Source organism: Argiope bruennichi, chromosome 5 (genome assembly GCF_947563725.1).
Source record: "Argiope bruennichi chromosome 5, qqArgBrue1.1, whole genome shotgun sequence".
Lineage (NCBI taxonomy): Eukaryota > Metazoa > Arthropoda > Arachnida > Araneae > Araneidae > Argiope > Argiope bruennichi.
The window spans coordinates 49,482,932-49,555,020 of NC_079155.1; positions in this window are offsets into that span (position 1 = coordinate 49,482,932).

Genomic DNA, 72,089 nt, shown 5'->3' on the forward strand with positions numbered 1-72,089 from the left:
ATCGGAAAGGAATATATATTACTTACTTTATATCTTTTCATCTTCTTCTTCAAGTAGATCATCAGTGGGGAAATATTTATTATTGTCAATGTCTGACTTAATAAATCTCAAATGTTGAACATTAAGATTGATATAATTATTTGCATTGCATTATTTCAAAGACCTCTCTTGTGGTTATGGAATGAATTTCATTGAAGATCACGCTTTGGTACCAAATCAGGCACAGGCATTGATTGATTATAAAATAGTAGTTTTACGAATCTGAAGAATAATTTCGTTGTGCAATTACTTTTCCGGAAAAAAGATAATTTTATAAATAGCTCTGCCGAATGTTGAGTGGATGTCAGATCAAGTAATTTCCAACGTTAGTGGCAATAAAAATAAGGGACACAAAATATTTAAGAATCTTTATGAGAACATCATTGTATGTCGAGGTTTAATGTTTGTTCTAGAACCTTCGACGCAATGTTATGGGAATTGTGAAAAGCTAAGAAGAGTTATTGCGATGAACTCCAACGATCAATTATGGAAAGTCTCTACCGAGTCCTCTATGAGTGCTTTGCATTATTGCAATTGCTTGATACATAACAGAACGCTTTCTCATACCCCCCGTATCCGTAATCATTCTGGTCACTGAACGGTTTGATGGGCACCATACTATAATTTTACTAAATACCAAAATATTTACAGTAGAAAAAACAAAAATAATTTTGTACAGAATTTACAAACATATAAAAAAATGGTAATAAAATGAAACCGTTTGCTTTGAAAAATTATATAATATTCATTTGGGAAAATAATATTATACAGAAAAGTATTATGAATGAAACAAAAAACAGAATTCTTTTGTCACTTGTTATCATAATATATTAGACGAGGATGCAGTATTAAAAATCAAATAAAGAAAATTTTATCAAAGATAACAAAGAAAATCTCTTTTTGAAAGATATTTACGAATGCAAATGTATGTGAAGAAACTGTGGTGATTTTTCCCCCTCAGTCCTTGTGAGTATGGCGCTTGGTGATTAAAGCTAGGGAGGGAAGAAAATATCTCTATTTTCAGTCCTTGTGAGTATAGCACTTGGGGATTAAAGCTGGGGAGGGAAGAAAAGATCTCTATTTTCACTGATACATTTAATTATCCTGTGTATATTTTACCTGGAGAGTTTCTTACCAGCCAATATTGTTCATGGCTTGCTGATGGCTTTTTCATATGCCAAGAGATTGTGAGGATGCATTCAGTAGCGTAATGAAGTGCCGTGCCAATCTCACCACAACTGCACTGATGCAGCTACGGCAGATTGAACCATTTGAGGTAGGCAGGAAAAGGGCCGCGTTCTGGGAAGAAAATAATATCCTCTCTGATCCAGTTAGTGGGATGAAGGTTAAATGAGGGCAGGATATTAAAAATGTTTCTGCCTGCATCATTATTGTTCCAATATCTTTGCTTTTCCTATAGCACGTTTTTCAAGAGATCTTTTATGTGTGATTTAGGAATTGTCCGTATATAAAATTGCCCATTTAGCATTGCGTCCTTAGCCATTTGGTCTACTTTTTCATTACCTATGTTACCTGCATGAGCTTTAACCCATGAGACTTTTACTGTTGTATTTGAAAGGAGGGAGCTAAAAATTTATCTTGCTATTTGGTTTATACTCTTTCAATTAGAGGATGCCATGATACTTGCCCGATTGTATTTTATGTTGTATATCATGTATTTTAAAAGGGCTGATGTTTGGAAACTGAGATGGATATTTAACTACTTCATGAAGTGCAGTGAGTTTGGCTTGAAAAACAATATTGTTGTGATTTAACTTAACAGACCAGTGATACGACCAAGGGGCATTGATCAGGATACAGAGGACAGTTCCAACTCCATGTTCTGTTTTCGAACCATCTGTGAAGATATTAATGTTGTTCATTTGAGATATATTTAGTTCTTCATCTTCCAATGAGATTTGCTCGGGACTGAGATGCTGTGAAGGGTGAGTAGACCAACCAAATATTTTCTTCTCCAGCTCCTCTGGTTGGATCAATGTTATGTCATGTGCAAGAAGAATTCTTAGACGATGTAATGAAGTTTGTCTAGCTTTAAACTGTAATTGCATGTGAAGATGTGAAATACCGAGTATGGTAGCTTGCTAGCAAGGTTTTACTTGCGTTTTGCTGTTTCCTGTAAGAACTGTTAGTGTGTGTCCATCGGTTGTATTTGGCTACATCGCGTTCGTGTTACATGCTGAATAATGAGATTTTTCACTGTACACTCGGGGTAAATTTTGAATATTTCCTAATTGAATATAATATTCTAAGTTCTAGGAAGATTATAAGAAAGGAAAAAATGAGGATGACCTAAAAATATATTCAAGATAATAGAGGACTTTGACAAAGACCTTTTTAAACGAAGTGGCCACTGGGAGTACTGACCGTGTATTCGAGCAAAGAATATTGAGTTTTTCACTCCAGAAGTAGAACAAAGATTGGTGTATTCCAATATCTGAGTCTATTTCTAATCTAACGTTGTTCGATAGAACCGGATTTTATATACGGATTAAACGAATACCCTTAATCGTAGATGAATGAGATGAGGACTTTTTTGAGAAAAAGCCGCAAAAATATAAATATGTTCAATAATCCTTCATAAAGTTTTTTTTTTCGTTTAAGTTTATGTTTTGTTTTCGCTGAAAGTTTATTTATTATTTTTTTCAGAATATATTGAAATGGTTCTTCAATATAATATTAAACAATATCAAAATAGTTATTTGGGAATAATTACTGATTTTTTTTAATTTTCTGTCATAAAGAAAAAACGTATGCTTAGTTTTAAATACAGTAATTTAGAATACAAAACATTCTAAATATGAAACAGACTCTTCACAACCATTTTGGAGATCCATTTTCATTTACATAATACATTAGATAAATTACTTACCATCTTTTATCGTCATATTTGAGATCCATCATGTTAAATTCGATAGTAGAATATTTGAAAGGCATAGTCCATCCATGATCTTTTGTTCGGTGTTACATGATTTTAAATGATAAGAACCCTTTGATAAACATTCTGAAACTGAATTGGCTCACTTAAATTCAAAATTAAACATAAGCTACATAAAGGATTTCATTTACTCAATGCTCGTATAGAATCCTATCATCTATTGAATACTTGAATATTGTCATTTAACGAGCTTTAAATCAAAGAATAGTTTTAAATTCAGATCGTTTGGTAGTTATGTATTATAAATTCATTTGCTTTCGATAAGCAAATTTGTACTGAGCTACTTTTCAATAGAATTTGAATCACATCGAACGCACTCAATGAACATATTAGTTTCTAGTACGTTTTAAACGCTCCTATTGATTCACCGTTTTAAATATATTCATTCATCATCGAAAACATGATATTTAATTTATATCTGACTGTTTTGATGGTGTTATTTGTTGTAATATAAAATTATAATATATAATCCAGTAACACGGCAATATTTTTTATATAAGAAGTCATGCATATAAGAAATATTTATAATTTCCATCTTTTATAAATATTAGCTGTAGTTTTTCTCTAAGCAACGATAGGAAAATCACATTCAATCTCTGCTCTGTAAAATCTTCTTTCTTTGTGTGATTACTGATTGCCTTAACTGATTTCGCTTGGTCATTTCAGGCCTTTCTGATCGAAAGAGTAATTTTGTAAACCCTCTATGATACTATGATTTTATCTGCTATAACTGTAACAAAGATCCGAGAAATAGAATTTTCCATTACAAGATATTAAGAAGAATCTTATTGATACAAACGTAATATTGTAATATTGTTAAAATCTTCTGCAAATCATGCCTTAATATTTTAGAATTTATGGAATCGTTTTTTTTTTCAGCAAATCCTTGAAAGTTATTTTAGCTTATTAACAAAGAAGAAATTATTGGAATAACAAGAAGGTTAAGAGAAAATAGAGTCTTATTTATATATTACTATATTTACTATTATTATTTTATTCCATTTATGGACTATTAGTTACTTATGTTATTGAAATTAATCAGATAATTTTAAATCTTTTATTTTTCATTAACTACAGTTTCTTTATGAATCTGATGAACTTTTTAATTTTAAATTTAATAATATTTTAAAATCAAAACCGTATAAATAAATATCTGTTAATAAAAAATTAATCATTAGTTTTTAAATTTTGATTAAAATATTGTTACATAGTCACCGCAGATAGTAACAGTAATCCAACGATTGGAACTTCAAAATTCAGGGCGACTTCTCGCTTCCATGTTTAAGAAAAAGTTTCAGTTGTCTTCAAAGAATAGAATTTTTAAAAAGTGTTTCTAAGTTTAAAAAAGGGTAATTAAGCTGAAGCAAATAACAGCTATTTGCAGAAAACACTTTTTTTATATATAATTTTAATCTATAGTTTATATATTTCGTGTGAAACATTTAACCCTTTAAAGGGCCATTTTTTCTAGTTATATTATGTTAAAATATTTTTACGCTTGAAATTAGAATAAGAAAAGGGATTCATTTAGCTTATTAGATAAAGTTAATTTGATTCATTAATTAATTTGGTTAATTAATAATTAAGTAACAAATCAAGACACATCATTTTGTCTGAGATAAAGAACTGAAGCATCTAAGTTTCTGACTTACTAAAAACAATTGTTAGAACTTATGCCAACCTACATAATTTCTTACAAAGATTGATAAATTTGGTGGTAAGCATACTTCCCACGGCCCTAGAAAGGGTTAAAACATATTTCTAATGCAAATTGCCTTTTTAATGGATGAGTTGATAACACCTAACATAACTTTTCTTCTTACTGCAATTTCATTTTTTTTCGTGGGTAAATAAATTGTTCTTGTGTGTCTGGGTAGTTAAATAATTGTATGCATCCATAGCTAATTAAATTTCTTCTCAATTATTTTGTCATCGAATTTATAGATACATTTTTTTAAATGTATATTTTTCCAATTTCTGCAGCGTTTGTTGAAAATGATTTTATATTTGGAATACAGACAAATATTGCACATACAGTGTCTCACAAAAGTGATGGGACACTTGTGTTTTACAAAAGGAAACTGTAATAAAATAAATAAATAAAATTGTACAAAATTTTTTTGGGTGTGTTTCATATTTAAAGATAGTAACAATTATTACATAACATACACTTTTCCATCAAATATTTATCCAAAAATTTTACTTTTTAAAAAGTTTTAATATTTTGTTGGATTTTCTTTTACTTTTAAAACATGATTTAATCTTCTTGGGATGGATTCGGCTCATTTTTTTGTGATTTCTGGAGTGATTTTACCCCATTCTTCTTGAAGCACCGATTTTAATTGTTGTTTTGAAGAAATGGTGTGTTTGAGAATTCTTGATTCCGATTCTTGCAAAATATTCTCTATGGGATTTAAGTATGGAGATTGTGGTGGTGTTTTTATTATTTCATGACAGTTATACAGCAGCCAGAGTCTAACCTTCAAAGCAGTGTGCTTGGGGTCATTATCCTGGTAGAATTTAAAATCGTTATGAAAGTTCAATTTTCGTGCTGAAGATTTCAAATTTTGCTTTAAAATGTCAATATACTTGTACTGATCCATTATATTGTCAATAAAAACAAGATTACCAACTCCAGCGGACGACATACACCCCCATACCATAACTCCTCCTCCACCATGTTTTACTGTTGGTGCCAAGTTCTGTTTGCGAAATTCTTCCCTGGGTTTTCTCAACACCAAGATTCTACCATCAGAACCAAATATATTAAATTTACTCTCATCAGAAAATATAACTTTATTCCAGTAATCAGAATTCTTATTTATGTTGGATTTTGCGAAAGATAGTCCGAGTTTTCTATTCTTTTCATTTACGAAGATTTTTTTCCTGGCTACTCTACCGTGATATCCAGCAGATCGAATTACCCTTCTAATAGTCTCAAGATTAACAATTATTCCATATAATGCTTGTAAATCAGCAGAAACTTTAAGAGCACTCTTTCTTGGATTTTTTTTAATATTTCGAACGATAATTCGCTTTATTCCATTGGATAGCTTTGATGGTCGGCCAGGTCTTCTTTTATCCTGAATAATATGATTCTTTTTATATCGTTTAATGATATTGAAAACTGTTGAATGACTCAAGTTAACTGTTTCAGCAATTTTTCTAATAGATTTTCCACGTTCAATATGCAAATTAATAACTAATTTTCGAATTTCAGGCGAAGTTTCTTTTCGTTTAGCATTCATGGCTGCACAGAGCTAAAAAACACAAAAATTCCAAACAAACTGGTGAGAAGTACTGCAGACGGTTTTATAAATGATTGCCAATTGCTTTTGAGTAAAAATAAACCACCAAAAATATTTTTATTGCTTATTTTAGACGATTTTGTTGCATATCTAATGGTGTCCCATCACTTTTGTGAGCCATTTTTTGCTCCGTTCTAAACAATTGTATTTTTATCAAATTAATATTTTAATATTTTGACAAAATGTATGTTATGTAATAATTGTTACTAAATTTAAGTATGAAATACACCCACAAAAACTTACATGTTTTTTAAATTTATTTTATTACAGTTTCTTTTTGTAAAGCACAAGTGTCCCATCACTTTTGTGAGACACTGTATATAGTAGAACGCTTCAACTTTCATAAATCGCAAATTTCTAGATATCAAACAAAATTACACATAGGAAGATCTGAACATTTATTGTTATACTAAGCAACCACTGATTTTTTATTATAATAAGGAATCCGTAAACTAATGTAACTATCTTTACAGTGAAAGAAACCATTTACGAAGGGACATTGAACCAATGAGTCATATATTACTCTTCATTTCATTTCTATTCCTTCCTAAACGTGAACCAATAATCATATTTTAAATTCTATTAAGTTTACATTCATTCACTTAAATTTATTTTTCTTGACGTAATAATGGCCCTGAACAGAAATTTTAAAGGATGAAAGAGAAGTTCAGTATTATAAAAGATATAGAAAAAGGGGTGGGAATAAAAAGAAAACTGGTAAAAATGTACGAATTTATAACGGATATAGATTGATAATGTTGAAAGATAGCTATTTGTATAATTTAATTTATGTAGCTATTATACATTTCTTTAATAATTTTCTTTCTATTTTTCAAATCTTAAGTATTTTTTAATCTTAATTTATTACAGGGCATCTCTCTTTTGGTAAGAAACCTGTCAGTATATTGAAGTTTCTATAACTCGAATTGTATTTTGAAACGCTTATGATGATCATACAAAGGCTCTATTACATATAATTTATTATAGAAATTCGCTTTCTGGAAATTCTGTGGACATGGTGTATGCCGAAGTTAGAAGCGTACAAAAAGCGTACATATACAGAAATTCAAGTTGAAGCGAAATATTTAATTCTACAATGACAAAGACGCAATAGCATTCAGCACATTCACTCACAAAGGTAATATAGAATAATTAATAGAACAAAGGCAATAGAAAATTCCATTCTGGTGTGAGCACTTCGCCTTTTATAGCCTCCTAACGAAATATGGAATCTTATAAAAAATATTCTTATCTTGAATTCCTCTGGGATATTTTCATAATTCTTGTATTTTCCAAATCCTTCATTTTTATAAACAAGTCATAAGGTCGCCAAATTATTACGGAGGTTTGATTTATTAACCTGTCATCTGTTCAACAGTACATTTCTCTTTTGAATAACGATATTAGCAGGAGAACAATATTACCGATTCGTAACAATAATAAATCTGCTATTAAATTTTGGTACATACATTTAAGACAAATATAATTATCATTTGACTGACAATTTATCCCCATCAAATGATGATTGAAGATTTGTTTATACTTATTTAATCTGAATATTATACTTAATTTGCAAATCCATATACGCTAAAAAAGAATTCAGTTTATCTCGATTATATTCTGGATTGGATCCAATGGCTAGCCACGATAAGAATAACTTTATGAAATCTGTAAATTCGATGCATTTTGGCATAACATTCTTGACATAAGTTTGGCAGATTTTTTGTCATTTGGTAACATATTTAATAATATATTTGTAGTTTAGAACTTTGATTATTTTCCAGAAAATTCGCTAGTCCTCCAAGAATGTAAAAAAAAAAAGTTTTGCTGCTATCACCTAGCTATCAGTTATTGTTGCGATTTTATTCACATGACGAACTCCTGAATGTGTCCAAGAATCTGAATCTATTTGCTGCATACTGTTTTAAGTTTCTCCTGTGCTTTGTGAGTGGATAAATTTGATTCGTAATAATATGTTTGAGACTGGATTAAGTTTGTTTGATTTCATATGAAAATTCATTCATAAAACAGTAAATAAAATTCCATTCTATTAGTTAAAGTCAATTTAATTCACGAATCTTTCAAAATATTGTGATCGCTACAATCTTCAGCTTTATTAAACCATATCCATAAACCTGAATATCAATAAACCTGAAAATAATTAAGCATGTTAGCAAATTCAATTTGTTTGAAAACTGGGGTACCAAAGTCTGTTATTCCTAACATATATGAGCCGTTTTTTTTTTGAAAATGAGGCAAGTACATTGTTTGTTATTGTGAGATATTTAAAGGTTTGAATTTCACTACATTTTAAAATATTGGTAAGTATTAATAGATATGATTTTTGTAATTTGTGGTACCAAATAATGCAAGTTTATAATCCAATAGTGCTTACAGTACTGACTAAAAAAATAAGAGTTTTATAACTAAATGGACGGGCCTCATTTTCAAAATTAATGAATTATTGTAAATGTTCATTTAATTGTGAAAAATTTCAATTACATCAATCATTTTTAATAATAAAAATTAAATACTATCCAAAAATTTATAATTATTTATTAATTTGGTAAAAAGTGAAAAACAAAGAATATTCTTGTAGAAAATATAACATAACAAAAACACAATTCCGTTTTATTAAGAGTTTCAATGAAATTATAAACATTCAGCAGATCTGAAGCAGGCCTAATTAGATGCAGATTTGAATATATCTAATTACTTGCAGTTCAAAATGGATGCAAATGTAATTAGATGCAGCTCTGATGCGGGCCTAATAAAATGCAGACCTAATTCAGATATAATTAGATGCAGTTCTATTTGGATGCAAACCTGATGCGCGCTTAATTAGATGCAGGTCTGATGCTGAATAATTGCATGCAGACCTCATTCTGATCTAATTAGATGCAGATTTCGATATGTATCTAATTAGATGTAGATGTGATAGCGGCCTAATTAGATGCAATTCTATTTAGATACGGATCAACTTAGATGAGGATCTGATTCGGACCTAATTAGATGCAATTCTATTTAGATACGGATCAACTTAGATGAGGATCTGATTCGGACCTAATTAGATGCAATTGTATTTAGATACGGATCAACTTAGATGAGGATCTGATTCGGACCTAATTAGATACAGATCTAATTAGATCTAGTTACATGCAGTTCTAATTAGATGTCGGTTTGATTCGGGCCTAATCAGATGACGACAGGATTCAGATCTAATTAGATGCAGTTCTGTTTAGACGAGGATCTAATTAAATGCAGAACTGATTCAGATCTATTTAGTTTCTGACTTAATTAGAAGCAGGTCCGTGCGGTCCTAATTAGATGCAGGTATAATTAGATGCATACCTGATGCAGACCTATTTAGATATGGAACAAATTAGATGCAGACATGTTGAGTATCTATTTAGATATAGATCTAATTACATGCATATTTGATGCAGGCCTAATTAGATGCAGACTTGATTCAGGCCTAATTAGATGCAGAGTTGATGCAGATTTACTTAGATGATGACTTCATGCCGGCCTAATTCGACGCAGTTGAATTTAGATGCGGATCTAATTAGATGCAGATATGATGCTAGCTTAATTAGATGCATATAAAATTTGATCTACTTACATGCAGTTCTAATTAGATGCAGGTCTGATGCAGATTTAGATATGGATCTAATCAGATGTAAATCTGTTGACGGCCTAAATAGATGCAGACTGGATGCACGCTTAATTAGATGCAGGTCTAATGCTGGCCTAATAGGATGCAGATTTACATGCAGTTCTACTTACGTGCACGTCTGAGTAGATGCAGATCTACTTACGTGCAGGTCTGATTAGATGCAGATCTATTAAGATGCACACTATTTAGATGCAAGATCTATTTAGATGCAGACCTTATTCAAATCTGATTAGCTTCAGGCCTAATTAGAAGCAGTTTTATTTAGATGCAGGTCTATTGAAATACTGATGTAATTAGATGCAGATCTGATAGGGCCTTATTAGATGCAGATTTGAATATATGTAGTTACTTGCAGTTCTGAATAGATGCAGATTAATTAGATGCAGTTCTAATGCGGGTCTAATGATATAATTAGATGCAGACCTGATTCAGATATAATTAGATGCATATCTATATAGATGCGGGCATAATTAGATGCCATTCTATTTAGATGCAGATCTGATGCGCGCTTAATTAGAGGCAAGCCTGATTAGATGCAGACCTCATTCCGATCTAATTAGATGCAGACCTGCTGCAGATTTGGATCTGGATCTAATGACGGCCTACTTAGATGCAGAAAAGATGCCTGCCTAATTTTATGCAGTTGTATCTAGATGCTGATCTACTTAGATGGAGATCTGATGTGGACCTAATTATATGCAGATCTAATTACATGAAGTTCTAATTAGATTCAGGTCTGATTCGGCCCTTATCAGAGGCAGACATGATGCAGAACTAATTACATGCAGTTCTATTTAGATGCGGATCTAATTAAATGTACACCTGATTCAATATGTAAATTAGATGCATACCTAATTAGATGCATAACTGATTCAGATCTAATTAGATGCAGATCTATTTAGAGGCCGGCCTTATTAGATGCAGAACGGATGCCAGCCTAATTAGATGCAGATCTTATGTCTGCCTAATTAGATGCCCGCCTGATGCAGACCTAATACAAGCCTAATTAGATACATATCCGATGCGGAGCTAATTAGATGCAGATCTAAATCTTTGTAGTTACATGCAGATATAATTAGATGCAATTCTATTTAGATGCAGACCTCATGCACGCTTAATTAGATAGAGGTCTAATGCTGGCCTAATTAGATCAAGTTAAATGCAGTTCTACTTGGATGCAGGTCTGATGTAGGCCTAATTGTATGCAGCACTAATTAGATACTATTCTATTAAGATGGTTCTATTTAGGTGCCGATCTAAGTTTTTAAAGATCTGATTAGGTTTGGGCCTAATTACATGCTGTTCTATTTAGATGCAGGTCTGTTTAGATGCTGATCTAATTAGATGCACATCTGATGCGGGCCTTATTAGATGCAGATTTGAATATATCGTTACTTGCAGATGCAATTCTATTTAGATGCAGACATGATGCAAATTTCGATATGGATCTAATTAGATGCAGATCTGATGCGGGCCTAATTAGATGCTGGTCACGTGAGGGCCTAATTAGATGCAGATCTGATGCGGGCCTAATTAGATGCTGGTCACGTGAGGGCCTAATTAGATGCACACTGATGCAGATCTATTTAGATATGGATCTTATTCGATGCAGACCTCATACAAGCCAAATAAGATGCAGACTTGCTACAGGCCTAATTAGATGTAGTTACATGCAGTTTAAATTAGATGCAGAGCTAATTAGATGCATGTCTGATGGGGGGCCTAATTAGATGCAGGCCCGATGCAGATCTATTTAGATGCTGTTCTAATTATATGCAATTCTAATTAGATGCTCACCTGATATAGATCTATTTAGCTACGTATTTTATCAAATGCAGATCTGAAGCAGGCCTAATTAGATGCAGATTTGACGCGGTTTAAGATGTAAATGTATCTAGTTACTTGCAGGTCTAAATAGATGCGTATGCATTTATATGCAGGTTTTGATGCGGACCTAATTAGATTCAAATCTGTTTAGATGAGGGCCTAATTAGATGCAGATCGGATCAGAGATGCACACCTGATGCTCATATATTTATATATGAGCCGTTTACTTTGAAAATGGGGCAAGTTCATTTTTTGTTATTGCGGGATATTTAAAAGTTTGCATTTCAATAAATTTAGAAATATTGGTAAGTATTAATAGATATATATTTTTTATTTTGTATATTCCAAATAATATAAATTTATAATCCAATAATGTTTACAGTGCTGACTAAAAAAGAAAAAGAGTATTAGTATAACTAAATAACTTGCCTCACTTTCAAAATTAATGAATTATTGTAAACGTTCATTTAATTCATTTTCATGATGAACTGGAGTTATATATGGTAATAAATCCATCATGTCCTTGCATTTTTCAGATGTAATAGATCTCCTTTTTTTTCATACATACAAGATAATTTTTGGTCTCCCTCATTGTGGTAGCAAATCGATAATTTTAAATTCATCATCTCTTCCTATTGAAAGTCTGTAGAACATTTTGTATGGTGCATCCCTTGTAAATCTGATCCTGCATATAGTTAAACAATTCACAGTTTCACCGTCGGCCTTTTTATTTCTTTTTAAAACCGCTTTCTCCAGAAGTTAAGTAGAAAATAGATATCCGCGTTTCATTTCATGTATTAAACTTTTATTTTTTTTAGACAATTTCGTATTACTTTATAGTATTCCTGGGCAGTATACAAGGAACTGATTTTCCGAATTGCTAGTTCTACCACTGCAAAATCACGATTGTTCGGTAGAAATGAATGTCCTGACAATAAAAATTTGTGATCAATGATATTTATTTCATTTTCATTGGACTGAACAATCGGTGTTGGAAGTAAACATATTATTATCGAAACACTAAATTAAGATATACTTTTTATTATTTATGAAATACTGTACAACCACAGATTTTCATTATCAAAAATAGATAGATAGAAACACCTTAGATTTCAAACGTGATGTCAAACGGCCACATTTGCTTCACTAACAGCAACCGGAGCTAAATTTTGCCGTAATATATTCTGTCAAAAATAATTTCAATCAAAGATGGACTTAACATCACTTTCAAAATAAACAGATTTTTAATACTATTAAGAGCTAAAACTTCCATCTCCAAAATACTAGAATCTATTTTTTTACTTTAAATTTTTTACGCATAAAAAGATTATAATACGTTTTATCTATAACTTCCATTATCTTCATTTTTTTTTTCAAAAATGGACTTTCCCCACTTTCAAATTAAATGGCTCATATAGTTCCAAGTGCTACTTTTAGCTGGTAAAGTGTGATGACCTTCAGGCTTTGCAAGATCTAGCTAAGGGTATACACTCCTGATGAACATCGTCCATTACGCCTAGACACCTCGTTCACGATAAGGTAGCAGAGCATGATTTTGTTCGAAACGCAGTAATATTTTGTATGGATTCAGCTCACATATGCAGAGAATTCTTCTACAATACTTTACTCTGCAGATAAGATAAAACGCAATAAATAATTTCAAATTTGAGTCAGGTAAATTTAACAGTTTCATGATTCTTTTATTAGATTTTTTAGAAAAACAAATTATGTCTTTCCTTTTTGCTGTTCATTCATAACAACTGAAGTTGATAATTTAAAGCATAAACCAGTGGGAATGGTCTCTTCGAAACTCTCTCGCATGCTCCTTGATGAAGGAGTTTACTCTTTTCTTTCGCATGAAAATTGTGGAACTTGAGAAAAGTATTAAGAAAATCACAACTGTCCCGAACCCTCAGATAACCTTTTTCTATAACTTTGTATTTTTAAGAATCCCGAATATACATTTTTGATGTCTTTTTCAATCAATTACTCTTCTTTTGAAAGCTGCCGTCTTTTAGAGCCTCCGGTCAGATAAGGAACTTTTCAGAAGAAACTTCAGATCTCAGCTCAAAGTGGAGAAGGAAAAAAAAAGACAATCAGCCTTTTTCGAACTTAGAAGGAAACATCACAAAATTAGTTGTCTAATTTTTTCACCATGGCTCTTTCTAATGAATGGCATTCATTCATCATCCATGGAGAACTTCTTCAATTCTCTTTTTAGTTATGACAGTAACTTGAAAGGAAATCCATATTACAGACTCGTAACATAAAGGTAAATAAAAAAAAATGAACTGCATTATCCATTTTAAATGAAGTCAGTGGAAATATTTTCCCTTGAAATTATATTTCGCTTCAAAGTATAAAGAAATGAATTAACCCTTAACTGGGGAGGTGAAATTTTAGGACTTAACTGGCGAGGTGCGGTCTACGAGACCGCATTTCATTTGCACTCAAATTAAATTTTCTAATAATTGTATTAGTATGGAAAACTGCCAATATATTTTTCAGATACTTTTCTTGATATATAGATATGTTTTAGAAATTTTCCAAAATATATTATCATTGAAAAAAGTAAATGAGTTGGAACGTACATTTTCTTCTCAAATTACATGTTACAATAAATAATATTCTTGAAAAAGCATATTACTTTTTACTTTTTAAATCATATTTATTTTTACAGTATATGAAGGTATATAGTAGACAGTATAATGTAAAATTCAACAATTATATGAAAAATAAAAAAAATGACAATGGGTAAAATTAGCCCTTTTTTATCGGTTTGCGTGACTTTCATAGCATGGTTTTGTAGGGCATTTTAAATATACCGGTTAAGAACTAGTATAAAAATCAACCTATAAATTCTGTATATATATCTCTTGGTATATTAATATATTTTATAAATTTTTCAAAACACATTATCACTATAAAAATTAATTATGTCTGAACATACATATCAAAATCAGTTGAAGGTGAACTTTCATCGAAAAACTCTTCTGTGCAATTATCCTTATCACTTTCACTTCTGTTTCATTTAAAAGTGTCTGAAGCACTGCTTCATAATAGGATTAGTAAACTGGATGATATTTCAGGGCCCAAATTTTAGCGCCATCTGCTAAGCCTTGTTTATCACTGGGACACTAACAGGGAGATGCGGTCTTAGAGACCACGCTCGAAGAAATAACTGAATTATTTTAAAAAGCATCTGATGAAATCGGTTGAAAAAGTGCACGTGTCTTCAAGGCCATAAAACAAGAAGCTACAGGGTCAATCCATTCAATTGAGCTAAAAATAGAATAGGATTGACAGAAAATCCATCGCTAGCGGTCTCACAGACCGCACGTCCCCAGTTGAGGGTTAAGTATCAAGTATTCTAGGTCGGATCTTTTTTATTTATTTCTTGCATTACTGAGTTGGCATTTGAGTATGTACACGGACAAAAGGGTAGAGAAACTGACAGTCTTCTAGCATTTAATCTGATTATTGATACAAGTCTAAGAGTCTAATGATAGAAACTTATGCCAAATTTTATCCATTTAAATATTTAGGTTAGTATTATGTTTAAAAAACAGATTATATATATATATATATATATATATATATATATATATATATAAGATGTTTCCTACCAAGAATTTCATACAGAATTTGATATAAATCTGGTGTGAAGACCTCGAATTGCTTCAAGCTCTCTAGAGCATTGCATGTTTGAGTTACAATGTTTATAAACTCTTCCAATATCATTTGAAATAACAGCATCCGGAAACGATTCTTTCTCTCTTGAGAGAATTAAAATTTAAAATTCTTCAAAATCCGAAATATTCTTTCTTGATGATTATTGTATTTTTTTATATAAAACTAAAATAAGAAAAAAGGATAAAAATAGCTTAGAAATGGAATAAAAACATCAAAATACATTATATATATATATATAAATGAAATAAAACATTATTAGATATAAAGGTAGAAAAATATGACATGGATGATTATATAATTACTAACATAACATTTCGACCAATAATTACTATCATTTTTTTTCTCTCGTTTATACATCATGAAGATTTTTTTCAGTAATTTTCAAGGGGTAATAAAATTTGAAATTGTCAAAGGGTATCCAAGATATTACTCTCATGTCCAAAATTAAGGTCACAAACATAAAATCTGCGAAAAATGAAAAACTATTCACTGTGTGGCCACGAAATTTGGCACAGAGGTACACTACAATGGAAGAAAGAGCATAGACACATAACAACATGGAAAAGATTTTAATTGGGAATTAAGAAACAGGGTATATCAAAAAGTGTTACATTATGAATCAGAGATAAAGCATTTATCTCGGGAAAAACTTGTCTCATATGGAGTGTGACCACAGTGCACTGCTATACAGGCTTCATAACGAGCTTTCATACTGTTTATGAAGGTGTCAATAAATGCTTGGGGCAACAAAGTTCATTCTTCCAAAAGCGCGGCTTTTATCTCTTGGGGAGTATTAGGAGGGAGGTTACGCTGTGCAATGGCTCTTCCGAGACCATCCCAAACATGTTCAAAAGAATTGGAATCCGGAGACCTCGAGAGCCAGTCTATACGTCGAATATTCTCTTCCACAAGAAAATCATCAACGATCTGGGCTATGTGTGGGCGCACGTTATCGTCCATAAACATGATGTCTGGGCCAAAAGCACCCTGGAACAACCTCACATAGGCTTCAAGGATCTCATCCCTATAGCGAGGTGCATTGACAGTACCCCCATCGAAGACGTGCAGTGGTGTGCGACTGCTCAACATTATGCCACCTCAGACAAGGATTCCTCTGCCACCAAATCTGTCGATTTCTTTTACGTAGGAGAGATGATAGTGAGCTCCTCGCCCTCTTCAGATGAAGATTCAAGAAGTGTCACTCTGTGTGGTAAGTCTCGACTCATCACAGAAAAGAACACGCCCCCATTCTTGCTGTTCCCAAGACTGATGTATTCAGCACCACAGCAATCGGGCTTTTCTGTTGAATGTAGTCAAAGGGACGCACTCAACTGGTCGCCTGGCATAAAGAACACTCTCTGCTAGACGTATGTATACTGATTATCGGGAAATTCTTATTCCAGACCCAGCAGCAAGGTCACGAGCAAGTTGAGGAGCCATTGTCAGTCTATTCCTCGTGCACTTAATGCCAAATAATGATCCTGTGCAGGCGTCGTTGCTCTGTGACGGCCTTGGACGGCCTTCCTGGTTACAGTGCCTCTTGTTTGGAATTGATTTCACAACCTGGATACCACTTGTAACCATCGAGCCACCTCCGCTGCTGCCCAGCTTCAAGCCTGCCAACGGCTCTCCATCTCAAGGAGTCGTCTAAACGATTATGAGAACTCATTCTCACTGGAAACCGGTTAAATTCTTTTGTTTTAATGCAATATTTACAAAATTGCAGGCAAAATTCCCAGATGCCTAAACGGTCTAATTTCAGTAGTTCCTCAAAACCTAATGCTAAACAACATTTTTTCCCACAACAAAGTTTAATATCGTGTTACCGGTCCTTCACAATATATGAAATATAATTTGTTTAAAATTTACTAGTAGCCATTTAGAATTACTTTGAAAAACATTTTCGTGACCTTAATTTTGGACATGAATGTAGATTTTCATTTTTACATTTCAACCCCAAAATGTATATTTATATGCGACTAAAAAGTCATTATAAAATGCATTGTTAAATAAAATGAGTATATAGTTTGTTTAGTTCAGTAAGTGTATTCTTGATGATTTTTCCTCCAAATTATATCCTTTTCATAGTTAATTATCTTTCAAATATAGCAGGGCCCTTATTTTTTGAAGAAATTACATAAGAGTAAACATACAAATTACTTTTAAACACTAAAAGGAAACTGATTATGCATTATTTGTTTTTTTAGGTCAGGTCAAATGCTCTTTTTAGTTTAGAAAACGCAAACAACATAAAAGTCAATATTAGTTCACTTGCAAAAAAAGTCATATGGAAATTGAATGCATGTGGATAAAAATATTTTAACTAAGTTAACTTTTCAGTGGAATCACAAAATGTAATATTTCTAATATTTTTATACTATATTGAAACAAAGGAAAAATAATTCCTTTCATTGTATTAAAAAAATATTGTTTTTTTTATTTTAAAAAGAATTTTACATATATTTAAAATATTTATATCATAATGTGATTACTTCAAATAACTCCCAATTCTGAATGAATAGTTCACAAAAATTCCTATTGGGATATACTGACCTTTCAAAGATTAAATTAATTAAAATTAAAATTTAATCAATTTACTTACTACAATTTACATAATACCATTAGCAGAATTATTTTTTATTTTTATTTTTCATCGAATTTACTTTTCTAAAATAGAATTACTTCCCGTCCTGGTAAATGGAAATAGCATTAAAATTATTTTACATCTTAAGACCAAAATTAGTAATTGTTCGTTATGATTTCCCTTTATTTAAAAATAAGCAATTTCGGTACATTATTTCAGCTTGTTTTCTAGAATTGCTTTTGATAAAAATATTCTGAAATGATGTCAGATATAATCTTATGTCAAGAACTGCGTGGAGAGTATCACGATATTCGTTATAAATAGAAGCATAAGACGAGTAAATGCTCATAGAATGTCTGTGTATATGAAAGATATAAAATATTTTATTGCTACATTTACACTCCATTTTCAGTACCTTTTGTTTAACTGCTATCTAACAGCCTATTGATTTGATCTTTTTCTATGAATTTGTTAAAATAAAATTCTACATTTTTTTTTTCTTATTTTAAAGTCTTATCTTTTTCATTCTCCGTTATTATTAATATTATTTCAGTGTATCCCTCCTACCCGTTAGAGCTTTTTTTCGCATATCTCTAGGAATAATCGAAACACTCGAGGACTTGAAAATAGAATTATTTCTATGTGAAAACCATGATTTTCTATTATATTCGTTTGATATCTATCTGAATTGTTTTGAAGAAAAGTATTGTGACGACGTTTTTTTCAAAGAATTTCTCTTTAGCATAAAACGACCTGAATCCTTGAATGTTTGGAATACTGAATTTGTTTTTGAAATGTAGGACTAGAAAACTTTGCATGAAATAGGGAGACAATAAGGAAAGAATTTTAGAAATAGAACGTTCTTTGGTTGTAAGTATTCAGCTTCGTTTTTTTTATTTGTTGACATATTGAAATTAAAATGAATTTTGTATTACAATCATATCTGCAGGAATTACTTATAATATAGCTGCATATGCAAATATAAAAATTACGAATATGTGCTATTACTAGTATTGTCAATAATAAAACAGTCGAAAAAATGAATGATCAAAATTATTACTCTAGAAACAGTTATGATTATGGGATAAGAATTTGGATAATAATTAGTGGAAGTTGAGGGATTCGGATATGATAATGTTCTAAGTTCAATATCTGGATCTAAAAGTATGAATGAATTTGCCTTTGTGCTTTGCCGTGTGTTTACGGTAAAGCACAAGTTTCTAGAACTTATAAATTGGAATATTTACACATAATTATTGAATCATGCTGATTGATTAATTCACATAATATATACTTTTAAACAAGTCAAACATTTGTAAAATGATTTGTGGAAATCAAAACACATAGAGGAATTCGGACAAGATAATTTTAAAGCTTTTGGAATGTGGATCGAGATAACAAACAAACATACGAGCATTTTTATGTAAAAACATAAAATTCCAAGATTTGTAAACTCAGATATTTATATACGATTATTAAATGCTATTGCATTTAGGAGACGGATTTGCTGGCATGACATATACACGTTGAAATAGATAGAAGAATTCGAAAAGTAATTTGTGGAAGTTAAAAAAGATGTAGGATTTCAGGAACGATAATTTTAGAGATTTTTATATGAATTTAGATGTAGCAGAACTGAAATTCCATTAGTATTTAAGCTCACAAGAATTAGTACGTTTAAATATTTACGTGCAGTTGTTTAATTCTTTTGCATTTACAATACAAATTAGTTAACACAATACATGCCTATAATTACTTTAAAGTTCAAGTACGCTACATGAAACATTAGATAGATGTACAACACCCATGAGACGATATTTAGCTTTCGGGTACTAAATTCACATCATTCGCCCGAACACTGATTCATAACTATACGCCTTTATGACAAGGGCTTACATTTTTACATGTCATTAACATAATAAAATGGAAAGATAAAAATTTTCAGAAAAATACAATATAATCTGAACTAATATTATTTCCTTTTATCAATAAGCTGATTGTCGCTGCGTGTATTTTATGATTGCTGCTAGAATATATGTACACTTTTGTGCATGTATAATATATATTCATTTTTAGACAATTTTGCTATCCTTTATAGATTAGATTCTCCGAAATGTGTGATGGGGTATTTGATGAACAGTTGATATAAACTTGTCTTAAATGTACAAACGGGCTAAATCTCAAAAATAGAGAACTTACGAAGGCATCGGGAAGGACTAGATTGCAACTTCGATAGAACTAACTTTTATTATATCAACCCAAATTGAAACATCATTAGTGTTATTTTGAAATAGATCTCTTAATATTTATTGCACAATAGACAGATAGTAATGAAGAAGACTCAGCTGACATCACCTTTTATAAACTTCCACACAACACCAGGGGGGTGGGAGATATTTACCCTGGTCAGAATTAGCCCGCATCATATATGTTTACACGAAAATTATTCTGAGGAACCAAGGTTCTAGCATGGAACCTTCAAACATCGAACCTGAGACTTTGCTACCAAACACAGAAGCACAATAGAACGGAGAAGACACGAAGTTGAAATTTATTTTTGGTATTGAAACTGTACTTCAATGTCCTTGAAAACTATCAATATGTATTTATAATCAGATTCTGGAATATCTTTTTCCTTTAGTGTTATTTTCTCATATTTTCAAAGATTTTGGGATAAATCTTAAATGAAAATAAATGTTTCTGCTTTCCTTCCATAATTCCAGTTTTTAAGTTGAGACTTTATATCAATATCTCCAAACACGTATAGAAAAAAAAAATATATACACACAACATATAACCATTATGGCAAATTTTGTTTGCTTTTTTTTAACAATAATCAAGCAACATTAATGCATTCGCTTATAGATACAAACATAAAATGGAACATATATTGAATGCTATTTTCTGAATTGTCAATTTGTAAATTCACAGTTTTACAGAATTCTTTTTCAGTGTTCCATGTGTGGTACAAAGAATGGATTATTGTTTAATCTTAATTTCTGACTTATTTAACGCTGCAAATTCATCAGAAACACGGTCGCAGGTTCAAGCCTCCGAGGTTAAAATATGCCTTTGAACCCAAAAATAGTGCATGCGACAAGGCTTCTGTGTGATTAATTGCCTTTAACAGTTCGTTAATCTTGCGCCGGAAGAAAGAGCAGGCAGATAAATGAAGGTGCAGAAAATATGATTATTTCGAAACCTGCAACTGTTACATAGATTTTGACAGGGCGCTTCCACCGGTTTCCGTATTTACAGTTTTCAAGCGGAAAATAAATCATCAGGTCACTTTAGTACTGTATTATGTTTTAAGAAACCCGAAGAAAATGTGTTTTTTTAAGAAAATGTCAAATTTAAAGGTATGAGCGAAACAGAAAATTCTTTAAACTAATATTTTATCATGTGCTATGTGCGTTATTTAACGATAGTATCCCTTGTAGAGAATTATATAGTTAAAGTGTCTACGAAATATGAGTTATATTTTTATTCTATACTAGCCGCCTTTGGCGACCAGCCGGTTTCCCCAATCTTAATGCTAGTTAAAATTTTAATAATTAAATATTTTATGTAATTCCTACTTTAATAGCTTCTTCATCAAATACTTTATAGCTTCAAATTTTGATAGTCATGTAATTCACTCATAATAATATAAAGTCCTTCAGCCATAACATAATATGTATCTCTCTAATTTTCTGTTAGTTCCTGTAGAATTTATGCTTAAAATTAAAATGGAAATGACTAAACTGCAATTAATATAATAATATTTTTTTACTGAAACAAAGCATTTTTTTTAATAATATGATTACTAATAATAGAGTCACTGAGCGTTTAAACTTTTTGGGCACTAAAGAATATCTTTCTTAAGTTATGTAATATCTCAAGAATTTGTCAACAAATTTTTCTCAGATTCATCATGAACAGATCGATTCATTGACAATGTTTAATTTTAAATGCATCAAACTTTAAGAAAATAACATGAATCGTTTAAAATAATCGGTCGAAAACAGGTTTAAAAAACTACTTACAAAACGATGTACTTAAAACTATAAGCATATACCAAAAAATATATAACTAACATAAATACAATTTAATTACAAAAGCATGGAACTAACCTAAAAATAAATTAAATAATTGAAAACAGATTAAAAAAATCTACTTAAAAAACGATGTACTTAAAACTATAAGCATATACAAAAAATATATAACTTACATAAATACAATTTACTTACAAAAGCATGCAACTAACTTAAAAATAATTTAAATCATCCGTTGAAAGTGGTTGTCATGACAACAATCAGAACAATGCGCATGCGTGAATTTTCTTCGCCAGTTAGGTAACTCAAATGCGTGAATTTTTCTACGCCAGTTGGGGTAAAGCTAGGCAGATTAGACATTTTTAATTTCCTTTATTCTGTGTTATTTTAATTCAAAAGTACTTCAGAATGAATCTAAAACATGGATTAATTAACAATGTTTAATTTTAAATGCATAAAACATTAAGAAAATAAACAGAATCGTCTGAAATAATCCGCCGAAAAATATTAACCCTAGCCTCATTACTGTTGGGAGAAAAAAAATTGAAGCTTTACTCATTTGGCGGTGGGGAAAATGAAAGATTTTTTTTTTTGGCGGAAAAGTTGGCGGTGGGGAAAATGGAAGATTTTTTTGGCGGGAAAGTTAGTTTTTAATTAATAATTAAAATTATAATTAAAATTTCAAAAAAAGGGACCCCAGGTGCACAATCCCGACCTCTAAGGTATACATGTACCAAATTTGATAGCTGTATGTCAAATGACCGGGCCTGTAGAGCGCCAACACACACACACACACACACACACACATTGAGCTTTATTATAAGTATAGATAAAACACTATTCTTTCTAGAATGTTTTTAATAAATAATTAGATTTTTGGTGAAATTTTCATTTAAAAAAATAAAATTCATTTTATTGTGGAAAAAAATAGTAATTTTATTGGAGCACAAGAAAATAATTTTTTTCAATAAAATTTATCAATAAGAAAATGCAAATCCACGAATGCGTGGTGTACTAATAGGAATATTGCAGGAAAATAAAAAAAAATATATTAATTAGATTTTCAATACATTTATTAGTAGAATTCTTGAGAATATGTTTTAGTTCATCCAAATTTATTTTCTTCATAATATTGTTATTAAAGTTTTAGTTTTTACCAGCTTATTCTTAAGGATCCAATATGTTTCGTAAAAAATTATTTTTGACTTAATACCGCTCTTTAAAAGCATATTTCAAAAGATTTTATTATTATTATTTTCCAATTTTAATTCTTAAATTTAATTCATAATTCTTTTTTAATATATCATGGAGCTTTCGTTTCATTTTTTCTGAAATTAAGTTCTAGAATCATATAAATAAATAAAATAATTTAATTTAATCAATTGAATGATAAACAAAATAGAAAAATATCAAAACATTGAATTGTCAAAAACAAAACTATATAAAATTTCCGAACACTACACTTTTTATTTTTAACTTAATTCATGTTTATAAATATGACATAAATCACGTTAAGTAATATATTGTAAAAGAAATCTCTCCTAGCTGTCTAGATTGAAAAAAAAATTATTAAATTGAAAAAAAAATCTGTTTTTGTGCTTTTTTCTTTAAAGCGAAATAATTTTAACAAATTATACAATCAAAAATTCTAGTACGCTCAAAATAATTTCAAAACATTTTATTAAAGAGGAATGGAACAAGATTAGATCTGTACAACTGTATTTAGAATAGTACAACTGTAATATAAAATAATGCTAATTATGAAAAAAAAATACTACTAGAGGCAAATTATTATTAAGAGTTAATTGCAGAAAAAATGAGCTCTTTCGCCTTATTTTCCGAGCATCCTCCGAAAGTATGTCTAAACTTTCCTATAAAATTTGATTTATTGCATCGTAAAAGCAAACGGTTGTCCTTTCATGACAACATATCCTTTCATCGAAAACTTAAAGATAAGACGCACTTACATCTTTTTAAGTGAAAAATTCTATGCATATAATGATAAGACGGTTGTAAAACAAAGGAGGCATTAAAAAGTTTTTTTTAAAAAAATCTGAAAACATAAATGCTTTTTTTAAGATTGTGCTAAGTCACTTTTAAAACATAAATTTTTGGCTTAGGCTTATGAAGTAAAATATTGCTTTCTTTAATATTTAAGAACAGTGTGATATAAAGTCACTACATGGATAAAAAAACAATGAAATCTCATGCATATGTCTGTTTCTAAAAATAATTTGAGAGTGAATATTTTTATGCAGAAAAACACAATTGTGAGTTCACAAACAATTAAATAGGCTATTTTTTCATTAATGGCATATTAAAATATTTTTGAGTTTGAGTTTGATTTCAAAAAGTAAACGAATTCATTATATTACATTTAATTAATTTATCTATTTTGATTAATTAATACTTAATTAACAAAGAAAATTGCTTTTTTTTATAGTTTGTTATATGAATTTGATATGTCTAAAGTCTTGTTCATTGAAAACTTGTCTAAACTATTCGTCTACCATTTTTTCACTAACTACACTGAAAAATAGTAAATTACAAAAAAAAAAGTGTTCACTTAGTGTTGATTCATTACGCTTAATTAATTTATCTGTTTTGATTAATTAATACTTAATTAACAATTAAAGTTGCTTTTTTTATAGTTTGTTATAAGAATTTGATATGTCTAAAGTCTTGTTCATTGAAAACTTGTCTAAACTATTCGTCTACCATATTTTTACTAACTACACTGAAAAATAGTAAATTACAAAAAAAAGTGTTGACTTAGTGTTGACTCATTACACTTAATTCATTTATCTGTTTTGATTAATTAATACTTAATTAACAATTAAAGTTGCTTTTTTATAGTTTGTTATAAGAATTTGATATGTCTAAAGTCTTGTTCATTGAAAACTTGTCTAAACTATTCGTCTACCATTTTTTTACTAACTACACTGAAAAATAGTAAATTACAAAGAAAAGTGTTGACTTAGTGTTGACTCATTACACTTAATTCATTTATCTGTTTTGATTAATTAATACTTAATTAACAATTAAAGTTGCTTTTTTATAGTTTGTTATAAGAATTTGGTATGTCTAAAGTCTTGTTCATTGAAAACTTGTCTAAACTATTCGTCTACCATTATTTTACTACCTACATTGAAAAATAGTAAATTACAAAAAAAAGTGTTCGCTTAGTGTTGATTCATTTTAAAGTAATAATAATTATTAATTTGAGAAACCATATTATGAGGTCAAAATTCATTTTAATATTTTTCATACTGAAGTAATTAAAAGAGAACAACTCAAATTGATGAAGGTAAAATTTACCCTGGGCGATAAAGAATTGTTTGATTTGGTACTAAGTATACTTTCAAGATCTTAGAAATAATTAATTTTACATTCCAGCAGACTTAGAAATAGTTAGCTTAAAGTTTTCAGTATTCAAAATAAACTGGAACATTAGTAGTCGTTGCCCCACTATGTTTTCATTCGTTTTGAATGGTATATCACTTTAAATGTATTAGAAAACTTCTTTCTATGTAGTTTCATATTGTTACGGAATTGCAATATTGCTTTCTGCATTGTTAGTCTCAATTTCTGGAAAGAAACTATCACAAATATTCTTAATGCATACTGAATAAATGTCAGATCAATTACCTAGAACTTTAGCAACAAATTTGGTAACTAATTAGCGATTAATTTTTGAACAAAAAAAAACGATTCAGGGAATCCACAAGAATTATGGCAGTATCTATATTAGAAACCGAGATCTGACGATGCTTTTCGAAAATTCCATAACATTATGCCTGGATAGAAACTACAAGCAAAAGTTCTCTCATTAGTGGAGAGAATGTGTACTAAGCGTGCGTTCTGTGATTAACACTCTTGGAGTGTTGATCCCAGAACGAGGTTCCTAATGTGTTCACAAAGCACTATTATTGTTCCTTACTTTGTGATTTGATGCCTGCTTGTGTATTAGTTTCTCCAAGTGCTGTTCTATGTGTACATATTGGAAGATAATGCTCTAAAGGAAATGAAGTTCATTCATATTTTATTCATTTATCATTTTTATGATAAATAATGCATTAAATCTACTTTGAAACGTCACAGTTGCAATTGGAAATAATTGCAGCAATTTTATCGATTTTATTGCAGCGAAATAATTGCAGCGAAGGAGCACCAAATGAATGATACAGTTTTTTACATTACAAATTTAATGATCATATAACGATTTGTTGAGGAACTTTGTAACACTGGCTTCAAAGCAAAATCTTAGAAAATACAAGAATTTCGGCTCGATTACTATTGGAACCCAAGATCTTGAGTTTCATCTGGCAAATTTCTTATTCTGTATAATAAACGAAGCACTCACAAGACCAGCAATTTTCACTTTCTAGAAATGATCGCAGTACCAATTGTCTTACCTTCTGTTATTTAGCAATTTACAGTCAGAAATTATTATTGGTGTGCTTGTGTTTTGCGTGCATTTTATTATATTTTTATTATTGCCTCTCTGTATTGCCTGTATTGTCAGAATATTCTAAGAATAAAGGGTTGATTTCCTTTATCCAATGTGTTCGATTTTATTCAGAAACATATACCACTCAAATTTTCTGCAACGTTGATCTGGAGAGTGGAATTCGATATATTTACTTAGGAGAAATAACTTCAACCTGCGATCTGATTTGATCCAAAATCTGTCGTTGCATATTTCGGTAGGGATTACTTGCAAATTTATATTTCAATCGTTATTCCATTATTTGTATTCAAATAATTTTCAAAATTTTTACATTGTGAATTAGAGAAACTAGATTAATTGTTTTCGAAGTCTTATTTCTTAATTTTAGAGAAGTCTAATATTTTCTCTGTATAAATAAAAAGAAAATAGATCAAAATCATAATAAGTCAATTTATAATATGATTGTGAAATAGAAGAAAGTGGCTTACAATATCCCAAAAATATGTATAAAATTAATTACAAAAATGTCCTATGAAAATCTTTTGCAAATGGTATTTCGAAATAGTTTTAATATTTTTTCTGGTTTCAAGGCAGAATTTCAAAAATAAAATAGTTTCAATATTCAAAAATAAAATAGTTTCAATATTCAGAAATGAAATAGTTTCAATATTCAGAAATAAAATTGTTTCAATTTTCAACATTCTTTCGAAAATAGTCTAAGGTTTTTCAGAAAATTTTCAGTGGAAATATATATTTCACTTTCTCCAGCATATGACCAGGTAGTTTTTTTTTCTATTATGAAATTTTACTATTTTTACTAATATATTTGAATTACTTTATGTAATAATACAATTTTTAACCAAAATTTCAATTAATTGAAGGAAACGCACAATTTAAATAAACATTTGAATTTTTTTATACATTATAATTATTTCAAAACATTTCTAAGATATTATTGAATGAATTGAACGATCTTAATTTTTTTTTCTCGTATTCATATCAAATTTACATTATTTTGAATTTTCATATACATATTCTAGATTCTAATTATTTTAAAATATCAGAAATATACTTATGTTGAATTTTATAAATTGATATCATTATAGACAATTAGAAAATTAAACTAAATAAAGAATAAGAATAAATATTAATATTTTGATAAAAAAATTAATAATATACATAAAAAATTTATATTTATTTAATATCATATATCCAATTCTTGTTCTTAATAAGAGAATGAAAAAGGAATATATTATAATAGTTAATGATGTACATTAAAATAATTTATATTTTTAAAAAAGGAAATTATAATCTTCTTTACATGAATAATTTAAAGTTATATTTCTTATAAAGTTATAGATAAGATATTTCGTGATTGTGTTTGAAGGCTATTTTTTTTTCTGTAATTTATTTATAATTGCAAATGTGCTTTTTTTTGACAAAAATAAAGTATTTGTTTATGTATTTATTTCATATTAAAATGATTCTTTTTTAAATTATGAAAAATCATTTCCTAAACATGTTTATTAAATTATTTTATTTATTGTTTTAAAATAGGTGCTAGTAGTAAATGTTTTAAAATAAGTATTTAAAAGTGTATTTTTGGCGAAAATATCGATAGTATTTTATTTACTAATCTTAATATTTGAACAGAATTTTTAAAGCCATTTTGTATTTGTTTCTACTTTTATTAAATGTGAGGTTACATTAATTTTTTTTTTATATTTTTAGTTTCACGGATGTTTATTCTATCTATTTTTGCTATAATTTAAAATAAAAATGTATTGGATAAGAGTTTTCAAAAAATTCAGCCCAAACACAGTCACAAAACTTGAATCGTTCTTGCGAATTTCTTTCTCCTTTATCCTCTCAAAGCGATTTAGATTATTAGCGGTTCGGATAAATGAGTTCATATAGATAAAATTCTATTGAAATAAGAATAATTGCTTTTCTTACATTTTCTTGATATCGCTTAATACATTCATGAGCCTTTCATCATATGTAAAAAATTTCATCTTTCCATTTTTTTCAGATTTCGAAGATATCTTTTCCTGACACTACAGAACAATCTAGTTGGTAAATATAAATTACCCGAAACATAGAAATAATTTATAGATACATAAATACCTATTTTCTGTATCTTAAATTAATTCTACTTGCTGGAATTTTATCTCTATTTAACTTCAATTTACTTGTCATACAGAGAGACATAACAAGTGAATATATTAATTTAATATTGTTACGAACCTGTGATGCGGCTTCCCAGCATAGCTGGTTCCATAGGAGGTCCCAGAGCTTGGCGACCAACTTGGCGACCATTTGGCGTCTTGATGACGAATTTGGCGACTTTGGCGCCAAAATAGATTATACCCGAAACATCGAGAATTTTCCCAATCCGTCCAGTAGGAACGGAGATACGCCTCGAACGTTCCTGATTGGTTGAGAGGCTTCCAGCCCCGCCTCCTGAGACCTATAAAAGGAGCTGCAGCTGCCGGGGAGTGATGGTGAATTGAGTCGTGGACCAGTGGAGTCGAAGAGTAGTCGGAACCGACGATAAAGAACTGGCCTTCCAGAAATAAGCGGAGAGTGACGGAGTGAAGCTAGTGCTGAACTAAGCTGTGTGCTACTGTCTGCAGTAGAGAGTCTTGTAATATGCTGCTGTTGTATGCTGCACGTCTCGGCTGAAGATAACCGTCTTCTGTGCTGTATAAAGTTGTCGTTTTTATGCTGTCCTGTGTGTCTTCGTGTAAATAAACGTCGTTGTTTTATTTTCTACTGCTGATTGAGCGTTCTCCACACCATATAACTGCCACTATCCAAACGAACCCCGGAAAATTTCGTAACAATATGTTACTAACAATTATTGGTTTCAATTATTTCGTATAAAATAGTTTGAAAACTTGCTAGCAATGGTAAATACAGATTATTTCATTAAATTGTCTGTGACATAATAGGTGTACTGTATTGTATTATAGAATATTTCTAAAATTGTTAAATAATAATATTTCAATTTTGATACATAATAAAGAACAAATCATCAAGACATTATTTTTAATTCAACAAAGAAAATATTCATAGAAATATAAACAATTTAGAAAAATAACGCTTGAAAAAAAAAAAGAATGAAATTTCTCTTTATATGCTTGGCCTACCTACTCTGCTTATATATCTCATATTGTAAGGTAAATTTTTTTTTATAATTACTACATTGAGAACTGCCACAAATCAAATTTTGAATCTAATTCTCAATGTAAAATTAGATTTATACACTTTCAATAAAAAAAGGTAATACTCAGTAAAGATTTTCCAAAGGAGACGTCTTTCAATCTTACTGATCAGCAGGTATATTATATCATCGAAATTTTGATAAATTGTATATTCAAATTAAAATATCGCTGAATTTCTATTAATCTTTGTTTGATTATGATGAGGTAACTAGGAAAGTTATATTAAAGTTTGTGAATTCTTCATATAAATATGCTTTGATTCTATATATTGTACTAATTTTATGAGAGACTATTAGATTCTAAATATTTAAAATTCAAGTTAGGATATAAAATGACGAATTAACAGATGTAGTATTTGTTGAAATTTCTTCTTGATGCTGCTCTGTCCGTTTATTATTCAGAGATTCTGTTAAACTAAATTAGTAAAACTGTAAAGAAGGCAGAAATAGATAGTTCTATTTTTTTCTACTCGGTTAAATAATTCCTTTATTTTCCAACGTTCAGAAAGTCTAAGAACCAACTTAATATCCAAAGTTTAGGAAGTCTAAGAACCAACTTAATATTCTAAAGATTAAAAAAATCTAAAAACCAACTTAGAAATTCCAAAAACCAACTTAATAATTCAAAGCTATTTAATTATAAATTTATTTTTCAGGCGGAAGTTTTCAGTTTCATATTTGCAAGAATATTTTTTTCTTCAAAACTCACTTTTAAATGTTTTCAGAAAATAAAAAAATGGCTGCTGAGAATTCTTCAATTAACATTAAACTATTCCCAGACTTCTCACATCTCAACTTTTATAAAAAAAAAAAGGCACTATTCAAATTACTCTAATCAAATATTAGTTTATAAAATTCTTCAAAACCATTGTCAAATCCTATTCTTAAAAGGCACTACAGAGGAAAATTTTTTGATTTAAATTTACTTAGAAATAAAACCAAATTAGTTAAGCAGCGCAATTAAACTTATTAAGGAACTACAGTCTGAGAGTCTGCAGCTCACGTATTCCACACAAAAAAAATGAACATTACTTTTCTGAGTTTTGTCTAAACATTACTTCATGTTTCAATATAATACTTATTTATCAGTTCTATATTTCTATAGACTATTAAAGATGACAAAAATAGTTGAATACTATCTTTTCAATAAAAGTTTGAAAATGATTAAAGCGAATGAATATATTATATAGTTTAACAAACTTTTGAAAATGGCTAAAGTGATTGAATTCATAGTATATTAATATTAACTTCTGAAACCGGCAAAAATGATTGAATATATTGTATAATTCAATAATGTTTTAAAAATGACTAAATTGTTTAAATATATTTTATATTTTAAAAATATCGCAAAATGATTAGAATTATTAAATTCATCTGACAGTTGAATGAAACAAAATGATAAAAATAACTGAATATTTAGCATTGTGCAATAAAGTTTGAATAAAATGTTTCAGTTCATATTCAAATTCATAATCCAAAAAACATTTTAAAAGCTTAAACGATTCTTTGGATTAAATATTTCAATAAACATTAAATTGAATTCCTAGTACATTAATATTAACTTCTGAAACAGGTTTAAATGATTGGAAGAATTATATAATAATTCAGTAAAGTTTTAAAATTGACTTAAGTTATTAAATATATTTTATATTTCAAAAAATGTATAAAAATGATAAAAATAATTAAATTCCTTTAATAGTTGAATAAAACAAACTGATAAAAATTATTGAATTCACAGCATTGTGCAATAGGACTTTGAATAATATGTTTCAATCCATACCCTAATTCATATTCCAATAAACTATTTTTAAAAGTTAAAGGATTCATCATATTAAATATTTTAATGAACATTAAACTGAATTATTAATGCATTAATATTAACTTCTAAAACATGCTTAAATGTTTGAATGCATTATGTAATTCAATAAGGGTTTTTTGAAAAGACAAAAATGATTAACGGTATATATTTCAAAAAAAATGTATAAAAATGACTAGAATGTTTCATATTTATTGTATAATTGAATAAAAAAATGATAAAAATGATTCAATGCATAGCATTGTGCAATAAAATTTTGAATGAAATGTTTGAATCCATACTCCAATTTATATTCCAATAAACTTTACAAAAATCTTCAATCATAAAAGAAAAAAGTGTTTTTGCACACATTTTTATCCATAAAATTCTTGAAAGCTTTAGAAAATTAAAATCTTAAAAGCTGCGACATAGAGAAGATATCCCATCTAAATTTCGCTTTCCATTTTAAGATAGTATCTTTCCCTTGTCTATTAAATAACTCTTCTTGTCAAATATATCAGTCATTCTCCCGAAAATATCCCCCATACTTCCTTCCCTGTAATGAAATATACAGCTTTTGAAGCACGCGGGCTTCTTTCTTATTTTACTGCCTAATCTCCAACATTCTTTCGCCACTTCTAGGTTAAAACCCTTTTCATAAAATCTCATTTAAGAACCCCAAATGCTTAAATAGAATAAGGGGGAGGGAATGGCTATGGAAAATGCAGCACATTCTTTTTCGAGATAAGCAGGAAATGCACTAAGATGTGGAAAAAAGATTAAAAGACGCCGTATTGAAATGAGAGGTATACCTAAATTGAGATTAGCTGTGAAGCTTTTCCTTTCTAAATTTAGTTTTGATGTTATTATTTCTTTTCTCATTTTATTTTTTAACTTATTTCGTTCTGAAATGAGAAATATCTTTCCGTGTATGATAGGACCGCCCCTCCCCCCCCCCCTTATGACAGAATGTGGATCGAGAAAGAAGAGAGGACAGGGCGAGGGAAGAAAATGCATCAAGATAAGCGAATAAAATATCGCGAGTAATTGAATTTTTTACTCGCTTTTATGTGCCTAATAATGTGGATGAAAATGAATAACAGTGAATAGTTCGTGCACTCGATTGGGCTTTAATGTGACGGAATAATGTCTGTGCTTTAATACTCGTAATTTGGGATGGAGCTCTTGCACATCTTCCAATCGGTTTGATTGATCACATCTGTTGAGATCTCGTTTGCTTTATTTTAAAATATTACTCCAAGAAATAGATGAAACGAACTGTCTTCAGCGAGCAATGGGGTTGTCGTTATTAAGGATTGCTAAAAATATCCAATTAAATATTTTGCGGAACTTGATCTTAATGGTTTCGGCTGCCAAATGTTTATACACATCAAACTTTGATAATTATATAACTCATATAACCCCCACAAAGGGAGACACCTCAGAAATAAGAATAAGAAGCTTCCATCCGAGTGGTTCTCGCCACTCGGATGGGGACAGAAACGATGGGAGAGGGCTACCTCCTATCGACGACGGGACGCGCTTTCCACAGGAAAGTTTATACCGTGGCCGGGGATGGTCCTTAGAGATCGACCTTCACTTCCTTCCACGATGTTACCACGGTCTGTTCAGTCAAATTTAATCCGAATGCCTTCGTTACGATTGGTGATATATAACTCATACAGTGTAATATATAACTTATACTGTTCTAGAAGATTTTTGAATAAACAGAAGATAATTTTTGGCTTGTTGTATTATACGTTTTCCTAATTTTTTTATTTATTTATATACATATATGTTGTGATATCTCTTAATCTAAAATAAATCCTAATTAATTTCCTAATTTTTTATCTTAATTTAACCCATATTAACTTATTTTTAAAATGCTCACTTATTACCTGATTCAATTCCACGTTTTTTTTTTGTTTTTTTTTTAAATCTAATTAATGTTACACGAGCTCTGTAAAACTGTTTCAATCAGCAAGTTTCCACGCTCCGAGTAAAGAGATGTAAACTGTCATGCCAAGCAAATGTTTTTTTAAAAACCAACATTTCAATTACCTAAATCGACAAGTGTCAAAGAATCCCTATGAGAATCTCATAGTATAAAAGCACTGGGGAAAATATTTCGATCTCTTTTCGCTCTTTCTCTCTTTTCTTGTGTCGTGGACTGATGTATTTCGCCTCTTCTTTCTTCTACAGAAATTTTGACTCCTGGGATGGAATAAAACAAAGTTTAAAAATTCAAGTGTCTCCTCTCAGGCCACGAAACTGCTTAAAAAATATGCTTTTACATGACACACACACACGCACGCACACACACACACACATATATATCCAGGAAAAACAAAAGGAAAATGCAAGATTATTTTACATCGGAGCGCATTAAAAATTTTCACCATTACCTTTCACCATTTTCACTATTCCTCAAATTAAAGTTTAATTGTAAGTAAGACAGAATTATAAAATTCGATTAAAAGTATATATTATATTGAAATCAACTCCAAATGGAAAAAATCGAATAATCTTCCTGTCTTGATCTCTTTTCCTCTTTGGAATGGTTGAATTATTTTACTTTGTTAGTACAAGATATTATACGATATTTTCATGATGTTGTTCAGTGTTCTGAATGGTGGCTAGTTATGTTTCCAGAATGTTCTTCAGTATCTTGTGTTAATAGAATATCTTTTATATCTTGATCACCAAAAAAGAAAAAAAAATTAAAGAGGTAATATTGGAAGAAACAAAGAAAACGATTTTAGTTTCATTGCAACATTGAAATAAAATGTTGTAAAATACGTTTCAAAATTAAAATGAAAAACTAGGGGGAAAATGCTTCTTACGACAAAAAACTAACATCATTGAAATTATTACTTTTTAAATTTTAAGATGGTTTAAATTTATTTTCATTGCAATATTTTCAAACGTAGAAAAAAGCCAAAAATTTACAAATTTTTAATTAATTAAAATTAAGTTTATAATATCAAATAAAGCAACCCCTTTTGAGAAACACATTTCCAAAATCTTAAATATTTGCACTAAATTTTGTATTTTAGAATGCAAGATCAAGTTTGTAGAGAGCACTCCCCACATATAAACACCCATTTAATAGAGATTAATGTTTTATCGTGAAAAAAAATCGATGCAAATTAATAAAAATTTTCATTTAATTTAATTTTAATTAAAGGAATTCGTTGTTAGTAAAATTTAAAGAGCTTTCGTCAACGCATATTTTTTTTTTTTCATTTAAACAAATGACATTTCAAAAAACATAATATTATTGGTTGGATTTATAATTCTAAAAAGAAATTACATTAATTAAAACAACCTTCTAAAATATATAGAAGATAATTGAATAAAATGCTTGTGCTGATTGGCACAAATCTCCTTGTTTTCTTTTTTCTCGGAGTAATTTTTCACATAAATAGAAAATTTGATTTCATTTATTATATATTTTTATGTTATATTTTGTTATACATTTGATATATATTTGAAATTTAGGTTCAATATTTATTTTTCAAAGAAGTCCCGCGTATATATATATATATATATATATATATATATATATATATATATATATATATATATATATATATATATATGTAATGTAAATTATTATGCAATTCATGTAAATTATTATTTTGAAAATTAAAAAAAAAATGTTATATATTTGTGTATATTATGTGCATTTTTACATTAGTATTGTGTACATTTCTTTTGTTTGTTTTAAGAATTACTTTTTTTTTAGAAATTACTCCTCAATCTTTCTCACAATCCTCAAATCAAAGGATTTTTTTAACAGTTTTTACTTATTCAGCCAATTGCAAATGGATGAAACTTTAAAGCGCTGAGAACGAGATATCTCGTATCTGTAGGAAACTAATTTCAAGAAACACAGTTTCATCTTTCTTTTCGAAGGATATAAAGAAAACATTTTTTGTATTCGAAGTATATAATAAGAATGTGTTTTAGCCATTGAAAAGATTGAAGCTCGGAAATTTGATGAATCTCTACGCTTCAGAGCTTACTGAGATAAATTAGAAAATGGAATTACATCTTCCAGTTGATACAATGATAACTCAAAGACACAGCAAGTCACGACCAAGTTTCTTTGGATTTACTCTCAGAATTTCAAATTGTGTTCAAATTTTGGATGAAGTTTTTCAACGGGAATAATTTCTATTCGTTCGTCTTTGGTAATGTCAGATTGATAATTCATCAATGGAAATAAAACTCAGAATATATTTTGTCATTTAGGTTCACATTTGCACTACATTTTCAGTCAAATCCGTCGCGGTTTGGCCATTAGATCTGTAGATTTTGAAGTATGCAAATTCGGAAATATTCATTGCATCGTTAAATGAAATTTGAAATATGCTTTTATTATCAAAATTATAGATTTTTATCATACTTTGAACACAGTCAGAGGAATAATTAAAATGAAGATCGGTATTACACTACAAAGCACAAAATGGTCAGTATTTATTAGTGCATAACATAGTCTAAAAAAGAACTTTTCCAGGTACTTGTTTATTTTTACGATTTCAGTTATAAATCGTAGCCAGCTTAGCGATTGGCGATCGTAACTTGATGTTGATTACCCTGGAGTAATATAAAAATCACCAAGTAGACCAATTATCTTCGATTTCTTGGCATTTTCATTTGAAAACCGTCAAATAAATTCTGGAATGCAGCTAGCCTTCATAAAATTTTGGCATCTTATATATAATGAATCTTAGTGATTATGCCATAATCTGAAAATCGTCAAATAAGCCTATTATCTTGGAATAATTTGATAAATGCCTACAAAATCTAAAAATAAATAAGTGCCTTCTCTAGTGGTTTATTACAGACATCATTGAGTCCAGTTGGATTCTCGAAATCTTGCAAAAATCTAATAAATATTGTGAGTTTCAATTAAAATTATGAATTTACATGAAATGATTCCCATTAAAAAATATTCCAATTAAAGTAAAGGAAATAATGACAGTAAGTACGGCATACATTTAATTGAGTTTTAAATGTATTGAAATATACTTTCACTCAAATGATCGCCATTTGTAAAGAAATTGTTCAGCAGTTATTAATGATAATTATAGATTGAATAATTGCTATCTTCTCAGACTTATCTAATACTAGCCGCCTTTGGCGACCAGCCGGTTCGCCAATCTTAATGCACGTTAAATTAGTTTTTAATTAATAATTAAAATTCTAATTAAAATTTCAAAAAAAGGGACCCCAGGTGCACATTCCCGACCTCTAAGGTATACATGTACCAACTTTGATAGCTGTATGTCAAATGACCTGGCCTGTAGGGCGCCAACATACACGCATACACACACACACATTGAGCTTTATATAAGTATAGATATACACAATGACCATAAAATAATTTTCTTTGTTCTGTAACATTTACAAGTAAAACTAATGAACTTAATGAATTTATATTTCGTGAACAAGCTGTGAAAGTCATATGGAAATAAAATTTGCAGATAAGTGAGATTTTTGAACTATCTTAAATAACGCATTGGCCAATAATTACGATGAATATTTAGAGATGGATTATTCAATATTTGTCAATGTTGAAATAAAAATTGCAAAAAAGAAGGGAATGGCATAGTGGAAATAATACTCTCAGTAACAATTATTTTTTAATTATAATGCCGAATCACAATATTTCTGGATCACTTGCGATATTTTTAATGCGCTGCTTTCATTAGTATAGAAAACATTGCATTTGGTATATGTGCTTTATTGCTGCTCTTAAACAATCTTTTTAGATCATTATTTTTTAACAATTTATGTAATTGTATCGCCTGGTACTGCTTTCCGGCGCTAACACTTAGTACCCAGGATCTTCAATACTTTTAATCATAGTTCTCAGAACTACAGTACACATTGGACCCCTACGTAAATTATAAATTCCATAACTCCTTAAAAGCTTCTGTAACATTTCATTTTCTATTTTAAAACAGCTTTACAAGTATAGCTTATTCAGATAATGTAAAACGCGCATTAAACACAAATAAACAGCCAATTAAAGAACTGCTGACTGAATATTAGTTCTCTTCTTTCCAAAAGAAATGGGTGGCAATGTTATTCAATACGTATAGGAAATTTCCATATTTTAATCTTTGAATATCAGCGCCTTGCAAAGGGCGCCCGATCGGCGGCTTTTGCTACTAATCTTTATTTATTTTATATTGCAGAAATCGTCTTCTCACATTTTTCACAAACTGTGCATAAAATTTGATTCCATTTTGTTCTTTTTGATTTAACTGCAAATGCCTACAAACAGGAATAGTTATTTTCTACCAGGCTAAATTTTATTGGAAAATATCTAAGTAGAACTAACAAAAATTTTATTTTGTTATGAATTTTAATTTATTTTTGAAAGTTTCATTTTAATTAATGAAAGTATTTAATTTCAAAGTATACTGGATAATTAAATAAAAGACTAGAACTTTTTTAATCGATTTTAGAGAAATTGGTGCCTTAAACTGAGTTATAATGGCAAGACAAAATTTGAAGTAATCCAGCACATGCGATTTATTAGCAATTTTTTTAAATAAATATCTTAAGACAATGTATTTTAAGATGAAATTCTCGGATACTAAGCAAATAACATGGAAATACCAAATCAGAAAATAATACTAAGAAAATGCGTATTGGACAAATTATGAAATATTATTTTTAACAGTCAAAACATGTATCTGCATAAAAGAAGTCACAAATAATTTTTGATCATGCGTTGTAAGAATCATTTTTATTTAAAATAATGAAATAAAAGTAACAACGGAACTCTTCACACTTTTATTTGTTAATCGAATTTGTTGTCTAATAAAGAAAAGCTTTATTTCGAGATAAATGTAAAATACTTTATGATTACTCATATCTCCTTATGTACCCACCTTAATTTTCCAATAAATAAACAGGAAATATCGTCAGTTTCAGCATAGAACATGGTTGTTGTTGCTTTTGCCTTTTACGATTGATTCTGAAAATAATTGTTTTGTGAGGAAAGTATTGCCGTTAGAAAGGTTTACGAAATGATGAAGTAATACATTTTATTGTTTTTTCATTACCTTAATGTTATTTATCTGTCCAAATAGTTATACTTCGCAGTTATATAGTTTAATTATTAATGAGTGTCATTAAAAAAAGCACCGATTTCTATATACAGAATAATAACTGTAGAAGAATCTTCATAGCTAATTTCTACTGAAAAAGATAGCCATATGATTTTATTTTGAAATATTCTTTCATCCTCTTATTCCTATAATCAATCGCTTTCAAGTATTTCAAAATAGTACAAGCCCAGTAAGAAACAAAAGATAATTAAGACAAAATTCTCAAACCTCACATAAAAACTTCACCAGCAAGGTGGGTGGTATTCTAAAGAATACCCATCAGGGCTTATGTACTCATAGGATAAAGCAAGCACTATGGTTATTCATTCGATAACGCTTAACGGAAGGAAAAGAAATTTCACAGTGATATTCAAGTATCTCCGACACTAGCAGTAGCTTTGTTGGACTGGCGATTGAGGTCCTTCAGTATTTATAAAGCTAAACAGAGTAGGAAATTGCATGTTATGATACTTGAGTTAAGTTGTGTAATTCTTAAGATATTACGAAGTCTAATTTTAACCCCTTAACTGGGGAGGTGAAAATTTAGGACTTAACTGGGGAAGTGCGGTCTAGGAGACCGTATTTTCTGTACACTCACGTTAAATTTTCTAATACAAGTTTTAGTATGAAAATCTGTCAATATATTCTGCAGATATTTTTCTTGATATATATATATGTTTTATAAATTTTTCAAAATATATTATCATTGACAAAAGTAATTGGATTGGAACATACATTTTCTTCTCAAATTGCAAGAAATTGCATTCTTGTAAAACATATTACTCATTATTGTTTAAATCATATTTATTTTTCCAACATACAAAGGTATATAGAAAATAATATAAGGGAAAATTCAACAATTATATGAAGATAAAAATGACAATGAGTAAAATTGACCCTTAATTTTTATTGGCACTATCGGTGTCCGAGGGCATTTTAAACATACAAGTTAACTACAAATATAAAAACCAGCCAATAAATTCTATAGATATTTCTCTTGGTATATTAATATATTTTAGTAATTTTTCAATAACACTTTTTCACTAGAAAAATTAATTACACTTGAACATACACATCAGAAGCAGCCGAATACGAACTTTTATCTAAAAAAATTCTGTACAATTATCCTCATCACCAAAATCATTTTCTACTCCATTTAAAAGTCTCTGGAGTTCTGCTTTATAACGAAAATCAGTAGATTGAATATGTTTCGAGTACCGAGTTTTAGAGCTCTCTGTTAATCCTTGTATGAAACCGGAATATTAAGAGGTAGTTTTGGTCTCACAGACGTTGAGCTAAGAAATAGATGAAATATTTTTAAAAAGCATCTGCTGAAACTGGCTGAAAAAGTGCACGTGTAGTGAAGATCACTAAAAAGGAAGCTACAGGGTCAATCCATTCGATTGAGCTAAAAAATATAATAGGGGTGACCAAAAGCCCATCCTTAACTGTCTCCCCTGTTAAGGGTTAATACATTCCTTGACTAATATAATCTAAACTAATTCTGATGCATTAATATTATATTCAGCACAACAGAAGTACAAAGCATATAATAAAAATTTATAACAATAAAAATTTAAATAAATTCTATAACACGGAAATCGCTTCAAATTTATGTTAAAAATTACGAAAATCTTGGTTTTAAAAGTCAAGACATTCTATAAAAAAAAATGGATTTTTTTCAATAAGTATTTAGGTTTTAATATTCATAGTTTAAGATAAATAATATAAATGGAATGGTTTAGAAATACGATATTATATATGAATAAAAATTAAATGTAAAAAGTCACAATAAAATACTTTAAATAATTTTTTGATTATTGTGATGGCGGCCATTAATTACTTTTTAAATTCGACCAAAATATTTCCTTTAAAATAAAAACATACTTCTCATTAATTTTAAATGGACTATTAGGTATTGTCTTTGATCATATATTTATTTCTGATTTTATTTGAGAACAAATTATTTTCCACTTTTTCAATTTTTCGGTAATTACCAAATCAGTCTTTTTTTTTCCGTTACCGAAATGCAATTCACACACAGATGACCATTTAAAGAATCCTTGAAAATTTAAGTAATTGGATATATTTCTTTTTTAATCTCTTTCTGACTTTAAAATAATTGGGAAGGGCAAAATTTAAATGAATTCTGTAGGAATCATTAGTAAGCCAAGGCAATTAATTCTCCACTGACTAAAATGATAAATCATTCCGAAGAAAAGTTAAAGGATAAAAAAAAAATATGCTGTTAAATGGGAATGAATTTGGAGTTAATATCCTTTATGCAATTTTTTGAATCGAAACAAAGTTTCCAGATTGATAAAAGATTACACTTTCTTTAGACAAATTGGCAACAATGGGTTCAAGACAGTATATATATCATTTTTTATGATGATTTCCCATAAAAATATCATTTATTAGGGTTTTTTTCTTCACAGAATAAAGGAAAGTTTTTTCCAACAAAGTTTTATTATTATTGTTAAATGTAGAGTTTATTCACGGGCGATTTTTTTTATTAAACATATGAATAGATGCTAAAAGAGCATGACAATCTTTTAAATGATCTTAAAAAATATAATTATTATATAAAAATTATTATAAATTATTATACATTTCAATTTAAACTTATTGTTTAAAAATTCTGTTTATATATATTTATAATAACTTGATTTATTTATATTGTTTTAAATTAACTAAGATTGTCTTTACCCTCAAAATTCAAAGTTCAATTTTGGCCTAATGAAATAGAAGACATTTACTAGTTACATTTGAAAAACTGATAGCTCCTGAATTAATTTTAATAAATAAATTGGTGGAAATGTTTATAATAGAGAAAGATAGATTTTTTCACAAAATATTTTTATATGTAAAAATGGTATATTCCTTTTTCTTGCATTTGTGTAAAATTTTGAATTATAATGTTTACATGCACTTTTCATTTGTTAATTTTATTAATTTATTTTTGGTAAGTAATTTTTTAAAGCCTTTTTGTACAGAAAATATAATTGATATTTTGGATTTACAAATTATAACCAATATATTTAATCAAAATGTGTACAGTATATACAAAATATATTATCCAATTTTTTAATTTTTATTTCAAGTATATTAAAAGAGAAAAAATGTCAATATGTTTATTAATCCTAAACTCACTTATTATGCTGGATATCTAGTTTGGTTCCTTAAATTCGCTTTTTTGTACCTTTCTAATTTTTTATTATGAATGTGATAAATATCTATTCTCAGCTAATTTTTAATTTGTTATTAAAAATAAAATTTAAGATCCGAGGATTTGGATTCCATTCTTTTCACAAATATTTTTTATTGTATATATTATTTCCTTCATGTATTGGTAACTAAAACTAAGCAATTTGCATTTCCGGAATATCCCAGTCATCTTATCAATCTCATAATTTTGATTTCATTGAGAGGATGACATATTTGATAAAAAAAATATTTATTTATTAGTTAATATCTTTATAAGAACACTTTCTTTTTCAAAAATTCCCCTTCTATTCTTTCATTTTCATTTTTTTTAAATTCTTTAAGGTACTTTAATATTTGTTATTATGAATATCATCGGAATTTATCCTGACACGTTTAACCAAATAGAACCATGCATATGGAATGGAAATTAAAATATATTTTTTTTTACTTTACAATTAAGTACTAATAACTCTAAACAAGTGTATTATCATAGAAATAATGTAAATGACCAAACTTCAAAACTTCAGTGGAATTAAAATTAAATTGATCAAAAAGTTAAAAATTGAGGAATGTTAAATATTTTCCATAACTAAAACTATAAAAGAGATCAATATGCATAAAGACTTATAAGAGAAAATAAATTAGAACGATATATTAGAAATTACTGAAAAATTTACATCCATTTACTGATTAAAGCAAATTAGTAATAGTATATAAAAATGCCAAAAATTTCTAAAAGCAAAAGCAAAAGAATAAAATCATGCTTAAAACACATATTCTTTTATCATAATTTCAAGATCCCGATTTAGTTCCGAATATGTTAAAAAAAAATTGATTTTCAGAAAGAATTCAAAATTTTTTATTGCTATTGTTTGTGATTGCTCATTTATTTAGCTTTCTAAAAAATATTTACTTTTTTTCTCCTTTGGGGTTATTAGAAAGTGATATATTTATTATTTTATCAGAAACTGAGAACCGAAAATTTCCTGTTAAATAACAGGATATTGGCATTTAAAATTCCAGAATGCTATCAAAAATTTTTCAAAACTCTACTTTTAGAATTAATATAGAATTGGTGTATTTTTAGGAAAGTATTTAAGGTTTTACTTATATAATTTAGGAATATGGCAACAGTTTTTGTCATGATTTAGTTCGGCAATTTTAATATGCTTACATTCACTTCAAATTTACTTAGTGATTGTATTTCAGATTCTTTGATAATTGGCAATTTAATTGATTGTATTGTAAAACATCCGTATTTTTTACTATTATGGGCAATAAAATAAAAAAAAGAAAGAAATTCACAGAAGAAAAACAATTCAGTGGGAATGGATATGCACATATTATTTCCAACTTGGGTAATATTAATACAACTATTCCCAATATTAGTTCATCAAAATTAAAAAATGATTCATCATTAAAGAAGAAAATCAAAATCTTATTTTAAACTTCCAAATTCTGCCTAATTTTTTGTAAATGGAGTGCATTTTGAAATCGAATTCATCCACGTTTTATTTTTGAATACAGTTTTAAAATCCAAAACAATTACAGTTTAAATAACGCAATTTTAATGTGAGACAATTCGGCATAATTAAATAAATGAATGTATATCTGAATAATTAGTTGGAATTTAAATATAAACAATAACTGGCCATCTAGGACGATTAGTAAAATAAAAAATTTTACTCATTTTCTCAATGAAGAATAAAGTATTACCCTCTACAAATATGTTAGAGAATGTTGTATGGGCTAATGTTAAATTTTATACTGAATCTGCAATAAAGAATTATATAATTTAAACAAGTAACTTGAAACTGCGAATTAAATAATAATAGGAAAAATAATTGCTAAAAAAATGGAAAAACGTCTCTGTATCGAAACACTTACTAAAGATACTTTAATGTTTACATAACGCTGTAAGATGAATTTGATTATTTTTTGCTTAACTAAACAGCAATAAACAAAATCAGGGTGAGTGGTGTCCTTGAAACTTTCTTGCATATTCACAATGGAATTTATCTCCTCTTACTCCCCATACAATTCACAGACTTCAGGTAAGACCAGGAGAATGCGAGAAAATAAATGCATTTGTGGAGGAATTGCAACTGTTTATCATTATTTAATGCAATGCATACTAATCTCAGAATTAAGAAATGAATCTGGAAGTTGAAAACGATGACTTATGTACAGTACTGCTAGCCCCAGATAATCTTAAAGCACTGAAGGACATGATGTTAAAGATTCTCTTTTTTTTTTACCAGGTATTTGAAAGTTTTAAAGCGCCTGGAGTTCTTTAGTTGTGGATGTTTTAAGTTTAGTTATATTAACGTCCCGTTGTAAAGCAACACTAGGGCTATTTTTGGGACGGACCTAGTAATTTTGAACCTTGGTCAGATGAGGAGGGCGACACCTGAGCTGGCAACCTCCGCTCCACCCCACACCTTCGGGAGGACGTTTAACATGAAGGAATTAACGTGCAACAGTGCTCTTCGATGGAATCGGGTCTCGAACCTGAAACCCTACGGCTCACAAGCCGAGACCTTACCACCAAGCCACCACGGCCCTTCAACTGTGGAAGGAGAATTTGGAAGAATATCTAGAAATTGGAGGATATTTTTTTAAGTGGTGGCCTGTTCCTTGTTTAACAGGATGATATGTATCCGGGAGGGTGAGAAGAAAGGTCAAAGATTCACCACTTTGTTTCTAGGTGCTAACCACCTCGAAGAGAGTGACGATTCAGTGAATCGTACAGTTTTATGGACGGAGTATGCTAAAGGTAGCAGTCGACCTCAACAAATCCTGTCGATATTGCTTCGTTCAGTAATGGCTGGATGGTCGGCTGTACACGAAAAGAAGAAGACATGAGACAAGACGGCCAGCATCACGAGTACTCAGAGATTTTTATTATCTTAGTAATCGGAAGGCAGAGCAAAGTGGAATAATGACAATACAAGTGGAGTTTTCTCCTTCCTTTCGTAGCTCTTGCATAGCTTCATTGATCCCAGCACATAAGTGTTTTCTTCTTTATAATATTGTGACGAGACTGCATTATACATTTTGTACAACTTCTGCTCGATTGTTTGACACCAAAATCAGATACGAAAATGCAATTTTTTAGCAATATTACCCTCGAAATTTATTTTAAAAAAACGCTGTTTTTTTTAAATTTGCAATTTGTTTTTTGAATTACATTCACTTGCTATACAGACCAACGCAGATCAATCAATTCAGGGATTTGTTTGAAAAAAATTATATGCTAAAAAAGTGTTCGATGTTTTATCTTTTTAGTTGTATTATATTTTGTAGTTACCGTGTTCAATTGTATAAGGATAGGCAAGCAGTCAGACTTGCTGTTGTAACATTGCCCGTTTCCCAGTACTGATAAGACATTAGCAACCAGCTGTGCAGTTGCTGTTACTTACTAAACGCAGACCAACGCAGATCAATCAATTGATGGATTTGTTTGAAAAAATTTATATGCTAAAAAAGCGTTCGAGGTTTTATCTTTTTTGTTGTATTATATTTTGTAGTTACCGTGTTCAATTGTATAAGGATAGGCAAGCAGCCAGACTTGCTGTTGTAACATTCCCCGTTTTCCAGTACTGATAAGACATTAACAACCAGCTGTGCAGTTGCTGTTACTTACTAAACTCCTCGAGATAGCCAGATGGTGGATCTTTTCACCTGGGTGGTCTCGCATCTGTTCATTAGTGACTACAACGGAAGACCACATGTGGAATTCCTCATCCAAGAGGTATTGAATAGTAACTTCAAAGAGAAAGGGGTGTTCGAACATCTGGATGGTAGATGTTTATCTTTGTGAAAGGACCTTCCTACGAACTACTGGTGCCGCTGAGAGAGCATATGGCTGAAACCCGATTGGTCGAAAGAGAGCTGAAATAAAGCGCGGATATTTTTTTTAGAAAAAGAGAAGAAACGAATTGCAGGAGGCTGTTGGATTACGCCCACGAGTTCGGAGTCTGAGAAACTACCCCTGGAGTGGTCGTATTGACGTGATGGAGAACTGAGTTTCAAGAAAAACCTTCGACTTTGACTTTGTATCTCCTACTACAAGTGTAAATAACTATTTATTTAACCAAGATTAGAATAAGTTGTTCTTTGTATATATAGAGCTGTAAAATAAAAAATTGTCTAGAAATTCTGCTTCGTTATTTGATCAGTCTAGATCAGGACATTACACTATGAATATATTTTGTTCAAAATTTGAAAGAAATTTTTGAATTTGGGTATAGACAGCACACTAAATTTTATTCCTCAAGATCAAATCATTTTAGCCTACTGTATTCTCAGACAAAGAGACAGACATTTATAGTCTTAAAAATGTTTGTTTTCGGGTTCCGAAAGGACTGAAACTCCAGATTCATTAATATATCGAATGTGTGTTTCTTATGATTGTAATGCTTTCACTTTATATACTTCTAGACTTGGTAGTAAAAACTATCAGAGCTATGTTGGCAAAGCCTAAGGTGAGGAATCGTTTTCACGTATACCCTAGGATGTAAATTATTTCGAAGATTAATTTCCAATGTGGAAAATAGATAATATCTTTAATTTTTTCTGCTGCTCTTTTTCTATTTTAAAACTCTATTTTGAGATAAAATTATGACCCTAATCAATATAAACTGCATATATGTAAGTTTCTTATTTTTGCTTAAGTTAAAACCATTTCTTCCAAAATATGAAATATCGAGTCGGTCACATTGAAATTCCGCAAACCATGTATCGCAGTAGATCCAAACAAATCGAATTCAACAAATCCGCAAATTCCTTTCGAGTATTCTGATTTATCAAGATTTCGCTCTCAAACTCGATTCGAGATAAATCCCTCAGATGATGAGTAATCCCAGAGGACAATACTCACTCATTTTTCAAGGAGTTAATGACATGCACTACTGACCAGACAGTCCCCCATGCGCCCCCAGGGAATGGAACACTGCCTTCCTTTTGCAATTCCATCCAACCTCAGAGAGACACTCTCCGTGAAGGAGGGTGATTTGTCTTCATTGCATCTAATTTGCTTACACTGGGAGTCATCTAGGGGGGCTTTAATGCGTTCTACGTGCTCGCAGTAATTATAAATTGTACCATGTCTGCGAATGTGATCTAATTATTAGAGACCAGAGTTCATTTTCGTTCATCTCGGAGTGTTCGAGTAAAAGATGGTGGCCACCAGGCTTGGGGCCTTGTTTATTTATTTATATTAATGCAGACGCTATTGGCACGTTTGTGTTCAGTAAAAGTGAGGATGTTCTTGGCGAGCTGGAATTTCTTTGGCACGATTGACTTCGTGATGTTAGAAGAAAGTTGTGTTTCTTGAAGAAACATTTATGGTTCGGTAGCGACAGCCGATGAGGGTGTTTTTTTTTTTCTTTGTGTGCAATATTTATGAATGTTCCTGTTTGTGAAAGTTTATTTTTTGTTGTTGTTGTGCTTTTCATATTTCATTTTAACCGAAAAAAATGTTTGCTCTTTTTTTGGAGTAAACAAGTAGGAAATGAAAATTTCATGGCATAGCATTGTTAAAATTTCATACAAATAACTCGTAACTTAATTTACTGCAACTTGACCCCTCTAATCTTGCATCTGTATACGAAGCTGAAACACAGTGATACACAGTCCATTATATTTAAGATTTTATGATTTGTTTTATTCATAAAATACTTCATCTATTTAATTAAACTTGTGTTTTACTAAATGCTTCTTCTATACGTGAGAAGAAGTACAATTAATTTCGCCTTAACCTTAAAACAACAAAAGTTTTTAGACATTAGTTTCAACTGTTTTGAAGTAATTACTGTCTGTAAATAAATGATGGTGTAAAATTCATTTTAATTCTTCGCTTTTGTTTTTGTGATGTTTTTCTTTGTTCCCATATATTTCTATTCATGCCTTTCGTAAATAATCTTTCATATTTGTACAATATGTTGTATGATATATCCTTGATGTTTTTCGATATTCAAAATGTCACACCATATAGTGAAAATGTGACGTCATGAATTCTTGCTGAGCAATTTTGTATTAAGAGGATTGGCAGCATAGCTGGTATATGATCGTATATCGCAAATTATGAATTTACAGTATTTAGATGATATTTCTCTTTGAGTTCAAGTACATGCAATTTTATTCCATCTTTTCACATAATATAAGACAAAAATATAGGAACAATTAGTTTTAAATCTAATCATTTCAGTCTTGAATAACAATTAAAAGTCAATTGATAGATGAAATGGCCATGACATCCTTTTGATGATAAAAAAAAACATCTAGGCAAAGTTGATCAAAAATTCGCCAAATACATTGCAGTTCCGTTCATAATCCAGTATTTAGAACATGTTAATTCACTTCCCCAGATTATTACGACAGAGAATTCATTCAATTTCTTTCTCATTAGAGATTGAGATGGCAATATCTATTGTAATGACAACAATATTTTAAAGGAAGTTGGCATATAATAAAAATTGGTGTAAATTTGTTTTGCAGCTTTGCTTCTTATGTTTTTTTAAATTGGTTTACTAAATATATTTATTTCGCTCGTTTGAGCATGTTGTAACATTGTTATTCTGATACTACCGACTGTGTTAATAAACATAATTATCTGGTTAAAAACATTGTCGTCAAAAAATTACATCTTGAATTTATTGATCTGACTGATGAGCAAAGTTATACTTTAACACAGTGAAAGATATCCACAATTATAGGATATAAATCCCGCTTCTAATGAGTCTACATCCAAAAACAAAAGCATTGAGATCGTGAAAAGAAAAATTCTAAGCATGTAAAGCTGATGTTCTGAGTACCTTTCAGTTGAAATAGGGTATATTACTTATTAAATATCCTTCATTCAGCATTTTATTCGACAGTGTTTTTATTTTATTTTTTCTCTATCGATACATTTTTGTGAAAAAAAAGCTATTTAGAATCCCTGACTTGCGTCTTATTCAGAAACTCATAAATTTTATTTACAATTTGGATAATAAAGAATGCATCAGAACTCCAGAAGACTTGAAACCATTTTATTCAGGTAATTATGATTTCTTTTGGTATTATTTTTTACATTGCCACTAAAATCGTCCAGTGGTTATTTGATGGATTTATTACAACAACTGGATATTGGATTTATTTCATGAAAATCACGAAGCACAAGAAACTAAAATATAGTTTAGAAGAACACAAAGATCACCACTAGAAGAAATTAACCATAACCAAGAAGATAGCAAGTTGGTATTTAAATATAGGCAACAACATAACAACACCCTACGCATCAAGTTGTAAAGTGATAACATTCCAAGGAATAGATTCCTCGTATTAGCTATCGCTTATTACAGGATCCTGACAAGAATTAAATTCTAGAAAAGAATTATTGAACTAGCTATTGGGTTCTTCAACAGAAAAAGCAGAATTTTCGTCACCAAAAAAGTTAGTAAAAGTTTACAGCCAAGAGAGAAAATCACTACCATCTACCATCTAATCAGTATTTCATTAAGAATTTCTATAAATCTCTCTTTCCGGTAATAAATTAACATGACGAAATAATTCATTAGGTAATCAATGCCAAAAAATATTAGAAAAGTACTTTAACAATTTTATAACTCTATTCCATGAGATAGACTGTGAAAACTCAATTTGCAAAATTCTATCATACAAATGTAAAAGGGCTTCCGCTTTAAAAAAAGGAATGAAAATAAAATTTCTAACCATTGTAAACAACTTATCTTAGGTATTTATGAATATATTCCTTTCTCAAAGCAACAACAATTCAAATCCATAGAATGATAGAATTTCTTAAAAAAAAAAAAAAACATTGTTCCAAACAGCAAAATGGGAGAAACGAAGTACCACTAAAAGGGACGTTCTGTTTTTCAAAACCTCGATTGCAACAGAGAATTGCAATTTCGAAAACATATAGTTCTTGAATTTCAAAGAAAATCCATATCTTCACCAACGCGCCAAAAATAGACTGCCAAGTAAATGCAAAATGATCGATTGGTTTTGTCATTTTTAACTACCTCTTCAATGGGGTACTGATTAAATAATGGGGAGAATAATCACCGTATAAATTGCAGACTGGAATCATTTAGCAGTGTATAAAAATGGGGGCGATTCACCATCTATCTCCTAAAGCCCTTTAATGCAGCTGTCAAGTTTATAATTAATAGCAGTGGCCAAATTCCAGCAACGGCCCTTGTTGGGAAAAAAGAATCTCTAACGTGTAGCTGTCAAACTGTGTAATAACATCCGCCACGAGAAATGATTACAATTCGGTCCAACAATGAAATATTTTCAATCAATATCTTCTCTTCTTTCATATCGAGATGTTTCCCCTTGGTTTTAATTACTGAGGAGAGGAGGGTGCGCCAGTTGCAATTTAGCAGAGTAGATGTGCGTTGTAAATGACATATTAATCAAGGGAAAAGTCTTGTTACTTTAAAATACTTATCTTAAATACCAATCGTTTAATTTAGAGACCGTCTCCAAATATCGTCTGAAATAATTTAATTTTGTGAGACATTTTTATTAAAGAATCTTTTCAGTTCAGATGAGTTTTCTGGAATGCATGTATGATTAGATGTGTGTAGAGTTCACAAAATAATCGTTTGTCCGTTATTGTAGCTGAATTATTCGTTTTTCTTTCGTCGCTGAGTTGTCATTATTTTTCGCTGCCAGCTGACTAGGTTCTCTTTGTCTGACAACGGTGATTATGTGTTTTTGCTTCAAATATTTCCTTCCACTTAACGAATTTAGTGGGTTTTCAAACAGATGTTGAGACAAACGAAATGCTTTAATATTTGCATTAATGTTTTAGACAAATTACATTCCAGTCTCTAAAATGCAACGGTTTTTTTTCGCGTATGAAATATGATTTGAAAATGTATTGTAATCGACTAATATTCGACCTCAGGATTGGAATTTCAGAATTTTAGTTTTCAAAATTTTGCGTTATTTTATGAGCTTATTCTATCTGTATAAAAATTGGGAAAACAAAAAGAATTTTACGGTTAAACAATTTAATGTCTCTTTTACCAAAACATTAGCTATTCTGAGAGACATTTTTCTGTGGAAAATATGTATGTCCATTTGTACTCATGCGATAACAAGACAGATAATATTTAATATAGGATTTCTTGCAGCAACTGCATATCAATAAGACAAATGATACTAAATATATATATTCATTGCTAAAATTGCTTATAAAAGTCATTTGATTTTAAGGTAATTGTCCAGATTTGGTGTATCTTGTCGAATCTTTGATCTACAAATCTGTAATATTTCCAACGTATTAGTCTCATAGTAGGAATGATCAATTTACAGATAGTTTTAAGGGATATCAAAATTAATGATACCTGATCTTTTAACTCAACCAAATGTTGCAGCCATATGGCTATTCTCTCTCTCTGGTGAAAAAAATAAAGGTTCTGTGAAAACAATAATTTTTGTTCTCTTTCTATTATGAAACGAGATCCATAGATTCTTCTAGAAAATCCCATGTAATGTCGGAAAATCTATTGAAATACAAAAGATTAAAGTTAATCAATCATTGATTTTTTTCTCTCGTGTGATCGCATTTTGAGGGGATGCACTACGCACAATTGTATTCTTGCCATTGTTTATTTAATGCTCTACAGTTTGCGGATATCCTCTCCATCTGACCACGGTTCAGAATTGTGAGGTCCAACCCAAAATAGCCCTAGCGTTGCTTCAAAATTGGATGTAAATGTGGTTAAACTAAATGGTGATATTTAGCGTCTTTCATAGTCAATAATCTATATTTAATGCATTAGTTGTATGAGGAAAAGTTTCGAACGTAATCGATGATGTAAAATCTCCTTCACAGTTCATCAAGAAATTCCCTGTTGAGGATTAGCTATATAAGTTTACTTATTGAAGAAGACGACGATTGTTGCCATTATTTGATACGTATTTACATTTCGGGTGTCATTTCTTTGCAACCAATTATATTAAATTAACTTTTCATTTATTTGTTTTTTTTTTCAATTATTTCACTTTTTTAGCTAAAATACAGATAGACGGAGAATCAAGTAAGGAAAAAGGGTTAACAATACATTTTTTTTTTTTGCTTATCGTGCCCTGACAGTAATTAGACAAAATTCCTGTTGCCAGATTTCATGTAAAGCCCATAGACATTAACAAATTTAATTCAAAGACAACTAACTTTTTATCAGTTGTCTAATTTTGCCATTTTTATCATGTTCATAGACCGACAAAAAGGTTTATTAACCACAAAAAAAAATATTATCTTCGTTCTCAGGAGATCTAAACTGTGGATATTAAATTATTTGCAGATAAAAAGAAAATATTTTATACGAGAAAAGGAAAATTTGAAAACTGTTAGTTTAATAGAAGTTAATCTTTTAATGAGTAATTCCCAATGCATTTCTAATTAAGTGAAAATATAACAGAAAAATAAATACTAAATAATTAATTATATATTTCTTCTGTCTGAGAACTCAATAAAAGTTTCAATGAATTGAAATAAACCCTGTAATAAGGAAATATTCACTTCTTCACTTTTTTTATCAAGTAACATTTTCAAAAATCAAAATTTAAAGAGATATATTAAACTTTTGTTGCATATATTTCTATAAACATATATAAATAAAAAAAAATTGGGATTGAAATTGTTCCTATTCCATTATTTGTCAGCCAAAATTCTAGAGAAGTAAATTAGGAATAATTTGAGAATTAAATGTAAGATGCATTATTGACTTCGTTATGAAATCTAATAAAAAGAGTTCAGAATATTAAATAACATTTTGCCAGTAATGACTAGTGAAATATTTAACCACATATTCAATTGGTTGAAAAAAAAATCGCAGAAGTATTCAAATTTCTTACATTAGTCTTAGCGATAGAATATATCGTCTGGCATCATTAATAATGTTATATATGATTTTAAAAATACTGACAACAAATTCGCATTCAAAAATATACGAACGTATTAAAATCTATAAAGCATTTCTCACAATAGAATTATTGTTTTTCTAATTTTGAAAAGTTAAGAATAAAGCTTAAAAAATAAAAAAAACAAAAAGAATAAAGTGAAAAAAAGTTATTATTCTTAATAAAAGACATATGAATATTTTATTTTTAGATATAATATTAATAAATAAATATAACATTAACATTTCTTTAAAATTATTTTATTTAAGATATTTTATTAAAGAGATATAACATTGATAATTTCAGTAAATATAATTTTTATTTCTTTTAATTCAGCCGGCGGAAAACAAATTTGTATCGCGAACTTCAAACAAACGAATAGAATGCATGCAACATAAGAAATATTTTATAAATTATCTCACTATTAATGATGCACGTGTGCGTGTGTGTGTGTGTGTGTGTGTGTGTGTGTGTGTGTGTGTGTGTGTGTGTGTGTGTGTGTGTGTGTGTGTGTGTGTTTTCAATTCTTTGTTAAAAAATTTCGAAATTTAAAGGGAAATTCTATGAAACTAATGTTTTTAAATGAAAAAAACTGACCCTATTATTATGAATTTTATGATTCCAATATAATATCATTTGCTACAGGATATACTATTCTTTTTTTGAATTTAATGTATTAGTTAAATACTTTGGAGAGGACAAATCGTTTTATCTTCATAAATGTATAATAGTTACATTACTAATAACAATAAATTTTTTAAGACATGCGACTGCAAAGTTTATATTAGAAATATCAACAAAATATATGCGTTTTAAATGTGTAACCACATATTCATTTTGTTAAAAAATATCACAAATGCTTTCGAATTTCTTCCATTATTTTTAGCTATATAAAATATCGTTTGGCATCATTAATAATATTATATTTGATTTTAAAAATACTGACAACAAATTCACAATTGAAAAATATATGAAAGTGTTTAAAAAAACTATAAAGAATTTCTCACAATAGAAATTTAAGCAGAAGCAGGAAAAAAATTATTATTTATCTAATTTTGAAAAGTTAAGAACAGTAAGAAAGTAAGAAAAATGAAAGTCAATATTAATAATTTTTTATTAATAAAAGTTAAATTATTGATTAAAGATATAAAAATATTTTTATTTTTGGTTATAATATTAGTAAAGAGATATATTATAATTTTATTAAAACTTATTTTATAAAAGATAATTAAGAGATATGATATTTAATATTTTTTGTAAAAGAACTTTTATTTCTTTTAATTCAGCAGAGGGAAAATAGAAGTCGTTATCAAGAATATTAAACAAACAAACAAAATACATGACTTAAGTAAAATTTTGTAATTTCTCTCACCATTAATAATGAGCGTACTTTTTTTTTAATTCTTTGTTATATTTTTTGAAATTTAAATGTAAACTTTGTAAAACAAATACTTTTAAATAAAAAAAAATAAGCCTATCATCATGAATTTTGTGATTCTAGTATAATGTATTTTGCTATCGGATATAATATTCTTTATTTCAATTTAATCTTTTATTTACCGAATTATTTTACCATCAATTTTTGAAATTTATTTTTGAACCATCTGTTGAATTTTAGTACAAAATAAAAACAGGATAAGAAAAACCTTTTTTTTTAATTAATTAAAGTAATGAAATGAATAATAAATGATTTTTAATGTTTCTTTTAGTTGACATCTACTGCTTTCAATTGGAAATACATTCTTCGTACTTTTTCAAATACTGTTAGGAAAAATAGACACATTATGAAGACGCCGGATTTAAACAGTACTTTAAAGCACTGTCTGTAAATAAAAGGTTAACAATTTTTTTTAAATACTTTTGAGGATGATTGATTTTAATGTCATAAATGTTATTAGTTTCCTTACTAATTACATCAAATTATTCAAGACATGCGATCGCAAAGTTTATCCTAGAAGCAACAACAAAACATATAATTTTTAAAATGATAGGGATTCTAAAAATAGAAGAACTTTTGCTGCTAAAAGCTGAAGTTGCAAACGTCTTTCAACATTGACCTCCATCAATGGATCTCGAGAGCAAGAATTGGAAACTTCTCCGATCATTAGCAAACTTTTCCATCCGCTTTCATCGATTGTAAGAAAGAGCAAAAACATTAAGAAACTAAATGGATGAACACTCCATCTTCATCCCCCTTCTATCGGGGCCGGCATTTTTTCTTTATTCCATTCCCTCCCTCCCACCCTTCACTCCTCCCCCTCATCCCCACCCCTTCTTCCCACGAACATACTGCAGGCGACAGAACACTTGCTTACATTGCACTCCACGGGTTTTCCCGCACGCCTCTAAACAACTAATGGGAAAATCGTTAGTACACAATTTTTTGAAAAGTGCTATTTATTTTTAGAAACAGCGCCGTAGAGCGAGGAGTTTTCCTCGCCAGTAATTAGCACGATTCATTTAATTAGTCTGTGCATAAAGCAATATTTAATACGCTTTCGCTCGGGAAAAATGGTGGCATGACAGACGGCGCTAGCTGCAACAGTTAACGCCAACCACCACGCCAGTCTCCCGGTCAGCAGTTGCAGCAGCAGCAGTCGGCGATGAAGTTATTAAAACATCATAGACGGATTTAAGAGCCGTGTTATTTTAATTTGTCGCCAAGATCAGCGACTCGTTTAACGTTCATTAATTTTCAAAATCTATCTCGCAGATTGAGATTTAGTTATTCGAAAAGGGTTGATGCGCATATTTAATTAATTTTGTTGGGAGGGACATTCCACGTCGCTTTTCATCATAGCAAAATGATATAAATAACCTAAAATGACTCTCTTATTCATTTAACTTCTTAATTTTCGAAGCAGTTTTTTTTAATTATTATTATTATTACATCCACTTTCTTTATGGCTTTACTGTAATTAAGTATTATCTCAAAGTAGCTATTGTATTTAGGAGTTTTATTTTTGAAATATTTATTGGTGGAATGTTAGCTCTCTTAATTAGTGGTAAATTTATCATTTAATTTCTACTTTTTTCTATTTTTGTTGTTGTTGTTGGAAAAATAACGTCATTTATTGATTTATTTTTAATACTAAGCTGGAAATGGAGGAGCGGGTGTTTAGCAGAATTTTATTCTGCGATTTTATTTTTATGAAATGTTTCATAATAAAATAGGAAAAATTATAAATAGATATCTATATGTGTTTATTAAATTATCTATTGCAATTTTATTCAGACTAATTTTAAATAGAAACATTTCAATGCAAATAATTCAATGCCACATTGTATTTATTTATTTCTCGAGATATATACTATTAAGTAAAATGAATAAAATATAGAAAATAAAAAAAACTCTTCATCACGTTAATCTGTGACAAAAAGGAAGAAAAAAAAAACACCATTTTCTTTTAAATGTATTTTTTGGAAGTGTGTGTTTTGAAAAGCATGATTTTCACATTAACATGCCTAATTTCTAATAAATGTTTACAAAGTATTTTTTTAAATTCCATTTCATTCTTTTTTTACAATACTACTTTAGCATTTCAAGCTTTTTAATGTATATACACAACAGAAACATATAAAATATTGTGATATAATATACAATAGAAATATTTAAAATATTGTAGCAGAATATACAATAGAAATATATAAAATGCTGTAACAGAATATACGATATAAATATATAAAATTATAACTGAATATACGATGCAAATATTAAAACAATTAAGCTGAATATTAAATATATATGCAAGTATACACAATTGTAAGCATTAGCAAAACAGAAATAAGTTTTGAAATCCCATTTTTATAAACATGACATTTAACATTTAGAAAGAATTTAAATAAAAAAAGCATACAAATGATGTGAAACTGAATGTGGTCTTTCTTACATCTCGATTCTCGTCGAAAGACCATTCCAGTAAATCTTATTTTTCGTTGATTTACTCTGTAAGGAACACTTTATGTACTTCTTGACTTTATGGGCCAATAAAAATGAAGAATGATGATTTAATTCATTTCATCCTAAGTCGATTAACTCTAAGTGTGAGTATTTTCCAGAACCGTCATTTAGTTTATAACCTCCCGTATATCACTTGGAAATCTGTAGAAGGTAACGAATCTCATTTCAATAAAAGAATCAAACTAGTCTCTTATAAAGATTTCAAATGAAAAGATAAAGGCTTAGTTCCTTAAAATTAACGCTTTTTTCCAGATATTCAAAAGGAAATAGAACGCTTTTATTTCCATAAACATACTGCGCATACATGTATATTTCGATTTACAAAATATTAATAAACAAGGCGAGAAATTGTATGAAAATATTTTTAAATTGATTATAAACGTTTTTAAACATATTTTTATCCGTTCTCTTATAGTGTAAAATGTTTAATTAGCTCCATATTTCTCTTACATTTACCTGTACACATACAAAGTCTCACGCTTCTTTTTACAAATCTGTAGAGATTTATTTATTTCTAAATTCTATAGGATTATTAAGTCAGATATGGTGTCTCTAAAATGGACAACGAAAGACTTGTCTAAATATTAGTTTGACGTATGAAAAAGTAGGCTATGGCAATAAATTTAGCTTTTAATATCTGAAAATTTTGTAGACAGAAATCATAAAACTTTCTTTCTGCTTTGGGGAGTGTAAAATAATTATTTTACTAGCTAACTATTTCAAATTTTAAAACTCGCATAAAAATTTAATTTTTAATTTTCTTTTTATTATCAAACTCTTTCGAAACAAAAATGTTTTCATATAATTCCTTTTGAACAATTTTTTCCATGCAATTGACTGGTATCGGAGTAGTGGAACTTTCGTATTAACTTTCAGAAATGATATAAATACCACGAAATATTATTTAAAAAGTAAAATCCAAAAATATATTCATTAAATTTTTAAAAATAGTCAGATAACATATTAATTGAAATGCTTAAAAATTATTTAAAATGAACACAATCAACATCAATACAAAGTTCCATTCTTTTAACAGCACTTGAGTAGATATACGATCGAGTTCTTAAGAACTGGCTATTAGGATTCATTGGCAAATATTGAAGAAACATATATTGATGAAACCAATTCATCCATTAATTTAGACATTATGCCAATAAAAACTAGGTGAATATATCTGTCATAATTCAAAGTACAATTATATTAAATGGAAACTAATGAAAGTGTTTCTAAAAATAAAAATACAATATACGTTCTTAAAAATTTCCATTTGATGCTGAATCTTTTGTACGAAAATTGGACTTTCACCGATACAAAAGTGACTGTTTTGAATATCAATGTTTCTATCTTATCTAAAACAACATTCATCTGTCCAAATTGCATTTTTTTTTTGAAAAGAAAGATTTGATTTTACTCAAAGAAAGACACAATTGTAACATTTTAGATATCGATCTTTTAACTGTTTTCTATATTAATACCAGTTATTACATAGAAAACTCTCTACAATGACAGTTTTGGAATGTTGAATTCAGGAATGGTTTTTCATAAACTTTCATGAAGGACACATGAAAAAATAAGGTTAAACATCAATTTCTGTATCATATGACGATTCATCATCCACATTCCTCTCTGCGATAATGTGAAACCAGAAGTTTTTAATCACTACGCACATTTATTCGAATGCCAGGAATTCAGAAAATTTGTTTGGATTCGTTCTTAATACAATTATTTAAAGCATCTTCATAGCTAAGCATTCCTTGTTCCTGAAATATGCTACATATTTCAGGAACAATATATATATATATATATATATATATATATATATATATATATATATATATATATATTGTTTGGCATGCCTTTGTTTCAAAAGTCTCTTACAAGTCACCTACTCAAGCAATTTTTCTTTATAATGTTTACCAATGAAAGTGATTAGCAAATTTCATTGAAGTCATGACTTCAAATATGACAGTTTTTCTATCTACATATTATCTATCACTTCTGATTTAAAAATATCCATCTAAGTTTGTGACTAGTCTCTTTAAATTTAAAAGTAAACAAATATCTGCACATTTTACAAATATAAATGTGAAATGTTAAGTGGGCATAGATGAATGTAAGAAAAATATTTTACTCAGTGATAATTTTACACTATAGGGAACCTAGAATATTAAATTAATTTTATCATATAAGAGAATCTTTTTACTAATTGATACTTTTACACTATAGGGAATGTAGGAGAGAAATTTAATTTTATTGTATAAAAAAATGTATTATTTGATACTTCTACACTGTAGGGAATATAGAAGATAGAATTAATTTTGTCGTGGAATGTCGATAGAATTAATTTCATCGTGGAATGTCGATAGAATTAATTTTATCGTGGAATGTCGATAGAATTAATTTCATCGTGGAATGTCGATAGAATTAATTTTATCGTGGAATGTCGATAGAATTAATTGGTAAAGTGCGAAGTAGTATCTCTTCTTGTTTTGTATAAAATAAAACACCTTCTCTTGAGACCAATTTGCATATATTTTGACTTTCAAATATACATAATGAATATTACAAGATTTTATCATCAAGGCAACCCTGTTTTATGCAGAATAGTGTTAATGTCCTTACACATTTGAGAATAGTTATATGTGTTAGTTAATAAACGAGCATTAAAATTTAATGGATGCTTTCAGTTTATTTACATCGCATAAGAATAAGTACAAAAGTGTGCAAGTTTTAACTTCGCATAAGATTAAATATAAAAGGACACATATTGGACAGCGTTCATAATATCGCTTCGTTAATTTATATACATGTTGATAAAGAATAATAGGAGGTGTTCGGAGCCCTATACGGGACGAAATATAACAACAATTGGCCACCATACACAGTAAAGTATGCGGTTTCGATTTATCAAGGAAAAAATTAGCAACAAAAAACGCCGATAAGGGAAATCCTGGCGCTGCGATCGAAAACTGTAATTGCTTATACTGTAAATATGTAATTTGCTTATACTGGTACTTTGTGACATAACATCGAAGATAAAAAGAAGGGTTGCGATAATTTATGTGATTCTTCAAGAATTCGCCCTTCGATTGCGTTGTCACTGCGTGAACGCGCCTTATTAGTCAAGCTGTTTTATCAGCGGGATGAAAATGTCAGTGCTGCTCTTCGTGAATAGCGGTGATTAAAACAGTTACGCAGAGGACCGATGACCATAACTAACTTACGAAGAATGGTTGTGAGATTCGAAACAACAGGTATTCTTGGTTTGCAACCAGACCGAGGATGTAAAGTTATCAAGCAGAAACAAGTTGAAGAAGTTGCAACCGCCGTTATGGATCAGGCGATAGCTAATAAACAGTTTATCAGCAGTGCATGCTCAATATCACGAAAAACAGATACCCCGTTTTCAACAATGCAGAAGGTATTGCGTAAGACCCTGAAACTTTATCCGTATAAGATAATACCCATTAACTAATGACACTGATCTAAATCTTGGCAATTTCAGGCTGTTAGGCAGTTCTGGTTCACTTGAAAGGCGTTGTGTATCAAGGACATATTCTTGACATTCCTACTTTAAAAGATCAAATAACGTTACATGTCAAGCGAATAAATGCCGATAGGCTGCGAGCCAACGACGAAAACCTCGTGTATCGCATGCAATTATTGGATCATCAAGTTAGTGGTCACCTTGAGTCAAATTTGTCAGTTGCTACAATAAAAGTTTTTCATTGGTATTTGGTGTGTTGTTATTTACTGTTTCCTTTGACAGTTATGTATTTTTTTTCACATATTATGCATTTGTAGATCTTGAATTTACATTATCTACGTTTTTTGGTACTAATTTTTTAATCTTGATAAATTAAAACCGCATACTTTAATGTGTATGGTGGCCAAATTTTGTTATATTTCGTTCAATACATAACACTCTACAGGGCTCCGAACAACTCCTGTTATTTCTTGATCAACCTGTATATACTTATATAAGATATTGAGAGTATGCAAGACATATCTTTATTTCAGTTCGTTTATTTGTAAAATAAAATAAAAAAATAACAGTTAAATATTACTTGCGATCTCAATAACCTTTGGATTTTTTTTATAAATGTAAAATTAAAGATAAATATTTATTAATATTGTTTATTAGTAACGAATCCATAAAACGTTGAATTATTTCTTGGCGTTTGTTTGCTGTCAGAAGCACGTTAATGATTCAGAAACACGGACTTTCATCGAAATACTGAGAAAGCGAATACTTTTGACTCATAATTAAATGATCCAAAGTCTTAGTTTTCTATATCATTCACTTAGCATCTTTACCATCAATTTTTATCTATTTTTATATTTTTAAAAGAAAAGACATAATTAACTTTATGCATATTGTTTTGGAATTTTCAAAACAATTATTTCAGAATCATAAATCTGCCGTGGATATTTGATTGAGTAATTTTGAGAAGCTTATTCAATTATTTTAGCTCCTACTAAGTATTTCAAAAGTACCTAAAATGATTTGAGATATGGGTATAACATATCTAATATAATTAATAAACATTTTTTTAAAAAATTTACATTAACAATAATTAATCAAATAGAAAATAATAGTACTTCAATTATGCAAAAAAAAATGTTTTCTTTATAAAATATTAATTCACTTAAAATACATGGGAATTAACTAAATCAATCTCATTTGAAGGTATTCTTACTCTTAAAATAATTTCCAATTGTTTCTTAATATTTTTTTTAATTATAAAAATGAAAAGAAACAAGAATGAATTATAAGCTCTTAAAAATTTAGTAAAATTCAAATTTGTTGGAAAGTATGAACTTTTGTTTAGTTCAACCGATATTTGCATTTTAATTAACAATAGTTGCAGGCAATGAAAAGAGTTTCTATATAATAATAATTTATATAAAGTAACTTTAAAATTAGAATTATTTTATTTTAAAGAATTTGTAAAATTGTTTGCCTGGATTGTTTAGTTTCATAGTAAGGAAAAAAAATTATATTTATTTTTAATGGAGGTTGAAAGGATGCCAAACAATGCACCCTGAACTTGACAAATAAAATGAAGTTATTGGAAAATATAGCAATTCTATTATATCTGTATGAGGGAACGAGATTCCCAGTTTCATCAGGAAAATTCCATATCTTGTTGAAAAACTTATATAACACGAGGGGCTAAATGGAGTCAAGTTAATTCTCTCTTTGGAGTATTGATTGCAGTGTAAGCTCTCTAATTGCTTTTACTCTCTTTTATTTAATAATATGCTGTCTTCTTGTGACGCTGGCATCTAAAAGAACTTTTCTTTGTGTGTATAATCCGACTTTGTTTAAATGTGTTTGCTTATTATTTTTTCGGTGAATAATACATAGTTTCTCATTATCCGAGATTTCAGTCCCTTTCATCGTGCCATTAACTTAAAAAGATATTTATTTTCGTGCGCAGTACTGTCCCTTCATGTAATTATATTAAGTTTTCATTTCCTTCCATGTGTGTTGACAATATGCCTCCCTTGACATTTTATTTGATATGTCATAACTACATATTTTATTGTGTTACAAATATTTTAAATTTTATTGAGAAATACTGAAGTATAGCAAAAAATTTAGTGCCAGTTTTATCCCAATTAAATAAAAAAAAATCATAACTGTTTATATCCCAAGCAACGCCGGGAGTATCAGCTAACAAAATATAATGTGCATGACTTGTTTCAATTTAACAAAGAATATTATTCCAGATGAGTAAATTTCAGCAATTAAAAATTTCCCTGATGCAGAGAATTATCCAAAGTTTTTCCTGCTGTCTCCGTACACTCGAGATATCTAGCTTTTTCCAGGAACATTCCATTCTATTATGCTCTTTGTCTAATGAGAAAGTAACAAAGTTCTCGTTTAAACATGTCACTTTACCTTTAAAAGCGGTTATGATTTATGTCGCAATTAGCGGAAGAGCTTTTACTTGTTTTCTTTCTTCTTGCTCTCAGCAGAATAGTTTATTTTTAGCTGCAGCTGCAGCTGGAAACTGTGACGCATTTTAGCTTATAAATAAAGAAAGTGTATATCCCTAGATACGTTCTGGAAAACAAACAATGCGTCATCAGTCATACATATTGAGGATTCGACACAGATCTATAAAGAACTCAAAGATAAATAATGAACTTTACCGTAAATAGAAAATACAAAAATGGAAATTTATGAAACAGTTTATTTAAGAAAGAGTAAATAAATCAAAAGCAATGCATATCGAAATAATAGTTGATGTGGATGGATGAGCAGTGTGAAAATGAGCAAACGATTTATTTTCTACTTACGATAAGTTCAACAAATGTTGAAATATGTTGTATATTATTAAACTTGTGCGGCAACAATATATACAGTGGCTCAAAAAATTGAGAGTACACCTTACTTTTACTTCATAAATCCGACTTTCAATATAAATAACACATTACCGGGAAGTGCAAACATGATTTCATTTTTACACAAAACAAATGGTTTAATTTAGAGTAAAAATAAAGAAAAATAGACGAAAAATTTCTTAATTGAAAATTTTCAGAAGCATTTTAAATAAACATAAGCAGAATTTTTCATCAAAAAATTGAGAATACACCAATGAAATTTTTGAAATATCACGCATGGAAATAAAGTGTCACTATTAAATTGCATGTCTTTTGGCTCTTATAATGGCCTCTAAACGTCATGGTACCGATTCGAACAATTTTTGGTGGTATATGAAGATATTTTACCCCATTCCTCTTGCACCACTTGTTTTAAATAGGTTTTGTTTCTAATTTTGTGTTTTTGAACCCCTTTTTCGGGTATGGCCCACGAATATTCGATGGCAATGATGTCGGGGTACTGTGGTGGTGTGAGTAACTGCTATTTACAATAAAAAAGACACCATATTTTGAAGTTATGTGCATTTTGTTTGGGGTCGTTGTACTGCTGGAAAATGGAATTTCCATCTAAACCCAAATTTTTAACACTTTCCTTTAGATTGCTGCTACCATATGGTTCATCCAACTTGTTGCATAAACGTTTCAAATCATAGGCAGAAGTGTAAGTGCTGAAACTGTGCTAAATGCCATTAAACAAGCTGGATATAAAAGTAGCATTGTTAGAGAGAAACTGTTTACCAGCTTGCAAATTCAGAAAAAGCATTTGAAAATTGCAAAAACTCATCAATTGAAGACCAATAACCTTTGGAAGAAATCTATATTTAGTAATGAAAGAAACCTCAACATTTTTGGCAATGACAACCATCTTACTGTATAGAGAAAGACTAATACTGCTTTGTATCCAAAAAATTTACGTCTTACAGTTAAACATGATGGTGACTCCGTGATGATTTGAGGTTACATGGCTTCATCCGGGGTAGGAAATTTAATTTTTATAGATGGAATTATAAATGATACGGTTTACTTGGATATACGTCGCAGCAATTTAGAAATTTTTCGTTGATTTTTCTTTATTTTTACTCTAAATTAAACCATGTGTAAAAATAAAAACAATTTTGCACTTCCCGTTAATGTGTTATTTATATTGAAAGTTGCATTTATCAAGTAAACGTAAGGTGTACTCTCAAATTTTTGAGCCACTGTATATAAAAGAAATCTAGAATTTTACTAATTTCCACTCTAAGAACTTACTGAATCTAGAAAATACATTTTTGGAATTATGTCTGCCTGTCTCTGTATGAACGCAACAGCACAAAAATGTTTTAAAATTGTGTGATGAAATTTAGAATGCGGTTACCGTAAATAGAAAACACAAAAATGGAAATTTATGAAGCATTTTACTTAAGTAAGAGTAAATAATCACTAGAAATGAATATCGAAATAATAATCGATGTGAATGAATGAGCAATGTGAAAATGAGCAGATGATTTATTTCCTACATACGATAAGTTCAACAAAGTTTATGTTGTATAATATTAAACTTGCGTGACAACTCATCATAGGAAAACTCCACGACGGTTATAATAATATATGTGTTTTCTCAAGAAGTGCGAAAAAAAAGTATATTTTTAGATCATTTTGCAATCTCCAGACTCCTTGTCACTGCCTCTACATTACTTTATCATATACATAGACAAATTATTATTATATATATATAAATTTTGTCTAATCTTCTCTCTTAGAACATGAGTGCGAAAGATACAATTTTCGATTTATGTCTGTCAGACTGTGAACACAATCATCCAACAATGTTTTAAGTGATGAAATTTAGATTGCAGTTAATACACCAAATGTAGTTACAACGCCAAATGTATTAAGTCTTTACCAGATTTTGGATAAAACCATCCATGGAAATCTATCTGGCTATCCGATTACAAATAAAACTAAAATTTAAATATCAAGAACTAGATAAATGAAATTTAGTAGAAAGATTTAGCTTCTAAGGTAGAGATCCATATCAAATTTTGAACTAAATCCACAGCGGTGGTTTTCATCTTTTGGTCTATAAATGAAAATAAACGCAAACATGACACCTCAAACACTTTACTATTTATGTATATGAAATTTGATACACATTGATAGCAACATGTGCAAATGCTTGTCAAGTCTTGAATCACATCCGATAAAAAGTTGACCTTTGCTGGTTTATGCTTGCACATATATGTAAAGAGATTTAAACTGCAATGAGTTAAAAAAATTTTGGTATATAATCTGGTTACTAAACATCTTGTCCTGTGTCATATTTTAATCAATTTAAAAGAATATCGAATACATATATTCGGTTTTCTTTAATACAACGAAACTCAAAACTTTTATATTCGGTACTCTAAGAATAAAAATCTGAAGATTCGTGGCGCCCATGGCTAGATTAAGATCCATAATGTTAGATAGGAGGAATGGGAATAAGATTTTATTAGAAAAAGGGTTATAAAAATTTTAGCAAGTTCATTTCCGCTATTACTTTGAAGCTTAATTGTTTATAGTTACTGATTTAATGAGTTATCTTGTTAACTTTAAGCTGAGTTATTTGTTCTAAATTTTTTAACACTTAAAACAGAATTTATGCACTTTTTAAAAAAATTGGAATGGTTTAATATTTGGTTGCTACTATATCGATAAGAAAGTCTCCCTTTAAAAAAAAAAGAAAAAGAAGAATCTTCACCTTCTATTTAAAACTTCTTTTGATTTTAATATAAATTTTAAAGTAACCGTTGAGCAACCGACATCTATCTATACCTATATATTAATGAAAAATGTCGGTTATTAATCTTTGAGGATTTGGAAATATTATTTTAGAAAATAACTAGAAGTAATAATTAAGACCATTCGAATTCATGCTTTTTTTTAAATATAATTCATCGCGTTAATTCATTCTGAAGATAATATTTCTTGTTTTTATATTTTCTGTATCATTTATTACTTCATTTCACATGAAATAATTGGTAATCATGCGAAATAGTTTTTTGAAAATTTTTTCTCATAATATAAAATAAAGAAGAATATACACATAATTTCAAATAAAATATTCAGGATATTTTAATAAAAAAAATATTTTTCACAATAATGAAAAATAAAGGGAATTATTTCACCACAAAGAGTAATGCTCTGATATATCATTGAAACGGAAGAACTGGAAATTTTCTGAACTTACCATATCACAATAAATTTGGCGACAAAGAAATACAAGAGATTTATTCAGGTCATTACAAAATGTCAGTAACTGCAAAAATGAAATATTTATTTTCTTTTATAAAGCCTTTTTACCGGAACAATCTCATGAATTCAGAATGTATGAAGGACAATTCTTGAAAATTTACTGTGGAATTTATCGCTTATTTAGTGAATTTTCTTTATTTTAAAATAAAGTGGAAGTTTCTTACTGTGGTTTTGGAGACAATTGAAAAGGCAAAATAAAGTTAACTTAATTTATTTTTAAAAAATTCATTTTTAGAGTTTTTTGATTTAGTATATAGGATTATTTTTTCAATTTTCAGAAATTCAAACTATATATTACGAAACAGATTTGAATAATATCCCGTCTAAATATGTCAACAATTTTTGAGAAAATTTCTTATATAGAATAAAGCAGATATATTTCATATCTTCAAATAGTTTTACTTCCTAGGCACCTATTCTCTTTCGTAAATTTATTATAAGAATTTTGATAATTTAGTACTTATATTTATTCCATTTTGGTCTCTTAAAAGCGGATTGAGAAAAAGTATGGCGGTAATTTAAAAATATATATCAAAATTGACTTTTTATTTGCTTTTTTATATATAAGTTAGTCACAAAATGTGGCTTGTTCCACATAAAATGTTGTGGGAACTAAAATTTGAAATTAATGCAAGAATTATTTTTAATAATAGGTGTAAAAATTAGAAGAATATTTTTCTACGATAACAGAAACATAATTCATTAATGTTCAACTAATTGATAACATATAAATTATGAAAATACAAATTTTTTAAAAGTTATGAATATAAGGAATTTTTATCTAAATTTTCCTTAATAAAGATATGTGATAGTCCTTTTGATACCTATTTGATACCACATCAATTCTAGTATAACCTAGATTGAAAGATTTATGAATCAGAATTGAAAGACTTTGAATTATTTTATTTCCACTGTATTATCTCGGATTATTTTATTACGATGAACTTTATGAATTCCTTCTGTTTTGAAATTTATTGTAACTTTAAATACATTGCTATTAACTTAAGTAGGATTTAATACGATTGCTAGCACTTGGAGATGTTGCACTGGTACAGTTGTTAAGCGACATCTTCTCAAGCTAAAACAGACTTAAAGCCCTTGATCGAGAAATTTAACATTGGTCTGAGAGTATGAGAATACCCTAGAGGAGTTTTAAGAAACATTTATTCACATTTCCGTTTCGCTAATAAAAAATACCAGGTAAAATTCCAGTGTCCGACAGCTACCAGTAATGCATTGATACAGAACACATTAATCTACCAACCTGTAATTATTCATCTATCAACAAATCTGGTAGCTTGACTTAATTATCCATTTGTGTATCAGCACCAATGCACATTTACCAATTCCAGTATAAAAAAGACTTTGTAAAATCATCTAGAATGTCAATTTTTCTCTACAGAAACATTTTATATGATTCTGGAGTGAGAAGTTGCTTGACTAACTTTTGAGTAGAAATAAACAATTAATAATAGTAATGAAAGTGTCTCCAAACATATGGATTCAGCTGAGACTATTTCAAAATTGGATGATTTAAGATAAAGGAGCTATTTGTTTGAGACTAATTGGTATATATTTCTCCTTCCATTGTGGGTAAAGAATGACAAGATTATAGTAATTCTTGATACAGATGAAGAAGATACTATACATTTCTGGATGTCAATAATTTTATTTATCGTCAGAACTTTAAGCATACCATTGTTTCCTATATACCATGGCACATTCATTATGCAAGAACATTCTTCGATAAAAGTTTCTCCTGCGTTTTTGTTGGTGTCAAAATAAAACAAAGTAGTTTCTTGTCTAATATATGGGATTTAAAGTAGTAGCTACAAATCAAAACTCACGACGTTTCTTCTTCAATTTATATATTTCCCTCATGCCATACATTATCCATTGGAACACGAAAGGTAACATTTACATTTAATATTTATTCTATATTTTGATGTACCTGTATAAGAAAACTTAACCAGTTTTACTATGACTTAACAGGAGTACAACTTTTAGTACACAGACAAAGTATAGCTTTTATAGTTGAAAATTAGGCTTATTTGCCCTGACTTTGTGATAGCATATTTGACTGATTCAAGTAGATACCTAATGTACTGGGTATTGGTGTTCAGTCGGACTGGGTATTGGTGATTTCTGCAGTTTTTCTCTCAGAAAAACATAAAAGTAGCACAATTATCTTTTAAAAATCTTCAGAAAGTCAGGTTATCCCAATATGCTACGCATTAATCAGAATTCTGCTCATATGCTACTTAGTCAACCATCTCTTTCTTGGAAAAAGGATTGTCTTTGTTTTGTTTTCATGTGATACCTTTAATTTTGGGCTTAGTAAATAAGCCAGATCAAGTGGAATTAAACCCCACCACCACCATAAATATTTAAAGTTTAAAAAGAATAATATGAAATTATGCCATAATGATATGGTTATTGTATTTTTAAAGGTTCAGGAATCTAAGACCCGTTTAAGATACTAATAATGGGAAAACAGTGGATTATTTGTTCATAATTTTTGTAAGAATTTCTGGTAGCCGCAAGAATCTTCTCTGAAATGACCATGAATTTAATCGTAGCCAAATAGCAGTGCATAAAAAGAGGATTTCCATTTATCAGTGCAAAATCTCAAATCCAGATATACATATTGTCACGGAGATACTTTAGTGTGGAACTCAATAACACACAAGAAGCAGAGCTAAACCAATTTATTAATTCAACTCAAAACACAGTGACTGACAGATCTTCTGCTTTTATACTAGCAGGGAAAGTTCCAGAACGCTTTTCTGGAGACAGTAAGAAAAGTCCAGGACACTTATCTGGTTAGCTAAAGAAAGATCTAGAATCCTCTAGAAAGTGAAATAAAGGAATTACGCGTTTACACAGACTACGAATCGCACTGTCTCTAGCGGGATTCGAACTTACGATCTTTTGATTATGAGACCATTGCTATGACCATTCGACCATATAGCGTCGACTGTCTTTTTTCAATGCGGCAATATAATACACCTTTAATAATGGACGTTATTCTATTTTGTGAATACAAAAATTTAAATCCAGATACATATCTAATCGTCGTTTTTAAAAGGAAAACACGAGTCACAACTTTGATAGCAACCAGAATCAAATCTGAATACATGAAGAATCTAATCATACGTAGATGGCAGTGAATAAAATGTGGAATCCCACTGAAAGAAAAACAATATTAACTCGCACAAAATGATCAGGTATTGTAAATGGAAATAGGTAAAATGCAAGATTAGAAGATATCTCTGAGATAGTAATACTTCCTAAAAAAAGAAAAATTAATTGAAATTAACTTCGGAAGAAATTAATTGAAGACTCGAGAGAAAAGAATTTTCAATCATATGAAAAGTTTTGATTTGCGTTTAAATTCGTTGATAAAACGCATATCAAAATAATAAGTCAAAGACGATTGTGTTGAAAATACATTTGGATACATATTCCCATATTCCATACGGAGAATATATTTTTTCAAATCATCCCAATACTAACATAAAAATTTACAAAAAAGTTATTGGAATACTTTCTCAAGAAACGTAAGGAAAAAGAAATCGGGGGGTACTAATTCAAAGAACAAATATAGCAGGACATTGAAGAAAACTGATAAGAAACACATCGAAATTATAACTCAAAGATAATTATTTTGGAAATATTGACATTATTATTATTCTAAAATGAATCATTTTTTCATATGTGATTCAAAAATATAAGGAAAGAAAAAATAAGGCCTACAAATTTCGACAAATTTAACTGAAATAAAATCTCTGGGACATAGTAGCATTTGACAGTATGACTTTAATAATTTTTTTAATGAATTTATGAATATTAGCAGTATGAATTTGTGTAAAACATTTATCCTTAAAAAGTTTTCATTGTTTTGTAGTATTATCGTCTAGTAAAAAAAGATATTATTTCTATACAAGCAAATCTGATAAAGGCTTGTTGTAGCAAATATTTACGAAGTTATTGTATGGAATGAAATTATATAATTTGACACTTCGTGTTTCATATAACTTTTTATAATAGTTATAAATATCTCCAATGGCGGAAATAAATAGTTTCAAAAGAACTAACTTTCTGGCATATTAACTGCAAACATTTGATAAATACCTCAATTGTATCTTAGCAATAACGAATAACTCCTTTTTCAAAAAATACTAAAAATGCACAATAAAAATACTACCAAACAATTTCAAAAAATAGTTTGATATAAATTATATTATAAAATTAATACAAAGAGTACATAAGAAAGATTAAGTGAAATTTAATAATATGACTAATAGACATACAATTGAAGTACTTTAATTAGTTTCGCAGACAAGTAGAAGTGATTTAATTTAAAACCATGAGCAACATGGCTTTTCCTCTTGGGTAAAGTAATAAAATTTTATTGCACTGTCTCGTAAGCACAAATGTTTTGACTCAAAGACTTTTAACTATTCCTTGTCAAATTCTTTAAGATAAAGTTTAATTTATAGCATGGATATATTCAACGTATGCGTATAGTTTTGCTGAAAAGAAAACAAGACACTTATATGCTATAAGTCCAAGCACTATTAATTTAAAAGTGGAAGATTCAGTAACTGGTATCGTTTAAATATAAACTAATTATTTAAAATTTATTTTCAACGATAATAGTTTAAATATATTGAAACATATTAACAAGATTAAGAATTCAACAGATTTCGATACGTTGTGAAATGAATTAAAGAATTTAATTAAGTTTTGAGAAAAAGGGTGAATTTCCAAGAAAATTTCTAATAAAATCAGATTTTCTTAGCTTTACCGGATATTTCATTTTATTATTTATAGAATAAATAAAGATTTTTCCATTTTAAAATTTTTCATTTAACAATTTAATGAATTAAAACTAATCAATAGAAAAGAGTTATTTGAATTAACATTATAATACAGAAAATTCTTATTGACACTCCAGCTCGGAATTTGTTTATCACTTTAATATTAAATAATACAAGAGAAACCAACGGAAGTGTTGTCCTTAAAACTTTCTAGCATGCTTTCTAAACTTGTTATGCCAGAGAACGCCTCACATGGCATTTGCGTACAACAGTTAAGAAGTATTCACTTTTGGCGTGATTTAGCATTTTTACTGAATGAATCGTGTGATTCATAACGAGTTATTTAGTGATTAATCCCTGTCATGCGTTAATAGTATTTAAAAATGAAATTTGTATTTTACACACGTTTTTTCAATCGATTAAAACAAAAAATTGACACAAAATTTCATTTGTATTCATGATATCGCATCTCAAATTGCAGCATATTTAAGTCATTGCTGTTTTGAATTATCGGATTTACATATTTCTGAAAACACAGACGGACCGACAGTCAACCCGTTGTTGAATTTGGCTCAAAATGTGACAGTGTCTTCATTATAGACGTTGAATATGTGTACAAAATTTTATTTATCTAGCTCTCTTCATTTTAAAATTAATATATTGCTTATATTCAAACAGCCAGACATACAGACTTCTTTTGAACAGATTTTATTCAAAATTTGATAGAAATCATCTGAAAATTTGGTGTAAAGACTGTATGCCAAATTTCAAACTTCTATTCTAAACATTTT